This window comes from Carassius gibelio, chromosome A3 (assembly GCF_023724105.1).
Source record: "Carassius gibelio isolate Cgi1373 ecotype wild population from Czech Republic chromosome A3, carGib1.2-hapl.c, whole genome shotgun sequence".
NCBI classification, from domain to species: Eukaryota; Metazoa; Chordata; class Actinopteri; order Cypriniformes; family Cyprinidae; genus Carassius; species Carassius gibelio.
The window spans coordinates 18816909-18877856 of NC_068373.1; the positions used below are offsets into that span (position 1 = coordinate 18816909).

A 60948-nucleotide genomic window follows, 5' to 3' on the forward strand; every position below is an offset into this window, starting at 1 on the left:
TTTTGAATGGGAAAATATGCAACGCTCAATATGGCCGCTCAATCACAGGATGCCCTGCCTTCTGAATGAAAGAGCCAATCACAAATTGGTAAAGGTATATAGACATGCGCAGTACGTGTTGATTTTAAAGGCAAGCACAATAAACTTACACAACAATGGCGGAGAACATGGTAATATTATTGGTGCTCAAGAGTTTGCTAACTCTTCTTCAGTAAAGTTTGGATTATCTTAACCAATATTATAACCAACAGTGGAGGCCCATCATATACAACATATAATCGTCACTTTCCTAGGTACTGTTTACCAGTGTTGGGTAACATTACAAGTAACGCAATCAGATTACTTTTTTCAAGTATTTACTTTTTAATTTACAAGAAAATATCTGAGTTACTTTTTCAAAAAAGTAATGTCAGTTACTTTGTTTTCCCATTTATTGACTGACAAGTCTCCTGTCCCCATATTGGGAGAAACCGGAAGAACAGAGGCTTGTGAACATGATGTAGTTGTAGACTTATTGTGAATGTGCATTAATTCATACCACTTGCAAAAACAAAAAAAAAACAGATTTATACTATATATCAAAATGAATTAAAACAATAAAATGCAAACTCAGAATATGACACAAACCTGCAATCATTAAATAATGAATAACACAAATGTATATAAAACCCATTTTATCAATTAATGTCTTTGCTCCTGACCTTTGATGATCCAGTTCAACCATACTAATAAGACTAGATAAACTAACAATTGTGCTTCAGAAATTGTTTCATTGCTGAAGAGTGTTGAAGTGTCTTGTCCTGTGTTCTACTTTACAGACATAAACATACTTTTCCTTCAGCCTAATGTTTATTCACTACACTTTCTGTGAAAGGGTTTATATTTGCTTTAAATAGAACCTCTTATATTAAAAACAATCAAGCCCTGCTAATATTTAAAAATTAACTCAAAAGTAACGCAATGCATTACTTTCCATAACAAGTAACTAAGTAACATAATTAGTTACTTTTTAGGGAGTATATTGTAAAGCATTACTTTTAAAAGTAACTTTCCACAACACTGCTGTTTACTAACAAGGTAACAGCGCCAACTACTGGCTTGGCATAAGTAATACAACAGTTTTGGCCATTTTCGCAGATATGTGCAATCATTTTGAACACGTTGTTATGTATACGTGAAACTTTTTATTAAAATCGCACTACATCGTTGTCCTGTAAACATGATAAGTGTTACTGTAATCAAATCTTTTATCCATGTGCAATCGTGTCCTTTGATGAAGTAACCCAGCTTGAAGTTACGTTGACTGATGACACTATAAAATACTTTGGACCAAAGACACTTGACTCTCAAATAGTTTAGTAAGGCTGGCAGTTTGTTGACAGTGTAATATAAATGAAGATGATACAGCAGATGTTTGGCAGGGCAGTTACTCAGTCAAATGAAGTCAGATGTTACATTGTAGTTTCATTGAGAGATTTTGTTTTTCTAGTGGTTTTCTCTTTAGGATGTCTTTATGTAGAAACACCTCTTTATCTAAGAGTGGGCTTGGTTTTTTCTTTGTACTGATTTATGAATTTAATGGTTTTGTGTTTGGCAGACTCAGTTGCCAGCCAGACCAGTCTTCATCTAAGTTGTAATTTAATGTATTAATGTGAGGTAGCATTACCCATCATTTAATTCTTGCAGTTACTGCTATTGTAATATAGGTTAAAGGGGGGGTGAAATGCTCGTTTTCACTCAATATCCTGTTAATCTCGAGTACCTATAGAGTGCATCCTTCATAACTCCAAAAAGTCTTTAGTTTTATTATATTCATAAGAGAAAGATAGAATGTAATGATTTTTCCCGGAAAAACACGAGCGCCTGGAGGCGTGACGTGTGGGCGGAGCTCAGAATCACGAGCGCCAGTAGGCTTTTGTGTTGAGAGCGTTAGGAAGCTGTGACATTACAGTGAGGACAAAACCAACCAAAACAAACCATGGCTAACAGTCAGATTCAGCGTATATTTATGATCCAGATTCAAATCCAGAGGCTGATATTTAACAAGAGCAGCATCAGCAACAACGTCTCTATGTGGTATGTACTGAAACTGTATATATTTGCTTAGCGGTTTTGGAAAATTCCTTTTTATATATTTTTTTGATAAATGTAAGATCCCTATACCCCACCCGAACCTAAACCTACCCATTTTATACAGAATGTTAAAAGAATAAAACATAATAAAACACAATTTAGTAAAAATATAACATTAAAACGATATTTTGAGCCACTAACGTTAATCATACACCTACCCCTAAACCTACCCATAACCATTTCTTAAAACTACATAACGTTACTGTTATAAATAAATAAATAACAAACAAACAAACAAACAAACATAACGTTAATCATTTATTTTTTGTGAAAATATCAAAAGTGGTACCAAAAGTAGTTCAAATGATGAGTTCCAGTCGCAGTCCTCTATATGGAGGTAGTAGTTTTTATAGGGTACAGAGCACAATTTAATTTATTAATCCATTAAATTATGTATCTGTCTTCTCTCCATGAAGGCGCACTGGCGCAGTAATGTCATAAACAATGTCATACAAACTGACAATCTGTGACGAATTGGATGAGGACCAATGAGCGTTCGATATCAGTGCCGTAAACTATGTCGTAACATGGCGCACTGGCGCTATTTTCAAATTCGAATCATAAGGAGCGCGAGCTTTGACTGTGACAGACGCTGTTGCTGAGAATGAAGATGAAGATCGATTGATATGGATATGTTCCTTGCAAACATCTGGATTCTAAAGATATGCAGTACAGCAAACAAATAAAATTGTTGTGATTTGTAATTGTATGCTGTGCTTTTGTGTATCTATGGTTTGCAGCATGCACAGAAATGTTATTTCCTATTAAGTAGACGAGTAAACTGCTTTCAATAAATTGAATAAAAACATGTATTGATATGACAATTAAATACAACAGATTTAAATCATTAAAGCCACTATTTTAATATTAATACATGGGAATTCATATACATTCACACTTTACGTTAGAATATTTACGTAGAATATTTACGTTTTTTTAGCTGCTAACACGTAAATATTTGTACGTTTTACTGGTATAAATACGTCTAAATTGTACGTTTCTATGTGCATGAAAACGTAAGTAAATGTACGTGTGGTAGAACCACATTTAACATAAAAATACACAGGTATTCTCATGAGATCACGTTGTTCAGGCAGAAGTGCCCTCAGGACCCATATAAGGAAATTCCGCTCCCTCTAACGTCACACAGACCCATACTCGAAAAAAACTTTCCGAAACTTGTGAAACTTGTGGTTTTTTGGAACAAAAATACTCCTTCAAACATACAACTTAATTTTTGAAACTTTGTCCATGTTTAGCATGGGAATCCAACTCTTTAACAGTGTAAAAAACTCAGTATGCATGAAACAGCATTTCACCCCCCCTTTAACAAGGTGAGGCCTGATTAAATTGTTGGTGTGTATATAAAAACATATTCATATGCTGAGACTAATCCCATAGTCCCAGTAACCCAAAGCATGGTTAAGGCTTTGAAGTCAGCATGAAATGACTTTTCAGTGTTTTTTTTTATTTTTTTATTTTTTTATTTATTTATTTATTTTTTTACCAAATACGTAATACATTGATTTTAATCAACATTTCATAATTCAGTCTTCTGGTGAGACGTTTCTCAGTTTTAAAAGATTTATTTATACATTTAGTTAAGTTAAACCCCATCCCTTTCCTACAATCCCTACACCCTTTTCCTTTTCACAATGTGCAATAAAAGATATACTGAAGTCTCATACATCCAAAAATAATAATAATAAGTATTAAAAAAAAAAAAAAAGTAAATAGACATCAACCAGTCATTTGCTACTCATTCTATAGGCAGAATTTCACTGGGAAAAATCATCAATATTTATGCTTCATTTTCAGACTCAGAACAGTTGGATCATTTTATATCTTCCTGTCCTAAAAACTTTTAATTCAAAAACCAAAAAAACAAATCTGACAGCTGTGGTTGCCAGATCATGAAAAATATGGTTGCAACGTTTTAGCTTTTATGGACTGAACATGCCTTTAATAAACTCTAATGTTAATATGCCAACATCCCGAAGTATTAAAATCTGTTTTGTATCTTTATAATACACTGACAACCACCAAAAAGCCAAGACAGCCACATGATGAACTGTGTCATGCACACAAATACAAAACACCATCATGATAACTCACGATACTAAAATAATGCATTTAACAATAACTGGACAAAATAACATTTAAGATAATACCCTAATGTATCACTGTAAACCCAAATGTTCAAAGTAATTAAACAGATTAAGTAAAGTTAACTTCTTTGAAACATGAATGCAGCGTTGATGAACAGAAGATACTTCATTGTAAACATTTAGAAATCGAAACGTTTGACAAGAACTGTACGTCATTATAGGACCAAATGTGAGCTCCAGGACTGTTTGCCTAAAGCTCTGGATTACAGGGAAAAATGTTGTAAACAACATTCGTACACAGACCAGTCATTTTGTTTCAGAAGACTTCAGTATATCACCATGCACCAGTGGACTTGCATGAATCACCAAGGACCATGGGTTTAGCTAAAAACAATCTTTGGTGTTCGAATGACAAATCTTAGTTACTAATTTTGAATCAAGGATTTCTGTTTATAAAAGGATTTTTAAAGCTTTGAGTTGGTATTATTGGGGTATTATTATCTGCATTGCCTATTAATAGTTGCTTTTAATATGTATATATTGGCTGACATCAAGTGAGTGTTTACTTTTAATGTACAATAATCATGTATATGACTTTTTCAATGGCATTCAGTATGGGATTTGACTGTTTTGTTAATATGAATTGGACCAATGATTATTGTGTTACTTAGTAAATGTGCTGTGTAGCAAAGTCCTTTGATTTTTTAAATAACTTTTGTACTACTTAAACTTTTCAATCCAGCACCTGCTCAGATATTCACCTGTTAAAGTATCCAATTCCTTACTATGCTATCTGGCCATAACAAAATGAATATGAAACATAAATTGAATGAATATGACTGTACGTTAACAGTATAATAACTCTTGTAAAAATCTTCTTGCTCATAAAATCTTCATACTTTATGCTGAACCTGCAACAGAACAGAAGTGAATCATAAAATGGGTTTTAAAAAATGAACTAGCTATAAATTAGTCGTTGATTAGTATCTCTCTCTCACACTAATTTATTCAGGAGGAGTCTGATGAAGCAGATCTTGGAGATGTTCCAGTGATAGATTGCCAGATCTGTTTCACCACTGTGCTATTATCACAGCTTCAAGTGAGGGAGCTTTTGCTTTCATTTGAACCCCGTAGATCCGGCCTGGGCTTGGCTAACCGCTCCAAACCACAGAAGGGCTGACACTGGAGATTCTCAGATTTTGAATGAGTGACACTTGTCTGCTCAATATTTTTTTTGATAAATATATATTTAATAGAAACAGTGTAATAAACTTTTTACTTGGGAAAGGAAATGATTTTGTTTTGTTTTAAAATGTCAACAATAGTTTTTTGGCCAGATAGCATCGTACACACACACACACACACACACACACATAAGACATTACTCAAGTTAATGGAGTTAGTTGTACTCAATTTGTTTGAGGCAATCAGTTGCCACAATGTTTTTAATTACATGTTGCATGTAATCCAAATTTTTAACGTCTAAATAATTTAAATTAAGGCAATCAGTTCTGTTAACTTAATTCCTTTTTTTTTTTTTTTTGGCAGTATTTTAATGTAATGCATTAGGTGCCTTTCAAAACTTATTTAACATATTTTTAATGTAGCATTTTACCGTTTTCTGAAAATTGTTTACAGTGTAGGTCATTAGGGTGCAATGAGGGTACACTCTGAGAAATAAAAGTTCTTTAGTGGCATCAGTTCTGTACAGAACTTTGAACTTCCATGGAATATTTTTAATCGAACGAAAGGTTCTTTATTGTGGTAAAAGTTTTTTTTAGATTTGAAAATGTTCTTCACAATGAGAAAAACGTTCTATGGCATTGCTGAAAAAACAACAAATTTGGGATCTTTATTCTTTATTTTTAAGAATGTAGAGATCATAAAGAAGAACATGTGAAAATAGGTCAAATTGAATTAAGAGATAAGAGAAAATTTGTTTAGACATTCTTGACATTATTGCAAAGCCATTATTTTCACAACTAAAAGTCTGGCCTATCTGGCTTCTTCAACAAAAATGGCTCAAAAAAATACGTAAAAACAGTAGACTGATAAAAATGAAAAAGAAGTGATTATTGTACAATATTATTGTATTCTGTCCAAATCCTTTATAACAGAATCTCCAGTGCTTGTGTTTATGTTCTTTCTGTATCTAGATATGAAACTTCAAGTCCATCTTCCTTTAATCCACTCTTATCCTCTTAACAGTACATGAATTTTTTGTTTTGACACTCAGCTGTAATATTAGCCTACAAATGAGTGATGACCTTAAAAATGAGTCTGCGAGAGGGTGTGTACCGGGAGATTAAGTTCTTACCACCTGCAAGGTGGCCATGGGTGTTTCCTCCTGGCAGCGGTGTGAATCTTCCATCTTTGATTCTCCTACATTTTAAAATCTGGTCTCTGGAGCCTCGGGACACACACACACCCACTGCTGAAAGCGGATTTGGCTAATCAGCCGGAGTAGCTGGGCTACATTCCTCTGGCAGATTATTTGTAAGAGTTGTGTGGAGCAGTTGAATGTTAAAGAGATGTGGCTCTTGGATATCATCCAAAACCTTTACAACACCATTTGAAATCCCCAATAGGAGTGACGGCAATTCAGCCAGCATGAACATACTGTACCCAAACAATCTGACACTTGCCTGCATTTACTGTAAACAGCCTTTGCTTGTGGATAAAGAAGACCTTCTGTAATTATGAATTTTAACAAACCTGGCATAAGTACAACAACTGATATAATATAATTAAGGTCATTAATTATATTTAATAGCAACATTTTTTATTTATGCTGAGTTTTCCTTGTTCCTGGTTAGAGTTGCAAAAAAGCAATACAGAAATTCTAATGGAATTTCTAATATTTTGTAAGCATTTAAATTGAGGAACAATCACTGAATGAACAAACACAATTTGTCATTAATAAATTACTTTTAGGCTTCCAGACAGTCCATATCCAGATAACATTTGTAGCTATAAATCTATCAAGCGTCATTTTTATGTTCACTGTTGTACTTATGCTTTTATTGGCAATTAAGGGTTAGGTCTTGGTACTTGAATTGTATATTGAACCACTTGTTTTAGTAATTACCACTTACACAATACTTTGTAAATTGTCTTCGTAAGAAATCATCTGCCAAGGAAAAACCTCTTCAAGGTTGTACCACAGTATTAAAACATGCACAATCTTATCAATAAGGAATTACATACAACTGATAATCAAGGCAATAAAATGCATATGAAAATATGTACTCTTTCTGATACAATCACAGCTTTGCTTTCCTTCAGAGATTCTTTTTATATAGGATTATGCAGTGTATTGGTTTTGTCTTAATCTTAATAATAATTTTAAAAAAAGATTAATCGCTTACAGAAAACTCCACTCATTATCTCAAAATTAATCTATTATTAATTGGATATGTTTACATAGTTTATTATGTACAAAATGTAAGGGGACAAATTCAACCTTATAAAACTGTTGGAATTATATATATATATATATATATATATATATATATATATATATATATATATATATATAAGAGTACATATATATATATATATATATATATATATATATATATATATTATGAACAACAAAATGTTTCCTATAATGAAATTATATGCTCTTAAGATTTAAGATATTGGGGAAAAATGCCCCAGTATGAGTTTTTGTCTAATATTTATATCATATAATAACAATAGCATGAGTGCAAATATGATTTTTTACAACATTTCAGTAAATTTAATACTGTTATATTTTAGATACAATCTAATTAGTTTGTTTCTACTAATTAGTCTCTTTTTGTTCAATTTTGCCAACTAAAATATTACCTATAAGACTTGAAGAACTGTTGTGCGTCTCTGAGCAACACACAGCATCACATTTATAAAGTGAGCTGGTTACTTCATTCCTGAATGAATCAGTCAACTATTGGTCAATTGGTTGTAGAGACCATTGGTGGCAGTGGGTCTACAATCTACTTAGATTACAATGCTTTTAGGAAATACAGCCCAGATTTGGTCACCAGGCAATGACTTGAACAATAAATACTGAGACGTTCATTGGTTTATTTCAGGCCGCTGTAGCCTAAAGGATTATGTGTAATATTTGTATGTTGAATCAATATTGGGTTTAAAATATCTGTGGGGGTATTTTCACAGCCAAATGTAATTTGCACTAATTTAGATTAATTAATTGCCACATCTTGTAGAAAGAGAGAGAGAGAGAGAGAGAGAGAGAGAGAGAGAGGGAAGTAACTACAACTTTCAAAAATCTATTTAAGTAAATATATATCTTAAAAACATATTTTAGTATAATATTTTTAGATATATTGATGGATGATGGATGGATTAGATTAATTAGATGTATTAAATGGATGGATGGATGAATGGATGGATGGATGAATGGATGGATGGATGGATGGATGGATGGATGGATGGATGGATGGATGAATGGATGGCTGGATGGATGGATGGATGAATGGATGAATGGATGAATGGATGGATGGATGGATGGATGGATGAATGGATGGATGGATGGATGGATGGATGGATGGATGGATGAATGGATGGATGAATGGATGGATGGATGATAAGCACAGATCATCTCTATCCTCAGGGTTTGTAGGTCAGACATTTCTCCCAAATGCTGTGCCCTTCACAGCCTCTTTTCTTGCCATACAGCTCCCCCAGGCTTGGGTAAACCTGCCAAAGCCTGCTCCCAGATGGCAGATCATGGAGAGAGAGAAAGAAGATAGAAATAAAATGAGCACACAGTGTAAGGTAGAGAGAGAACTTCGGCAATGTTCAAAGGCAAAATGAGTTCACATCAACACCTTTGATGTTGCTGGCAGCTGCCAGACAGAAGGAGACAATCTGTCTCTCTGGTGAACCGCCCAGCTTGAGCAATGCCTTGAAACCACCCAAAACCCTGCAGCTAGATTTAAAACACATTCACAGACTGAAACATGCTCATCAAGCACCTTAATTACACTGACAGGTAAAGGCATCTGAGACACCAGTGAGGTGCAGAGTCTCCAGGTCAGTCTTGAATGCTGACACCTCTCAAATTCACTTTTACCATTTAGCATTGACAAAAGACTGAATATCTGGACTATTGTTCAAACTAATTGCCATTTACAAGATAAGTAACTCATTCTTCCCAGGAAAGCTGAATTGTGCTTGATGATCATTCAAGTCTGTTGCATGTATTGAGCTCAGTGATTATTGTGTCAGAGGATGAGTTTTACCCAGTAGACCTAAGAAAACTACACTCTTAAAAAACTGTTTGTTGAGTCAACTTAAAACAAAATTGTTTCCCTGCAGCCTTAAATTTTTTGTTATATTAAAAAAATATGTATCGGTGTTTTTTGAGTTGAAATAACAGTTATAGTTCACTCAACTTTTAGCTTGATGGCCAATCAACTTACATTTTCTTGTTGCTGGAAAATTGATAAAAAATAAGTTATGTTTATGTCTATTTTTTTTTAAGTGTACAAAGTCATTTGGTGCAAAGTGCATATATTGTGTGTATTTTTATTTTTTTACGGAGAAAGAGTTAAATCAAACTATGATTTATTTATTTTTATTTCATTTTTATTTTTTATTGTTTATTTCTGTTGTGGTAACACACTTCAACAACATATTCTTTTTTTTTCTTTAAGGAGAAAGAGTTAAATCAAACTATGATTTATTTATTTTTATTTCATTTTTATTTATTTTTTGTTTATTTCTGTTGTGGAAACACACTTCAACAACATATTCTTTTTTTTCTTTAAGGAGAAAGAGTTAAATCAAACAAGTGTCAAACGACTGTATTAATCCTATTAGATGATTCGTTCTGGTTTATAACTGAAAATAAAGAATGCTTGTATACAGGTGATCTATTATTTTGGTCTATATAGGAGTGCATGGTCTCTTAACGAGAAGACAAAAACGCACACTCCAAAGTTGAAGTGCTCCAGATATGATTTCACATCATTTTATAAATCGTTCATAAAATATACCAGTCCGACTGATAATGCTGACAGAATTATAATTAATTAGTCTGTGTATCTATCTATCTATCTATCTATCTATCTATCTATCTATCTATCTATCTATCTATCTATCTATCTATCTATATCTATATATATATATCTGTCTGTCTGATTTTACGCAAGAATTTATTGTTTTACTTTTATAACACAATACTGAACATTTTCCCTTAAAGAGAACACTCTTGCTAAAACAATAATAGCATAATACCTGCGGTTTAGCCAGCAAATAATTAACGTCTTTATAATAAATCAGCCTACACCCAAGTTGTTTCATAAAACATAATACCGAGAAGAATTCGTTCACGACAACATCCAGTCTTGAAAACAAAGCAAAAAATGATTGTCAAACTACCTCGTTAAAACTGACATAGGCCTACATTTAGACAGAAACACATGAAATATTATACATAAACGAGGATGTGTCTAGTGTCTAGTGCAATATAATTATAGGATAAGTTTATTTTAGATGTGGGTTGCTACGCCTGCATTTAAATTATGATTACCTTCCATAAGATGGATAACAGGGTGATTCTTTATAATGATGAAATAGTGCATGCAGATTAATCGAGTCTCCTCATCGAGCAGGTTCATTTCATCCATCGCGATGAAACCAGAACAAAATAAATCAAATGTTTGGAAACCGCTAGAAATCCCTTTAGCGGAAGATGTTTATGGTCAGCGTCACGGGACATATTTAGATGATTCTTCATTTTTGTACTGCAGAGGACAGTTTTTATTGGCTCATAAATAAATAATTTATATTTCATATTTTTAAGCATATAATAATTTTTTTAATTTCAATGCGATTTTGAAAGTAAAAATGAGCATTTCGGACCATTCGTATTTTAAATCAGGCTATTAATGATAAACGAGAGGGTTGCGTTGATAATGAATAAATAACGACATTCACTTGGCATTGTCATTAGAAAAGATTGTAGGTGTGAGTAAACTTTTAGGTAGGACTAGCCTACATTTGCGTCGAAATGTCATACTTGTGTATCACTCCATGCTTAGCCCAACTGATGGACAACGGATCCACACCTATTTACGACTTACTTCAAAGACTTTGAATTGCCTGTCAATTAAACAAATTATCTAAATGGTCATGCCTTACTATTATCTCACATATTTCAAAGCAAAATAATTTCCAACAAAGCAGCCTACTTAAATTTCTCCTTAACATTCTCTTTCAGTATCGATTATAGGCCTTGTGATTTATTCCCTCCTCATCCACTGGAGTTCACCATCAGCAGAGCATTTATCAGCTCTGGGCTTCAGCTTTAGCTAGTGAAACATGCGCCATATAGCATTATCACCTGGCCTCAAATCAAAGATGACATAAACTCACCTACACAATACAGTGTGCAGTGTGCAGAAATATACACACACACACCAGTAGAGAGACACACACACTGAGGACGCCAGCTAGTCTGGCCTAAGATGAGAAGTATTGTTATTAACCTCTTTCCCTCCAGTGTGAATGAAAACCAAAGTGAGGGTATAAGTCCTTGTGTTATGACTTCAGGGGCACGTTTTGTTCTCCTCTATAATGTACACATAATTACAGACTGGGATGGAGTATACACTTTCTTTCTCTGAGTCTCTCGCTATCCTCTCTTTCTCTCTTACTGTGGCCATTGGTCTTATCTCTATCCTACACTTTCTTTATCCTTCATATCTCCCTCTCCTTCTTTCCCTTATGGTATCACATTTTGTCAAAGCAGTGCTTAGTCAATCATAGAGGATTATGACATGCTGGCCCATACTGTTCAGCTCGAATACCAACTATTGTTAAAATATTTCTTTCTCTTTTAGCTGCAGTGCTCATGTAATCATGTGTTCAAATTAAAACTTTGTCTAGAAATATAAAATAACATTTGAATAGGTTGTCATGTTTTCAGACAGCATACAGCGCGGTTGGTTCTTCCTGGAGTGTTGCCGTTAAAGTTCAGGTTTCAGGCTTCAGGACTGAGCATCAAGGCTGGGCGTGTCGGGACGGTTGGTTGTACCTGTGTGTTGAGGAATGTTGGCATAAGATAAAAGTACCTATAATTTGTGTAATTCTGTCGTAACGTCACTATTTTGGTTTAACAACACGTGTGCTTCAAGCAAAACATGTAACAACCTCGCGCATCAATAGCGGTTCTTTTCAACGCTTCTCCTCTGGAGCTCGATAAAAATGAGTTTTATCTCTGGGAGGCTGCTTTCACTTAATCCTGTGTGTCTGATTTCGTTATACAATAATTTCAATGAATAGGCTACTGTTAAACTGTTTGACTAAAATAACGTAATCGGATTCCTGTTGAAACTTTCCCTGTATCCTCAAAATATTAACTTTAGTCATTTTAACGGAAGATCTCAGTCATACGGTAAATAAATAAAAAATGTATTTTACAAATATAATATATATATATATATATATATATATATATATATATATATATATATATATATATATATATATATATATATATATATATATATATATAGTTGTAAGTTATTGTAAAATATTTGTATAAAACTTATAATGGAAAAATATATATTGTTTGGAATTTAAAATAATTTTGTTGATAGCCTAATATTGTTTAAATTAGCCTACATTGTTTTATTTATGTAAAAGTTGTCTTACGTGTTTTAGAAGTGAAATGTTTAATAAGTAATTCTAGTTCCCAAAATTCCCTTAGAATTAGAATGCTTAATTCTAATAAATGTTAGTGCGTTAATTTCTTCCTTTTGTAGAAAAGTTTGTTTAATATTAGCCTACATTTTATGTTTTATGGGCTAATGATTGTTGCATTATTTTAGTAGGCCTACAACGTCTGTTGATAGTGTTTCGTCTTTATGTTCACGTATTTTCATAACCAATGTTCATGTGCCTTTCCATATCACTGATGTTAAAAGACTTTAGGTTGCTAGCCATATAAAGCCTAAGTGAAAAACATGTAGTGAGTGAGTCCCAAAATCCCCGAAAATGTTCGAAACAACCAAAGTTGTCACTCACAAATTTTGGTTGGAAATTATATAGCTACATATTTGCAAAACCACTGCCCGCTGATTAATTTTATTTCTTAATATTTATGAATCTTATCGTTAAGACTTTCTAATAATTTTTTGAGACGTTCCTTAAATGCCCTTTTTGTACTTCTTGGTTTTTATGAAATTAATCCAAAGTATCAAACGATTTTTGTTTGTTTGTTTTTGTTTTTTATCGTATTGATACATCTAAACCATTTGCTTGCAGCATGTGAATTGCGATGTGACGTGCATATTACACGAGTGACGTCATTGCGCCTGCAGAACTGACGAGAACGGCGCGTGCAGCCAATAAGAGAGCGCGTTCTCACTGCTGGAATTAACTCATGAGACTGTTGAGACTAACTTCACAGACCTCGTACAGTCAAAACAAAAGCAGACACATGAGCGTCGCCTTTTCACGGACATGGATATTTTTATTGAAGTTATTTAAATGATGGAAACCACATGACTCTCCTAAATAGATGCTGCTTTTTTATGGTGAATCGGTCTAATGGACATAACTCTAAAAAATGACTATGACTTCACTGTCTGAACGTTTGGTGGCTTCAGACCCCTCAAAATCGGCTTTTCTGGAGTTCAGTCACGGCTACCAGTCTCACCAGCAGCATTCACCCGGTGTTTCTCACGCGCATTATCAGGTGCACGGTTTGCATCAAGGAGCACATTCGCAGTACGATGCAGCCTTCTCTTCGGGAGCTGCTTCGTACGGCCGCCCGCTCTCTTACCACTATCCCACCGCCCATCACCAATCCGGAGCTTACCTACCCTATCAACACAACAATCCAGTCGGTCACTCAAGAGTAGAGGATGCAGGTAAAGTGTGCTTTCCTTTACTCTACCCCGAAACGTCTTAAAAAAGAAAAGAAAAAGAAACAACTACTAAATTCCGTGTTGCGCCAAAGTTAAGCTGGCTGAGAAAACTAGTTTTACAGGGCGCAGCATTCATGATTGATTTCTGAAGACAGAAATCCTTAATTTGGGATCGACACATAGGCCTGTGATTATTGCTCTTTACATTTAGTTTAATTACCGACCCATTTCTAATTAATAACGTGCCAAAATGTTTATATTTAATTTGTGAAATGGGTCAAATAAGACTCATTGCAAAGTTTATCTTCACAATTTTTAAAACCGGATGAGCGCATTAAAAATCAAGAAGCCTATAAAGACAGAACAGAGAAATAACATGCTAAATCGTTAAATCATACTTTGTCAAAGGAAGGCTAATTGTAAACTATTTATCGATTATTTTAATAGTGAGCATATTTGCTTTAGTTGTACTCAACTCGAAGACATTCGTGTTTTAATTTTTGTGTCAAATTATTGAACTTTGCTGGCTATACAGCCAACGCAATATTAAAATATTAAAAATATTAAAATACTGTTATGACTGTAATAACAAATCAAGTAATTTTCGTAACCTGCACACACACACACACACGGACTAATGTCTCGCGATTTATGTCTTTGAAACCTGTTTTTGGATTGCAAGATTAAAAAGAAAAGGAAAATAAATAATCACTGGCTCTTTTATTATTATTCATTATTTATCATTTTTTAATTCAAGTGAAATTTGACTATAAAGTTAGCTACAAATTATACACACAGGAACACAGGAGTTTCAGCTCTACGTGTATATATTGAATGTAGTATAGTTTGGTAGTTTAAACCAAACGCCTTTTGCGGTTGACAAACCTTTTCTCCAGACAGAATGGCCTGCACATTTCTGAGAAATTATTTATTTTCTGTAGTTTATTTAACAGTTATCAGTATACCTCCTATATTATTTTTTAAATATTATATTTAATCTTCTTACTCAAGATTCCGAGAAGCAAAGTTCCATTGAAAGTGGAGAGATTCGTCTGAACGGGAAGGGGAAGAAGATTCGCAAGCCCCGCACGATCTACTCGAGTTTACAGCTTCAGGCGCTCAACCAGCGCTTCCAGCAGACCCAGTACCTCGCGCTGCCGGAGCGCGCTGATCTGGCGGCCAAACTGGGCCTGACACAAACACAGGTATGTACACATGACAATACTAAATCAAAGATGGAGAATAACTTGGACTTTATGCCATGTGTTACGCATGCTTTTGTGGACCGTTCTGAAAGTAAATTGGTTCATAATAATAATAAAAGGTCGTTATTCTTTCTATAAATACCAGAAGTTTTTGGTCTTGTATAGGCTACAAACCAATGTGAAGACTTCAACAGGTAAACGTGGGAAGGCCTGTGTCATTGTACAAAGCAGAACGTTGGTGGCGCGTAAAGTGCATTGCACGTTCCCAAATACATCGTTAAAATATTAAGTAAAAATGTTCTAAAATAACAAAAGCCTCTATTTATCAGGGACAAAGGAACGAAAAATAAACGATAACAATGGAGGCATATTTATCATTTTTATAGGAAATGCTATGTCGTCTACTAGCCTAAATTTGTGTGTGTATATATAGCAAAAAAAATGTGGTTTTGTAAAAAAAACGATTCTTCGCGAGCCGTGAAGCCACGGGATTAACATGACCGTCAAGTTAGAACTACGCTCTCACGTTTATAAGCACAATTTCGAGTGATAGGCTATAGGCTATTCTTAATAATAGTTCTTATGAAAGTAATATATGACCCTGCAAAATGTTTTCATCCTTAATTTAGCAAACAAAGAAATAAATAGGTCTAAATAATAGTGAGCACGAGTCTCTTCTTCAATGGCAGTTTCTAATCTGGAAACCACACATGACACATATCTCGCATATTATAGTCAAAACCGGATATTGCATATACTTAGACAACAAAGATACATTTATGAATGCAGATATAGTATGCGATTCTGCAGTGCGGATGTGACCATGGCTGTAGTATCCGGTTTTGTTCAGTTCTGTTCTGTTTCCAACCGCGAGCGCAATTTTAACTGCAGTGTTTCTGTATTTATTCCAGATTGTTCAAGTTGTTTTTATATAACTAAAGGGAGACTGTATGAATAGGCCTATAACTTTTTTTGTTCATATTTATTTATATTAAGAAAGTAAATCATTATTGATTTACTGTATACTTATTACAGCAACAATTCCCTTGCAACAAGCCCACGTACACACATGCATTCTTAAAAAAAGTAATTCTCATGACAGTTTTTTTTATTTTTATCTATTTTTGCCAATCTTGCTTCTATGGTTAATCTCTTTAAAGCATCAATTTAAATCAATATATTTCGACTTATTAAAGTGTAATTATTTCAAAATTTAGTAGCTTCCAGTCTTTGGTCACAAGCTGTATGTCTATGTAGCTGAACAAATGTAAGAAATCTACTTCAACCTTATTTGACCCGTTTTACACGGTGGCCTAGTTCACCTGACTTCACCCTATATTTCAGTTACTATAATGAAAGGACACACTGAAGCTTCTAGAAAAATTACAAACCATCCACCCACACACAAAGTCTAACTTCGAAACAATGAAAACTTTTAATTAATCACAAAAACAACTTCTTCAACTAAAGGCACTTTACTTTTACGAAGAAAATGTTATGTTACCTTCACCTTTTATGAAGAAAATATTTATTTATTTTCTTTTTTCTAATAAAAAATGTCACATTAAAACGGTCTTGAAAATATTTTTTTCCATGTTATAGACTTCTTTTTTTATTCGGCTACTTTTCAAAAGCCTTTTTTTTTTAGATGAATAGTTTGAAAGTCTGGGATTGGTATTGTTGCGAATACAAAGATATTAATTATTAAATTTTTAAAACTATACAGAGTCAAAGAGAAAACAGATTATGAATTGTTAAATTTTTATAACTGTAAACTTATTATGACCTTCATTCATACTAATTGCTCTTACTATCATTACTTTCTGTGTTAGAGTATAATTTCTGTGTAGCATATAAGAACCTTCAATACTCTAATACATTATAAAAACTCAGTTATTTTGGTTTGGAAATGTATCACATATTTCATTGATTAGTGTTACCATTTTCTCTTGAGTACATTTACAAAAAAAAAATTCTTTTCAGCAGGAAAATATTTAGCAGAAAAAAAAACACATATCAAAACTTTAATATGTGTTTGATAGTGTGTGGGCAGTTTGCAGAGCCAAGTACTCTTTACTCCAGGAAGAAAGTGTTGAATGTTGCCTGGCACCTCTTCCTGTTTTTAGTACAGGCGGCTCATTTAATCTATTTTTTTATAATAATACATGCAGACATCATTTTAGTGATAAAAATAAAGGCATCGCCACATGACAGAGTTTTTCTAAAGGCGGCAAGAGGAACATCACATAAAAAATAAATAAAAAATCAATTGTGAAATCCTAAATTAGAATAATTATTTTGGGTGTCAGCGTGCAGAGAAAATGTTAAAAGGGTAATTGGACTTTCACCCAGCTTAAAAGTCTCTTGAAAAACATCACTTTAATTATGTTTCATTATAGAAGATTTTACAGCTCTGTGGGTGTGACTTTGATTGTAAATTCACAATTAGTATGACTTTTCCACATTAGTAACACAATTAAGGAATTAAAAACACCAGAGTATAATATCAAGGCTACTTCATATCATATATTCTTAACTAAAAATAAATAAAATGAACATGCACAAGTGAATGCTGGGGGGGTGGGGGTTCTGGTTAAAACTTTGGACTGATCAGAATTTTATTTGATCCAAAGAACTGTCAAGCTCTTCTCACTTGTAGCATTTTGTTTTCTTTTTTAGTAAAAAAAAAATCATGCTGAATCAAAACTCGCAGAGATTCACACTTAAAATGTCAGCTTGTGACATTTTGTTAATTCTGTGCTCTACAACTACAAAAAGACAAGAAAAAGCAGACTTCTCTGCTCTTGATTTTGTAAAAGTAAATAAAACAAAGAGCTAAAATGTTAGTAATTGTAGCTGAAAAAAATACTTGCTTTGTTAATTTACCTTAACTAGTAAAAATGTAGTTTAATAGAACAAGTAAAATGAATGTAATTTTACTGTAAAACAGCAATGTTTCTGATAGAAATAATTACAATTTACTATGAAAACCTGTATTTCAAAGATTAAATGTTCCTATATAGTAAAATGTGGTTTAAAAAAACAAAACAAATTCAATGTAATACTTTATTTACTTTTATAAATAAGATGCTTTCATGCTTTTTATATATATAAAAAAAGTTTGCATTAGTCTCAATGTGATGCATTAGATTTGACTTTAATTATAATATTTATTCATTAAGCACATTTAAAACACAACTGAAGATGAACGAAATACTCTCCTATTATTATTATTAAAAGTTATGTCTTATTAGGGTGTATTGACATTGTATATTGTTCATAATATCGCCAGTTTGTGGTCTATGTGTTTCTCTGACTGTGGTTTGTGTGTTTATTTTGATCAGTAACTTTATACAGTATGGCCATGGGGCCTTCTGTTTGACATTTTATCAGTTAATAAAAGGTTAATTATATATATGGTCTCAAATGTCCCACTATATTTCCCACCTGAAAAGGGCTGTATGGTCCTACATGCATTTTGGTAATTCCTTCCAATCTTGCTTGACTAATGTGTTATGAATAATAAAAATAAAAAGTCCACAGATGGAAACGTGTTGTAACAAATACTAATCCAAATGCAAATGTTACAGGTAAAGATATGGTTCCAGAACAAGCGTTCCAAGTACAAAAAGATCATGAAGCATGGATCAGGTGGACCAGAAGGAGAACACCTTCAAGCAGCTTCTGCATCTGGAACACCATGTTCACCAGGAATGCCCCTGTGGGATGTTTCCATGTCAACCAAAGGTGCCCCCATCCACTCTGGAGGATATATGAACTCTTTTGGACACTGGTACCCTGGTCATCATCAAGACCCAATGGCCAGAACTCAGATGATGTGACGGGATGTTTAGGACAGTCTTGGACAGTTTATCGGCATCCCCTCTACTGATTCTACCAGTCCATGCTGTTTCAGATCACACCAGCCCTTTTTAGCACTACTCACTTACAGCCCAACTATCGTCGACTTCCTCCCCAGAATTGTTTTCATGAAGATTTACATTGCTGACATGATTTTGCTTGCAGGTTTTTGTGGTGGATTTTTTTAAAGAATGAACAAGTTACCTATTCTAAATGTGGATTTTGTAAACTCTTGTAAATTTGAATAAAATGCCATTGTCTGATTGCCATGCACGTCTATATTATATTTCAAAGCCTGCAACCTCAGTCATTCTTCTTGACTATATATCAAACTATTGCAAATATTTTCTCTTTGCTACAACAGTCCTGAGAACCTGTTTTGGTTTCCAAACTTCTCAGTTTGACCTTTTTAATTAATGTGTTTGAATGTTCTCGATATTGCACTGTCAGGAATTTCAGAGTTTTATGTCCCTTTCATGTCACATGAATATGAATTTTTACAACTACAAATATTCCAACTTAGTTCATACAATACAAATCTAAAATTAACACAAAACAAATAAATGAAAGTTAAGTGAAAAATAAAGTGGCATACATAATAATATTTTTTTTAGATGAAGTAAAGCATGTCATGTAACATGACGTATAGCAAATTGATTTAATCTAAAAATCTCAAAAGTCAAAAAAAAAAATCATTTTTTAAAGGCTATATTCCATCATGTTAAGACTTACTGATGCCACCTAGTGGTTTGATAAAAGCTGTGAGTGTTTGGCTGTAGGCAACTCTCTCTAGGCCTAACAACAAAAACAACTAACAGAAGAATCTGAACTACTTTTGAATTATGTTGAACTGAATACTGACCATTGGATTGAAAACACTAGATCATTATTTATTACTCTAAAAGGAAACATAATGAAGATGGATCTGGATTAAAGAAAGTCAAGCACTGAGGCCTGAGGAACAGCATTTTCTACTTGAAAGGCAGTTTATCTTTAGCTGAACATGACAGACTATGAAGTGTCTGTTCAGCAGCTCAATGATCTGTTGACAGACGAAAACGGAGACTTCTGTATGCCCTCCAAACATTTCAATGAAGTTTACCCCGGGATACTCCTAGGAAATGAGTAAGTCCTCACACAGCCTCCAGATATGTAATGGGTGGATAATTTATTGTTTTCTTTCTTTAATTATAGCAGCAGTGCTAAACAAACATTTACATTTTGCAATCATACGTTCAGCCTTTCTTATCTGATACGTTGAGATTCAAAACATGTTCATGTATCCTGTTGCAAATTCTCAAGGACAAGTCTTTAAATAAACATGGCTATTTTCCATGTGTGAAGGACGCCCTCTAATGCTTGATGCTTTCAGACACTCATACTGATGTTGCTGTTATTTTACTGTATCTCAACAGGTCTGTAGCTACAAATGTAACCCGTTTGCATCAGCTGGGAGTGACACACATCCTCAATGCTGCACAAGGTCAATCGGACATGCATGTGAATACAGATGCAGAGTTCTATGCAGATACAGGGATCATCTACCATGGGATACCAGCCTTTGACACTGACCATTTTGACCTCAGCGTATATTTTGAAGAAGCTTCAAATTTCATTGAAAGAGCTTTGGCAATGAAAGGTCTGAAGGGTCTTGGTAAAATGCTTAAAATGAATATCTTTTTCTCCTCTGCCCGTTCAGTGGCGGTAGTGGTACTGCATTTAGATACCCATTAATAAAACATAGTTCACACAAAAATGTTAATTCTGTCATTTATTCACCCTCACGAGTGAATGTCGAGTATGACTTTCTTTATTTTGAAGAATGTTGGCAATAAAACAGACATTTCTCAAATGATCTTCTTAGTACAAAGCCAGTCATATAAGTTTAGAAAGACATGAGGATGATTCAATTATGACAGAGTTTTCATTTTTGGAAGAATTATCTCTTTAGTATGCTTAATCTGTTTCAATGACCCACTAATAATACTGTCTGCTCTCACTGCTAATATGCTTCATGAACCTCAACTCTATAAGAAGGATTTATTTCTCCTACAGCAACCTGCTTTATCCAGACAACATATAAGGTTAAAAAATGCTGCTATCAAGAACAATGATTGTGGGCATAAACAAGAAGTTATCGATCAATTTACAGTTTAGATGCAGTTATGTCTGTTTTTGTCCACCAGAGGAAGCATAACGGCTGCACGTTTTCAAGGCACACACAGTAAAGGTGTTTACTGCTTGAATGACCAATAGTTTGAGCGAATTATTCAATAACTCATTCAGAAAAGCGTCACGCTTGAATAAAAATGTGCTTTTGAATGAATGTAACTCGCCCATGAAAAAACTTCTTGCCACTTACTGGCGTAATATGTAACCTGCAAAACAGATTTATGGAAAAATGGCGCGAATAAGCGGAGTGATACTGACAGTGAAAAGTTTGCTGGATTTGTATTAATCAGCCGTCTTGGAGCGCCGTTTGACCAATCAAATTCGAAGAATGTTGGCTAGATGAGTGAGTGAGTGATTAGATTAGATTATAAATTCTGTTCTTTTCAATAGGTTTCCTCTTAAGGCTTCTTATCTTTTAGTTTTACCAACACTCTCATGACAAATTGTAGCTATTTTGCTTTTGGTGGATTTGTAAGCTCTCATAGTTGTTTTCGTAGGCTATTTTCTTGAGGGTTAGGTTTCCAAAAAATTCCTACACATCAATAATTCTACTCATTAATATTCACATGAAACTCCTAAAAATAGTCTAGTTAGGTTTTCTTTAGCTTCTTCCACGACCACTGTTGAATGTCTTGACCTTAAAATCTTGAGTTTTATTATAATTGTATATGTTGCAATCAATGATATCCAATAAAATCGTCCACGGTGAGACAGAGGCTGTGTCCAAATTCAGGGTCTGCATCCTCCTTAGGATCCTTCCTACCCGGTTGAAGGAGGATGGGTCCTCCGACGACCGCAAAAACCGGAAGTCGGTGTTTGTGAATTTGGACAGCCTACCCTTCTTTCAGTTCCCTCCCTTAACCGTTGCTCATATCCTGTCGCCTAGCAACCGTGACAGCGCCAAGCAAGACGCCGGTGAAGAGCTCATCGTTCTCTCCCCGGAGCTTTATAAACACTTCTGTCTGCTCTTTCGTCCTTAGAAGCGTTAAAACAGCTTCAATCACTAACAAATTAGCTGTGTGTAAGGGGATATTCACACAGGCAGTAAGGCAGAAGCTAGTTTACAAAAGTAAACGTTCAGTTTTTTATTTTACATATACACGTACACATGTAAAAAAATGCTTAACGCTAAAACAAAATGCCTAACTAGAAAACCACTGAAAATATATCTTTTTGAAAAGCCAGTTTTTAAAAAACATCGAAAATAATACTCCTCCCCCACTCCGCTACCGCTCGCTTCGTCCTGCCGAAAAGAATTATGGGATAGGTAGGACGCGAAAGGATCCATCACACCCATCCTTCGAATTCGGGGAAAAGGAGGACGCATTTGTGGGCCGCATTTGAAGGATCCTACGAATTTGGACAGCCTTCGTCGCGGCGCTGTGACGTAACATCCTTCAAATGCGTCCTCCGAAGGATGTAGACCCTGAATTTGGACACAGCCTCAGACGCGAGATCGGGCCCAATGATGGGTTCCTGCGCCAGCTCTGCCAGCTCAACGACAGGCTGGAAGGTGAAGGAATGCTGGGTGTTGATAATACCTAAATATAAAAATATAAAATTATTAGTATCTAAATAAATGTTTGACTCTCGGTTAATCTGTTTTTATCATCTAAATTTTAGCAGTTGGCAAGATAATTCCTTGTCTTTGGTGTCTTCTGCCCTCTAGTGGTACTGAATTGGTGATCGTATGCAGTACAAAGTGTTAAATTAGTATTCAGGCACATATGGCCTCCTCTAGCTCTGTCTAGTCAATATACATAAGTATAGTTGCTCTAACACATTTATATTCCTGATATGTATTTGCTATAAAATCTAACCAGTCTTTCTCGGTATAGCTACTTATTTTGTGCCATAATTTCAAGTCCTTTTTGAGTAGCCAATGATAACAAATAATCAAACACAAGAGGTCTTCACAACAGACAACAATCATTTATTAAACATTTTTTTAAAGTGAAAAGTAGCACACATACCTGAGTTACTTTTAAACCCCTCCCACATGTTTTGCTTTCGTCTGATTAAGTATTTTTTGATTGTATACCTGCAAATAGTATTTTTTATTTATTTATCAATCATTTCCACTTTGTCCCTGTGTGTGAAAATATAATCTGAATTGTTAAATTGGATACAGCATGCAAATTAATTGCTCAAAGCAAATATCTTGAACATATGTACATACTGACCAAGCCACAGTCCAATGATGGTCAGCGGTTTGAGAATCAGTCAAAATTGTTGATTGTTTTTTTTTTTTTAAATAAAGAAAGTAAATAAAATAAACATACTCTGCATTGCACCCACTAATCCACTGAACAGAGATTCATTGTAGGGGAAAAACCTCACAGGTGTTTCACATCCATTACAGGTTTGTACTAGGACAGTTTCATAGAAGGAGAATGTACAATGCTACAAAGATGATTTAACAGTAATTCTGCAGCGCTGGACTAGATGGTGTATCACCGACCCATAAAGGAGAGGGCATCTTAACAACTTCCTGTATAAGCATAGCGTTCAAAATCGAGTAAAAGCACATGGATTATGCTTCACAAGCAAAGAAATGAACACAGACAAGCATCATTTGTGCAAGCATCAGTCTTTGTCATTTTATAGAGCTATTTATGAGAATGCAGATAAAATCATTGTTAAAGAAGAAAAATAAAAAAGCTAAAGATCATTTATCGAGCAGGGGTGCAAAACTCAGTTTTTGGAGGGCCACAGCCCTGCAGAGTTGAGCTTCTTTAATTAAACACCCAATCCAGCTAATCAAGTCCTTCAGGCTTATTTGAAAATCACATGGTATGCGAGTTGGAGCAGGATTGGAGCTAAACTCTGCGGGACTGCAGCCCTCCAGGAATTGAGTTCTGTACACTTGGTCTATTGCACTGAATGGGTTTACAGATCAATAGTGAGGTGCCTGCAGTGAGGATGAGAATGTTTTCTTAAAGTAAGTGCGCAAGGTCCTGTTGTGTGTTAGACCATGTTGAATACTGTAGATTGAGGTACTGGTGATGGTGGTTTACTTCTCAAAGAAACACAGATCTGCTGAAGATGTCTTTTTTTCTGACTGGAAAAAAAAATCTTAAAGTCTTTTGTTTCTAATTATATTAATTCCAGTCTGATCACATTATGGCAGTCTAAGATACTGGAGAGGTGAGAAGTGCTGTGTGTTTGACACAAATGTGACTTTAATAAGTCTATGCTGAACTCATCCTCTTATATCATTCACACGTGAGGTATGATGGTTTGAAATAACAGAAGTGCTCATTATTAAATCACTACGAGAGAATCTTGATATGGCAGACAGAGTAAATACTAATGAAAGGTGTCGAACCCAATTAAACACATGAGAAGCACAATGGCTGTCTATGCTGAGCACATCCACAGTACAGTTCAGATTGAAAAACGTACAAAAAAGCACAGTGTCTGACATCGACTTTAGTTTCGCTGTGTTTGAACAACTGCTCATCACAATCCGCTCACTTAATTAAAATTCACAGCCTGCGAATATGTCAATGTATGTCCACTCAACATAAAATACAGCAAGTGTACTAAAGGATGAGTGCTTTGTCTTTTACATTCCTCATCAGAAGATGGACAGAGTTGTTGTTGTTTTTTAGGAATGGTAGGTCTTCTTTTCAAACTTTTGGACCTCAAATATGACTTGCTACTTTGCAGACATGGACATTTATTGGGGCGTGTTAAAGGAGTCATATCATGCATTTTATTATTACTATTATTTACATTTATCCCCTGAGGTCCATTTATTGTTTTTTGCTCCGACAATAATAAAAATGTAGTTTGTAATGACTGTTTTTACATCTTCTTAATGATCCTTAATTTTTTTTGGCTTTAAGTCATAAACAGTTTATTTGCATGTGAAATGAGCAACAGGGCTTTGCTGTGCTCATCTGTAAACTGAATCCAATCTGCTCTGAAATGAATGTGTGTACAAATTATGTTTCTTGAAAGAATATTTCACCAAAAAACGAAAATTTGGGGATTATTTACTAACCCTGTCTTTCCAGATTCTCTTACAAGACTTTTCCGTTCATCATCTGAACAGAATATTTTATTGTTTGTTTTTAAAATTCTCTCATCATTTTTGTACTGGACATTGCATTTCATGTTTTTTTTTTTTTTTTTTTGGGGAGGGCGGGGGGCATTAAAGTACGCTTTTTGCACCTTTATAGATTGATATTTGATCAATATATGGTGATGGGCAAAGTAGTGTAATCTATTAACTACACATAAAAACCCAAATTTTTACTTAAGTGCCATATCATGCCATGAAATATTTTGGATAAGACTGAATTAGCATTTTATGTAAATTTTGTTACTTATTTTAACGCTTTCAATTTACAGAGAGTAAAGAACATTTTCATTCAGTCTAGCCAGAGTTCAGGCACTCTCAAAAACTCCCATTAAAATCACTGAAGCACTTTACATTATGAAACGAATATCTTACATTCGTATGCACATCTGCACTTTTTGTTGTTTTTTGGTGAGAGAATTTGCTAAATAATTCAGTCAGCGAGCAAGTGAACAAAACACCGTGTTTCAGTGATGACCCTTCTGCATGTCTCTGATTGGCCATTTCATTCATAAGCGCAACAGAATCGTTTCTGATTGGTTATCATGAAGCGTTGTACGAACGCGTCTGTCTCTGGCTCAGCGCCAGCCAGCGAACGCAGATTTGAATTTGGCAGCTGATGCTGTGCACTGAACGATCTAATCACATTGGTGTGATTGTATCAAATATATAAAAAATATTATTCAGCAATTTTTTTTTTTTTTTTTTTGTCGTTTGGAAGCTGCATTTAAAATCCACTTGGCTCAGAAATCTGAGGGGATACGTGCCACCTCACTTTGAATGGGCATGACGCCTCTGATTGAACTTTTTATTTAAAAAATATTATGATATGGCCCCTTTAAGAGTCAAAGTCTCAACCAATATATTCATGGTCTGGCTAAGTGTAAAGGACTGAAGTCTGCTCTAATAAAAGTGCTGTAATCTAGAACGTCCAGCAAAACAAATGGCTTTCTGATTCCCCGTCATCAAGAGCAGGGTCTGTGGGCTGAGCTGACCCTTGCTGGTGCAGAAGATTGTGATTGTGGGCAGTGCATGTCTGCAGTGCTGGTGGGTTAGATTGAGCCTGAGTCAGATGCATGGCCTCATGGGAGCTCCGTGCCTGAGTTTAGCTAGTCACAGTGAGTTTGTCCTTTCTGCCCTTTTGTTCCTCTGTGTCACTTTAAATGCAGTCTGCGTCTGAACCACAAAAAATAAGCTGGTAAGGGATGCTTTGGGGGTCTGATTGTGTCCTTTGCTGGGGAAGAGTGCATGAAAAGTTCTTGTGTGAGATGCACAGGGACCACAGAACTGGGCTGACAAAAATTGAGGTTTGTGTTATGCAGGAGCCATCTTCTTGTGCTGCTTCTTCAGCGCTTGCTTAAAACAAAATGATCTGCTAAGCAATCAGTTAGCTCTGTTACAGCACAGTGAAATTCATTCAGCCCGGCTCATTCTTACTGTCCTCAGAAACAGAGAACAAGACTGACACTTGGTCCCACAACACAAGTGAAAGGGAAAGAAGTATACATACACATGAGTGAGGCTGCTATCACACACATGTGACTTTTTAGTGTAAATGTGCACGTTTATGTACAGGTTTAAGCAGGAATATATATGCATGAGCAGGTGAGGAATACAAACTGTGATGCATGGATGAGGGGTTCGTTCGAGTCTGTTTGAAGAGATGGAGAGGTAAGTGACACTCATTTAATCTTGCAAGAAGGTTGTGGAGAGTTTAAGTTCCTTACTTTCAAAGTCAGCATAGATGTAGTGTACAATGGGGCTTAAAGTCCGTTCTATTTTTAATTTCCCTCTCAAAACAGTGGATAGCCTCAAACACAACTATAGTACTACCCTAAGGACCTGTCTGTCGCTATGCACTTTAAAATAAAAAAGGTATTGTATTAATTAAAAAATAAAATGAAATGTTGCAGATGAAACCAATTAGAGTCCTTGAAAATTAAATATTTTGCAACAATGATTGTTTGTGAGTTTTTCAGCAAAATACCATTTAGTACATTACTGAATTAATGAAAAAATGGTTTTAGGTAAAACTTAAGTAGCAACAGATTTTTATTCCATATTGTGATATAAGTTTATGTAATTTTGATTAAACATAACAATGACACAACAAAAATGCACATATATGCACTTATTAACAGTTTAAAAAAAAAGAACAATAACATGCATTTAGAAAACAAATTTTCATTTCATCTTGACTATAGAGTTTCTTTCTTCTGTTGAACACAAAAGAAGATATTTTGGACAATGTTGGAAACTAGACAGTTGATGGTAGTATTTTTTTCCATACTATGGAAGTCAATGGCTACCGTCAACTGTTTGGCTACCAACATTCTTCGAAATTTCTTCTTTTTGTTTTTTTTGTAATTTTTGAGTGAACTATCCCTTTAAAAGGGTTAAATTCTAAAGCAGCTGAATGGCAAAAATATCGCCAAAGCCAAGATGGCTAAAATCGAACTGACTGTTAGCCCCATTGTACTCTACTATTAATCCCACATTTCAAATCTAGATTATGTTTTTTTTTTTTTTTTTTTGCGTTTGGGGGGTGTAATACCACATTATTCTTTGAAGTTCTGTGTAATAACATGGTACTACCATCCAATGAGACAGGTGAGTGGGAGCACAACGAGCGATCTGAAGGCCATAATGTGGAGGTGGATGTCTAGAACCACATCATATGTCTTAATAAGCACGTGCATCAATATGTCTGTACAAATGGGTAACACTAGGACAGATGAATACAGGAGGAAATACCTCACAACAGCTAAATGGGTCACATGTCAGAAAGCAACAAGAGGCTTTTCACAAAATGAGGTCACAAAATGTTCAGCTTAAGTAACATACAAGAGGATATGGTAGATAGGAAGGTATATGAGAACTGTAGATACTGCATTGGAAGTAGACAGATGGGTTAATGCAGGTAGAATTGTAAGCATACATACATGTATGGACATGTTGCTACATGTATGACTGTATGCTGGTGTATACGAGGTATGAGAAGTTCACGTAACATATTAATGTATGTACAGAGTGAACAAGTGCACACAGGTAGTTATGTTTACAAAGGAGATATTCTATGCGTGCAAAGAGGAAGCTGAATGCTAAAATACTACTGTAATCAGAGGAAAATCTTGCATTATTTTAAAGGCTAATCTTGTAGAGCCCATGTGTAGCTGTTCGATGTTGCTCATAGAAGTTTCCTCTGTCCTTATAACAACAGCTAGCATTTCCGAAACAGGTTATTAAACAGCTTTTGAATGTGTGGCTTTCTTTGTCACGCTTTTAAAATAAGCTCCTTCTGAGGTTGGGAGGTATGTTGGTATGAGAGGTAGGTTGATGCATGCTAGCATATTGTCTGTCTGTGGGAGGAATCTGAATGGTAAGTTACTGTAGGGTCAAAAGGTGTGGAGGCCGACAACCCAAAACATATCCCAGACAAAGCTGATGGTGCAAAATAAAGTACATGTCCTGGTTCGGCATTGCATTAGGATGCAAAAAATCAAATGCTTCTGGTATGCAAATTCACGACCAAGTTTTGCCCCCTTGTATCCCTCCCCAAGTTTCCCCGTGGCTCTCGGTCACACCTCCTGATCCTCGAAGACCTCTAGGAAGAGCGGGGGGAAGAGTTCTGTGGGACACTCCACTTTCATGTGCAGGAAGCGGCTGGCATGGCAGGCTCCGATCATGCGCAGGTTCGTCACCTTCATCAGAAGCTTGGGCCAGAAGTGTGAGATGTTGTGCTTGCGATGGTTGATGTAGTGCTCGAATGCTAACAAGTACATCTCCTGACACTTCTCGATCTTTTCCACACACGTGAGTCCGGAACGATCTGTGCAATGGAAAACTCAACTAATATTAAAGTGAATTCAGGCGGTCAAGATGCTGTCAGAGGTCATAACAGGAAAGTTAAAGGAAGCTGACAGGGATAGTTCACCCCAAAATGACAAATCTTTCGTTATTTAATCACACTCACGTGGCTCTAAACCTATATGCTGTTATTTCTTTCTGCTGAACACAAAAGAAAGATTCCTTGTTTTTTTTGTGTGTGTGTCTGATAACTGGTATGCAGAATCAATATTTAAGAAATGTTATTTTAAAAGGGTTCGGTTGAGGGGGTCTAATGCTAAGAGTTAATTACAGTATTAAAAGCTGGATTCTCATGCTAAACATGGCCAAAGTTTCAAAAAACGAATTGGACGTATGAAGGAGTATTTGTGTGCCAAATACACTCCCTCTGGGCTCATATAAGTTTTGGGAAAAAAAATTCGAGCATGGCTCTTCATGACATCAACCAGAGCGAAAGCAAGAGCAGCCCATCAACGTGCTTCATTTGGGTCACAGAAGTCATCAGCAGCGCTGCACAGGACTTGCTCGAGAAGAATGTCTCCAAAGAAGTGTTTCTGGATGTGAGGGAAAGATAACTTTGTTTAGCTTCCCAACGAACCCAGTGTTACGTGGACAGTGGACGCAGTTTGTTTTTCGGGGTAGCAACGAAATTTGGCAAGTGTTTTGCACCTTCAGTGAAGAATGTTTTACAAACAAGGCCCAGGTTGATGTTGTATTTGCAGACTGTTTGATACTGAAAGATGGAGCAGTCCACTGCACGCTTCCAGCTGTTTTCAGAGAGAAATGTAAAGCTGTATCTTTCTTTTATACTGTAAATCTGATGAAACTAGAGTCACTTTGGTGATATGAAGGATGCAATCCAACTATATTCATGCTCAAGATTAACATGAGATGGGCAGAAACTGTGTGTGTTATGTCTTCTTTAATGCTTTTTTGTACAGTGGTAAGTAATCACTAGACTAGAGGTTCTAACAGACTACTGTTATATTAAAAAGGTCATACATCAGGCATTTTTGTTATGCATGTCACTTGAGCATGAATGGACATTACATAAAAAAGGTTAATCATTTATTAAATATTTGAAATTAGATATTTGTAATGCCATTTTGGCCGTGATTTTTTTGACCCACGAGATGGTGCCATTTATCAGTAGAAACAATATTAAAGAAAAAAAAAACTGATTATATATACAATACCATTCAAAGGTTTGGGGTTGGTAAGATTTTTTCAAAGTTTCAAGTCTTTTCTGCTCACCAAGGTGGTATTTATTTGATCAAAAATACAGTAAAATTGTGAACCATATTGTGAAATATTACAATTGTGAGCTATTTTAAAATTATTTTATCATTCATGTGATGACAAAGCTGAATGTTCATCAATTACTCCAGTTTTCAGTGTCACATGATCCTTCAGAAATTATGCTAATATGCTGATTTGCTGCTCAAGAAACATTGGTTGATTGATTGATTTATTTAAAATGTTGCAAACAGCTGTGCTGATTAATATTTTTGCGGAAACTGTGATAAATTTTTTTTTTTGATGAATAGAAAGTTCAAAAGAACAGCACTTTTGATCAATTTAATGTATGTCTGCTGAGTAAAATCGTCATTTATACAAATAAAATTCTTACTGACCCCAAATGTTTGACTGGTACTGTATAATAATCACAAGAGCACAATTAAAGTAGTCCATAGGTCTTCTGAGGTAATATGTCTGTGAGGAACTATTCACTAATAAACCTCCTTCCCATTATAGCTCAAACATCATTAGTATTGTCACATGCATCAAATCTTTCACAGTGCTTTTAAGGATGCCATATTTGATTTGAAAGCTGCAGTGACGGGAAATATTATCAGTGAACAATAACTTTGAAATTTCAAATGTAAACATTCTACTTTTGAGTTTCATCTTAGAAAAGAAAAAAAAGCCACAGTTTTGAAAGAAAATGAAGATGACGTGATGACAGGATCTTCATTTTTGGGTGAACTATCTCAAATCATAAAAGTTATGATTCTTAAGACCCTACATATGGCAGTAGCAGCTGACGGTCCGTCTCACCTGAGCTCATGAGCAGTACAGCCTGCAGCAGTGCCACCTCCGAGTCATCCAGGTTGAACTGTGACAGGCTCTTGCCCAAATCAAAGATGGCATCCGACACCACTCCTAACCCTCCATTCTTCAGCTGCTCTCGACTGACAGCCATCTCCCCGCTCAGGGTCAGCGTCTCACTCTCTGGGTCGTATCGCACCGCTGCGCGCAAGGACATGATCTCCATACAGCAGCCTTTCAGCAGGATGATCTGGTCTTCACAGGGCAGCTGGACACCAGAGGAAGACAATCAAGCACAGATTCTTGTGCTTTTACAGCTCGCATGACATCATTCCAGACCCCAAAACAAGGATGAACCACTATTCAGTTGTTATTTGTTGTTAGCTTTTTCACCTTGTCATAAGTATTGTCGAAACTGAAAGAATGATTTCTGATGGCATCACTAAGATAGGACTGGAAATAACAAATGCAATCTGTAATGTACTGTCACGACATAATTTTCCATCAAAAGCTGTCTAGGAGTTTCTGATTAATTATAATAAATTCCATTTCTAATTTAAAGAAAAAAATTACACCTGTATGTGTGAAAAATTCAATACATTTAAAAGAGTTCTTTTCCATAAAAGTATTTAAAATGAGAGAAAACAGTACAAATCTAAATGTATAATTTTAGAAGTAATACATATAAATTAATTAGTAAAAATAACATTTGAAATATGTGTGTTTGTATTAGGGCCGGCCAAAATGTTGGCAGTGTTCCTGGTTAAAATGTTGGGAAGCAGAAATCTGAATTTCTTCCTGAAAAGGGCAGAACAGTAGCCCTGCCTTTGACAATGACAAATCTGTTTTTTGTTGTTGTTTTTTTAATTGTCTTTTGAAATTCCTAGCACTATGAAATATCCTCGCTTATCCTCTCTTAGAGACTGCAATGTCCTCCGATGTAGCAGGTCAGTAAGTGATGATCAGTGATCATTATGTGTTCACATGAGCAATTAGAGAGGCAAAATAAGTGATTCAAAGCACAGCCACAGCCTGGAATCACAGGTGGTGTTTTAATAAGGCCATTACTCATATCTGGTAGAAAACAAGGCAGATTTAAGACTAAGGAAACACACAGGCAGCCTCTACCATTCATACAAATTACACTGACATGCAGTTTTGGTTCAGAGAATGTACATTACAGCTGGAGCGGAGCAGATAACTTCTCTTTGTCAACTGATGCAATAATGTGGCATGGTGTTGTCTATGAAAATGTGTATTTATGGGAAACTCGGACATATAAAATAAAAACGGACACTGACCTCAGAGAACATGGGCAGTTTTTTGGCAAAGTCCACAACTCGTGTGATGGCAGGGGTGATGATCTTGGTGAACTCACTGAAAGCCTCCAGGTCGACTTTGTCGTTGTCTGATGTGGGGGCTGGAGACTGCCCGATGTCTTCTGGCTGAAAGACAAACCAAAATAGAGTGAAAAAAAAAAAAGAAAAATAAATCTGACAAATGTTAGTAATGAAATAAGGTTCAACACCAAGGATTTTTCCCCCTTTTTTCACATTTTGAGAATATTTACATTTCATTTGACCAACACTTGTATAAGTGAGATTATGTATGTTTTTGTAAAAGAATAAATAAATAAATGACTACTACTTTACCATAACATTTTAAAAGTTTGGAGTCAGTATTTGTTATTTTATGAAAGAAGTGAATATTTTACACTGCAAGAATTCATTATGTTGGTCACATGTGACAGTAAAGACATTTATAATGTTACAAAAAATTTAATAAATGCATAAAATACATTAAATTATTTTAAACGTCTTATTCATCAAAGAATCCTGGAAAAAGGAAGTGTTACAATTCCCACAAACATATTAAACAGCACAGCTGTTTTCAACTTTGATAATAATACGACATGTTTCTTGAGTAGGAAATCATCATTTAAGAGTGATTTCGGGAGGATTTTATGGCACTAAACACTAAAGTAATGATGCTGAACATTCAGCTTTGCTGTCACAGGATTAAACAGCATTTATACTAAAACAGAAAACACTTATTAAATTGTAGTATTTCACTGTATTACGGTATTTTCGATCAAATAATCGCAGCCTTGGTGATTATAAATCCCAGCCTTGATGATTATAAAATATGCTTTTAAAAAACAATTCCAAAATCTTACAGACTCCAGACTTTTGAGATTTGTTTCTACTTTTCAACCCATTCTAAGGCCATTTTCACATTTGGTTAGACTGAACTCATGCAAACTCGATCCGCTAGCATCCATGCCAGCCAAACAAACCAAACCAAATAGTTTGAGGGCCAATCCAGTGCTCTTTGATCACTGTCGGCAACTTTTCAATCCTGACAGACCACTCTGTGTAACAAAACTAGTTGCTAGGCAGCATGTGTTTTTAGAGCCCTGACATTCAAACACAAGCGGCACGATGAAGAAAAGATTCTCAAAAAAAAAGCTGTAAGACGGACAATAGCTGGAGGTTATCAGTGATTCAGATGAGAACCTAACCGCCTGTTCAGTGTAGGCAATAAATCAATGCTTTGCATGTTCATACACAACCAGGACTCTTACTAGGAACTTGCGTTTTTGTTTCCAGTGAGGGCCTTGGGCATTGGTGTGGCGATGAGCCTCCGTCACCATACGAATGAGCTCCCACTCCGAGACGGTGGGCTCAGGTCGAGTGTGCAGTGTTTTCACCATCTCCTCTTTCTTCTTCCGTTCCCGGTTTTCCTCGATCAGACGCCTCTTGGCCACACGCTTTGAATCGTCCAGCACCACTGCCAGGGACACCAATCATTACACAATCACTCATTTAATACCCTCAGTACTAAACAGGAAATGACAGGCAATGTTATGTAATGTTATTATGTATAAGGAGATTATAGCAAGTTATTTCAAAGGCCAAATTTATATATTTATTATATTTATTTATTTATTTATTTTGAGAAACAACGTCATTTAAAGACTCATGCCATTTTTACAAAGACAGAAATCTTACCATCAGATTGTCCTGAATTAATATTTTAATTAATTATTATATATTTTTTAAAGATGTGTGTGTGTGTGTGCATATATATATATATATATATATATATATATATATATATATATATATATATATACAATTAAAATTAAATAAATAAGTATTATTATTAACTTTTTTAGAAAAAAGTGAAAACAATCTGTAGTAATTTTATACTTCATAATATAACATTGAAAACATTTGGAAACATTTCCTGTAGTCTTTGGATACTAGTAAGTCTTTTCTAATTATGATTAAATAAAAATTAAATACACACACACACACACACACAAAAAGACTTAATAATAATATTTGGGTTGGTGATAGTCTGTAGAATTTTTTATTAACTTTATATATATAAAGACATCTACAGTATGTCTTCATTTTGCCATACAAAATTTATGTGTGTGTGTGTGTGTGTGTGTGTGTGTGTGTGTGTGTGTGTGTGTGTGAACACTCACAGTCCATGGCCATTCCCATCGAGATGCACTTCTTGAAGCGACACAGCTGGCACTGGTTGCGGGTGATTTTATCAATGATGCAACAGCTGTCATATTTACAGGAATAGGAAGGGTGAAGATTCTTCTGTATTGTCCTCCTAAAGAAACCCTGGGAGCAAGAGAAAGCAAATGAATAAGTAAGTACAGACTGATTATCAAGTGTTTCAGAGGTGGTAAATCTCACCTTGCAGCCCTCACATGTGATGCAGCGGTAATGGTAGCCGGTGGCCTTGTCTCCGCACACCACACATGGCTCATCTTTCTCCAGGTAGCTGGGAACGTACCCTGGAACAGAGATGATCTTCACTAGAAGAGGAGGAGGAGACGGGTTGTTACAGCAGAACACACACACAAACACAGACTCACACACACATGCTCGTCATGTTTTATGAGGATATTCCATAGACTTCACGGTTTTTATACTATCCAAACTTTCTATTTTCTATACCCTTACCCTAAACCTAACCAACACATCCAACATTCTGCATTTTTATATTTTCAAAAAAAATATTTTTGTATGATTTATAAACTGTTTTCCTCATGGGAACCAAAAACAAATGTCTTCACACATTACAGAAATTATTGGTATTAACAATCTTTTTTTAGGAACATTTGATCCCAACAGTGTAGGGAATACTAGGACCACACACACACAAACACACACACACACACACACACACACACACACACACACACTGCCTCTACATCCCTGAAAGACAAAATTCCAGCAACACTGATTGTCATAGTGTTAATAACTCCTTTTGTGTACTGGGAAGTCATGAGAGTTTCAGGAATCAAAAGGGTGAGGAGATGATAAATGTATTTTTAGTTTATTCCAAAATGATCTGTGGACAGTGTTGAACTGTGGACTAATCGTTCTTAACATGTCTCAAAGATATAATAATGTTTTTTTTTTAGTTTTTTTTTTTAGCTGCATTCAAAATCTGCTTGTCTTGAAGCACAGAAAGGGCCCGTTTGGGCATCACAGGCCCTAAATGTTTTGGTTTAGACTGCAGTGACACCAGATCCAAAATGCTTACCAGACGTGCTCTTCATAGAGCATTGACTATTCTTTCTTTTTCTCTTCACTCCATTCGGCCACCTGGAGAAAAAGAGCAGAGGGAAATAGGTATACGGTAAAATCAGAAATTATTTTTCTATTTCTGTTTCACAAGAATGAGATTTTACAAAACCTATTCAAAATCTAAAATTTTAAAAAGCCTCTTATATACACAATCATTGAAAGTTTGGGATTGGTATGATTTTTTTATATTTCTGAAAGAAAGAAATATCTTACCGAGTCTCACCAAAACTCAAAACATTTATTGGTTTAGTTACCAACATTTTTCAGATATCTTCTTTTGTATTCCACCTGAGAAAGTCGTACAGATTTGGAGCAACGTGAGGGTGAATAAATGCTGACAGAATTTTAATTTTGGCTGAACTATCCCTTTAACTAAGTGGGAAAATAAATAAATGCATGTGTTGACCACGCGGTGGCACTGTTTAAAACAATTTCACACTGCATTCTTCACCTCAGCTGACCGCCATAATTTGTCTATCAACAGTGTTGCATCACCTTATAAAACTAACCACAAACCCGTTTCATGTGTTAAATACATGTGACTGCCTTCATGACTCCAAAACCATACATAATAACAAACATAAGTAACACTTTCAAGTTCTGGTAGTGAACAACAACAGAAGTGGCTGTCTACATGTGGAGGTTATGAGCCCACTAGCAAATGAAACGGACACACCTCCATGAACCAGCACATAGTCCAGTTCATGTGAGGCAACGCTTGTTTATAGAGCTAAATACAGCAATGCATAGTAAATACACTGTTTATTTACTGCACGAAGATAGTGCTATATCACAAATGACCAAAACATGACAAACCTACTGAGCTCGAAGCCTACAACATGACTGCAAACATCGCAAATTACTGAAATGAATGAGAAAACTTTCAATCCAATGCAACAGATTCTAACGCAATCCCGCATTATCAGTCATGTGGGATTTGAGTTTCATTAAACACACACAAGATACCCAAGCACTGACAATAATGAAATGACCTTTTAAAGCAATCTTTTTCTCTTTTTTTCTATTGGATAGCACAGTATTAAGTCCAACTGACAATCTTCCCGTACATCTACAGACACGACTGAACAAACAGAGGGAATGGGATGGATGGAGAAAGAACATTTATATTCTAACCTGTTGACATAATGGGGCTGTAAAATGTGCATGATTGCCGTCTCCCTCCTCTCGCCAAGCTGTCAGAAATCTATCTGCAGTAACAGGGACTCTGAGCTGGTAGGACACACTCTCTCTCTCTCTCTCTCTCTCTCTCTCCACACACCCCTCCTCCTGCCACGGCTCCGTATGAATCAGCCCTGTGAGCCCCACCTCTCCTCCATCTCTAACCCTCCGCTCTCATCTTCCTCTTCACTCTCTCGCTGACTTTGACTAAGGCGAAGGACCCTCTGCCATCTGTCTTTATTTACAAATGGACTGCTACAGTGTTGTCATTTCCACATACTAACGCTTAGTTTCTAGCATATTAATACATTCATGCATAAATCATCAACAGAACTGTGTTAGAGCAGAACACAGCACTATGAATCTTCACTGCGTCAATTCAATGCACAAACATTATGTTTGGTATCCAAAATACTAGTGAAAATCCTTCTGTTTTGCATTATTCTAAACAAGTATTTGAATATATCAAATGTATCATACTTAATATTGATCATAAAAATAATGTGATATTGATAATAATACAAATATTAGTTTAATCATGTATTTGTAAATGATTTAGTTTAGTATAATAATATAATGAGATTATGTATAATAATGCATTTAATTTATTATATAACAATAATAACAAAAACATTATTGATAAAAATGATGACTATTAGGGTTGTCAATTTTCGATTTGTTATTATTATTATTAGCATAACAAATTGAGCAAAAAGGTTTATTAACATGAATATGAGAATGTGAAAAATACTAAATATTTCATATTAATTTTACGTCACGTTGTTGATAATAATAATAATGTTTTTGCTGGTTTACCATTTCATGCATGCAAACATACAGTGGAAATCTGTAAACAAAATTTGATTAAAAGAAGCTTTATGATTTTATTACATTTTTTAAAAAATTTTCAAACTTTTGAACCTCACTGCATATTTTTTTAGAATACATCTAATAATAAAATATATTAAAAAAAAAAAACATACACACCATTTTTTTATTATTTAACAGATGCTGCATTTCTTTAAGTAGAACATTTAAAAAAAAGAGAGGTTCTAGCATCTAAATCTACACGTGAGCCGATGACGCATCAAAGCAAAATCCACGTCAAAGTTCCTCTTCCTCCTTTTTAATTCCCACACATGCTTTCGAGGAGAGAGGAGCTGAGACGATCAGACGGAATGAGCCTTTAAATGCTCACTCACGCGTGCTTTCTGCTAATCAAATTATAGAGGCGCAATTAAATGGCGGGTCGAGGCGAGATAGGGCGCAGGACAAATCTGCCTTTCAGGGAACCATCTGAAATTTCTCGAGCTGCATAATAATCCCACAACTGACCCACGGGACCCTGAAACTGTGTGTGATAGTGTGTGCGGTGGTGCATATGCGGTAACTGAATGTCTGGGGGGAGGGCACGACCATGAGGCAGCACATGTGAGAGACACGTGCTTGGACGCTCCAAACACAAACACACACACACACACACACACACACACACACTCTTCCTCAATGACACACACTGGTCCGAGACAATCCATCGACTGTCGCAATGATTCGGTGTCCTGAATTGTCCCATGCTACACACTGGCCCCATCTGGCTTCTGTACCTCTCTCTCTCTCTCTCTCTCTCTTCTGCTCTATAATCTCACTCTCTATTTGTCATATTCCATATCTAATCGTATCATCTAATCGTGAAACACTTCACACACTTGGATGAATCATCAGGCACTCTGGATTACAATCGCATTCAGTTAGGTGATGTTAAAGACTTCTTGCTTCTTGCATATGTGCACTGTAATACTCCTAATATGTTTATGTTTGATTTTATAATATACTTGAATCTGATTGATAAGTCAAAGCATAAGAGGGCTCAGATAAGTTTGAATAAAGACCCTACACTTTATTATTGACCATTGCCCCTGGTAGACAAACTAGTTTCATGTCTCTCTCATCATTCTGCAGTTTATTTCATATAAAATATAATATATCATATAATTACATAATTGTAACTCAGTATTTGGTAAGCTGTGCATGGGACAGTTTGTGAAAACACCTCTATTTTTATTTTATCAAATAAAATACATCATAATAATTGTTACATGACCATAATAATCATTAAAACACTATATATATATATATATATATATATATATATATATATATATATATATATATATATATATATATATATATATATATATATATATATATATATATATATTATTTTATTTTTTTACAATGTATTATATTTAATATAAAATTTATTATTATTAAGGTATATGAATAATTTGGGTAAAATGTTTTACATGAATTTGAGAAAAGTAAAACTAATTCACAGATTTGCTTGATTATTGATTTTAAAATAGTGCAAAATCATTAATTTTGTAAATTGTAAGAGTGATATGCTGGATTATGTACAGTCAACTTATCATTATTGCAAAATATACCCAAGGTTTATCAAACCAACACTTTAAAAAAAAAACAAATAAATTTGCCCTGGTCACTGTTGTATTTGCTGTTTCTAGAACACTGCTCCAGGTTTGTGTTCACGGTGTGTGTGTGTGTGTGTGTGTGCACTTTGGATGGATTAAATGTAGAGCACAAATTCAGAGTATGGGTCACCATTACTTGGCTGTATGTAACATCACATCACTAGAATGGTTTGCTTATGTTGTCCCTAAACAGGGTTGTAACAATATTCTATATTAATATTCTTAATTATATAGTTGATTAAAGCTGCAGTCCGTAACTTTTGACGCTCTAGCGGTTAATAAACAGAACTGCTTGCGTCTTGTGGAAGAACATCGTAGCCCGAACTACTTCTCTCTGTTTATGTCTGTGAAGAATCACAAAGGTACTGGATTACTCCGCGGCGGTATCCCCGAAGCAATCTAAAATAGTCTGAATATAAACACTTATTATAGGTGCACCCTAGTGATTCAAGACAGGCTAATAATACGGTTTGGAAAATGGATTCATGGTGTACTCGCTGATTATATACATTTTGTAAATTTTGAACACAAAAAAAGTTACGGACTGCAGCTCTGATTGGTTGTTTCTTACCGGGAGCAGTGTCTTTCTGCAAATGACAATAGGACCACTGGGAGGAGCCAGAGGAGCTTGATTTTCATTAAGTCCTGACAGTAGAATATGAGACATAATGAGAGATTATCTGTCTCATATTCTACGGTCAGGACTTAATGACAGGTTTAACAAATATGCAAAAAATACTTTTTTACAAAAGTTACCTACTGCAGCTTTAATTGAATGAAATAATATCTTAGCCATAAAATGGATATTAGCTGTTGAAACTGATACAAGGAGGAAAGAAAGCAGATGCAGTTATTGGTCATTGGACTTACTTTCTTCTGTGAAACATAGAAAAACATATTTTGAAATATGTTGGTAACCAGATAGTTTTTAGACTTTAGACTGTATGGACATTCTCAAAATATCTTCTTTAATGTTCCACTGAAGAGAGAAAGTCATACAAGTCTGGAACAACATGACAGTGAATAATGATGACAGAATTTTTATTTTTAGCTGAACTGTCTCTTTAAGAACTGGCATATTCTATAAATAGACAGAGGATAACTCACCATGTCTCATCTCCCTCTGGCAGGTTAAGCTCCTGCTCTTTGTGTTCCATTCACCTTGATTCCATCCAGCGTCCAATCACACGAGACTGAGGCGGACTCTGCTCAGCATACGCAGGGTCAGTATCAGTCAGCTGCTATAGGACGGCTCATAGTGTCATATCCCCACGTGTATTCCAGACTCTGGATCAAATGCCTTTATACCTGTTTATACCAAACATAATTTGCCTTGAATTAGCAAGTGTCAGACAGTGAATTTGTCTAATCAAATCACCTACATGACACTATGTCCTCTATAGACATTAGTAAAGCAGCTGTGACTCAGTTTCAACACACGGTGGTGCACATGCCACGGTGGTGCACATGCGCATGAGACCATGGTGTCTAAACCCTTGCCCCCGGAGCTCAGGCCAAGCTGGTCTCATTATTAGAGGGAAAAGGCCATCTGATAAATGCACATCCCTCATGCATATCTCTTATTTTCCCATTCTTGGTCTGAAGCTGATATGGCTTCACCGTGCAAGGGCAATAACTCTGCCATTTCCAAGGCAACCACTCGGCCTCTATCTAATTATAGGAAAGCTGAACTGGGTTATTCCATAATGGCTGACCTCAGTCTTTAATTATTTAGCAGATTATTCCATTTTGGGATTAATTTACTCTTTTTTTTTTTTTAAGGTCGTAGAGGTTTAGCTTGTGAACGATGTCACAATTTCTGCCCTTTAAAATAAAACGTATTTCATAGGGCCCTAAAAACTTGGATTAAGGATTAAGGACTAAGGATTTTGATTTCAAGACATGCTTTTAATAAAGTTTAATTTAACTATTAAAATGGAGTCCAGAAAAATAAAAATAGGGGGAAAAAACTGAATCTGGGGACACAGAGAAATAGGGAAATAAATTATATTTCAATATTCCCATGAAATATTAGGTATAATTTTTACATAATATTTTTACATTATTTTCATGTCGCCCCAAGAACACATTAATATGCATATTACACTCACCAAAGGATTATTAGGGACACCTGTTAAATTTCTCATTAATGCAATTATCTTATCAACCAATCACAAGGCAGTTGCGTCAATGCATTTAGGGTGTGGTCCTGGTCAAGACAATCCCCTGAACTCCAAACTGAATGTCAGAATGGGAAAGAAAGGTGATTTAAGCAATTTTGAGTGTGGCATGGTTGTTGGTGCCAGACGGGTCGGTCTGAGTATTTCACAATCTGCTCAGTTACTGGGATTTTCACGCACAACCATTTCTAGGGTTTACAAAGAATGGTGTGAAAAGGGAAAAACATCCAGTATGCGGCAGTCCTGTGGGTGAAAATGCCTTGTTGATGCTAGAGGTCAGAGGACCAACTGATTCAAGCTGATAGAAGAGCAACTTTGACTGAAATAACCACTCGTTACAACCGAGGTATGCAGCAAAGCATTTGTGAAGCCACAACATGCACAACCTTGAGGCGGATGGGATCAACAGCAGAAGACCCCACTGGGTACCACTCATCTCCACTTCAAATAGGAAAAAGAGGCTAAAATTTGCACAAACTCACCAAAATTGGACAGTTGAAGACTTGAAAAATGTTGCCTGGTCTGATGAGTCTGGATTTCTGTTGAGACATTCAGATGGTAGAGTCAGAATTTGGCATAAACCGAATGAGAACATGGATCTATCATGCCTTGTTACCACAGTGCAGGCTGCTAGGGGTGGTGTAATGGTGTGGGGGATGTTTTCTTGGCACACTTTAGGCCCCTTAGTGCCAATTGGGCATCGTTTAAATGCCACGGCCTACCTGAGCATTGTTTCTGACCATGTCTATGACCCTTTATGACCACAATGTACCCATCCTCCGATGGCTACTTCCAGCAGGATAATGCAACATGTCACAAAGCTTGAATCATTTCAAATTGGTTTCTTGAACATGAAAATGAGTTCACTGTACTAAAATGGCGATATCTCAACCCAATAGAGCTTCTTTGGGATGTGGTGGAACAGGAGATTCGTGCCCTGGATGTGCATCCCACAAATCTCCATCAACTGCAAGATGCTATCCTATCAATATGGGCCAACATTTCTAAAGAATGCTTTCAGCACCTTGTTGAATCAATGGGGTCAAACACGGTATTAGCATGGTGTTCCTAATAATCCTTTAGGTGACTGTATATACAGTGTATAGATACATTGTACATAATGTGAAAACACTCATATGGCCATTTTTCACACATACTGCATAAAACAAAATGGTATATCATATCATCTGGTTATATCTTTCATAACATAGTTGATTATCATCTTTTTACAGTTTGGTGTAAAAAGAAAAAATCCTGAAATTCACAAAACATTTATCTTTTTGTCTCAGGGGTTATGCCTAAGTTCCGTTTTCTGTTGATCCGGGTCACTGGCAGAAGAGGACTCTTGAGCTGCCTTTCTCATTTCCTCCCGGGTGAAGTGGACCACTCGCCCTGTTTTCCATCTCTCATGTATTTTCAATGGGGAAATAAAGCTAGCAGAAACAGGAAACCAGCATCATGTGTTTAGAATTAAATAATAGAAACCCAAACAAGTGCCTCGAGCACTGAGTCTGTTTGTTTCACTATGATATTGTGCGTATAAGACAGGAAATGCATGTCTGGACAGAATGATTAGTAGTTGAAAAGCTAAAACCATGTCAGCAATGTAGCAGATTTGTCAAACACACTTTAAGTTTATATTAAACTACTTCATGTTTAAAAGTACTGAACCATTAAAAAGCAGTCAAACACACTGACTGGGATTCCTGTTCTCTCCTTCACTAAAGTCAATGATGGAGTTTTTCATTAGTTGACTGAAGACAAGACGATCTAATTATGAAAATATGCTTTCATCTGAATTTTTCTCCCTATGCAAATAAAGACTAATTCACAAAAAATTCACTAATGGCCCACAACAGAGAGAATCTAAAGGATTCTGTGGAACGGTGTTTCACACTGACACTTGGCAGGAAATTAACAGTTATCTTGAGGTCAGATTTACATTTTCATCCTTCTCAACACATCACATAAACATAACTGAGAAAAGGAGTATGCTTGACATCCTGTGTGGGAGTTTATGATTTCTAAGAATGATAAAAGCAGAAAATGTGACATTATGGTAGACTGGTTTAGTCTCCTGTGTGGTTACAACTGAGTTGTTTTGAGACACCTCATAAACTATTTGTGGTAACGAGAAATGTCTAACTTGTAAAATTTCTAACTCTAAATTTGTATCTACAAGATTTACAAAAGCAGATGAAATGAGATCAAACTGCTTAAGACATTTTTTGAGACACTGGCCAACCGAATCCCTATAGTACATGAGAGAAGTCACTGCTAGAATGTAGGCCATGGGAATTTCCTAAAACTGAGCTGTGTGTTGTGCAATATGGCCATCAGAATCCTCAGTTATGGGATATTACAGTAAACAAACATACTTCGGTGAATACACTGTGTGACAGAAACTTTGAATCTTATCTGCTGAAAATCAGATATCTTAACAAAACTTCTTGAGTGTCAAATGTCCTTTAGCTTTTGCATTACACCAGGAGATTAAGTACAGCATGGAAGATCCCATAATCTTACTTTACTAACTATTAATAAGCAGTAATTAGGTATTTATTGAGGCAGAAGTCATAGTTAATAGTTAGTTAACAGTGAAACTTGGTCTATGTGTAACATGTTTCTCAAGCAAAAACATAAATTGAAATGCTTTCTTAAGAATTATGTGACGGTGAATATTTAAATTTATGCTGTGAAAAAACAACAACTAATATTTGCTAAATAAAGGTTTTACTTATTTTATCTTTCCATTTTTATTGACCATTCGAGTTAGATGCATAAACCTAAAGAGAAATATAGAACTATGTCTTTCAATATAATAATAAAATAATGAATAACCAACACTTGTTTATGTTGAAGTTCTGACTGGTCAAATTTAAATGTCTCGACTCTCAACTACTGTCAAGAGAAAAATACCAGATGACCGTAAGAGAGACATGAGAACAGAATGGACAGGGATTACAGAAAGTGATGGAACGGAAAAGAGGAAGTAGCATGGTTAGCCTTATTTCCCGTCAGGTAGGAAAATGCTGCATTAAGTGTCTGAGTCAGATCATCTTAAGTTCAAATAAATATGTTAAAAGCCTCCCACATGTTTTCGTGATGTAAAGGAACATATCCGTACCTTATCTTGATCTGCAGTGCCTACTAACCCTAAAAAGTAAATCTGTCATTGAGTTTCTGTTTGCTGACGATGCAAAGGACAAATCAGATTGTTGACAGTAATGAAACACAAATCCAATGTTTGAATTCCACTTACAACAACCCCGATCCCCTCTGAGTCAAGTCAAGTCACATTAATTTATATAGCGCTTCTAACAATACAGATTGTGTCAAAGCAACTACCGTATACAGCATTAATTAGGAAAATAGTGTAATGCAAAATGACGATAATAAACACTCATTTTTCAGTTAAAGGCAGTTCTGAATCAGGCATTAGGTAGGCTAAGCATTAGATTCTGGGGTTAGCTGGGGTTTTGGCAAGGGAAACTTAATCTACTAGTGCAGATTCATGCTTAAAACATTGTAGGCAAACATATAGACGGGCAGGAGTTGGATTTAGATCCTCTGGCAATATCCCAAGAGATCCTGAGAGGTACTGTGAGCATGTGACCAGGCTAAAAAAAAAAAAAAAAAAAGACCCTGGGTTACTCAGTAAACATCTGATTCACAGCCAACATGTTCCATCACTCATTATATACTGCAGAGCAGAGCTCCTACAAACCCCACACAAGCAGGTCGATGTTTTCAAATCTAAATCTAACAATATTATTTATAATTTAATCAAAACAAACAATGAGGTTTTTTTATTTTTTTATGAAAGAATCTTCATTATGGTCACCAGATTAAGCTTGATCAATTTACAGTGACAAATAGCATTATTTAAGGGAGAAGTCTTTCCTCATTTATCATTTTACACAAAAAAATGTCACAATGCAATACTGAAAAAAACTCTTAGCCATTACCACATTTCTACCTGATTTAACCCATATAAAAATAAAAATAGAAAAAATTGAAAATGATTATTCTTTAAATAGATTATTATTTAGCAATGCATTTAAAAGTGATAGTAAAGGGATTTATGATACAAAAGATAACAGTTGCAAAAAATTAAGTTCTTTTGAAGTTTCTATAATTAAAAAAATTACCAAACAGTTTAGTTTCACTAAAATATCTGTTCATTAGTGAAAGTCTAGTGTTTTGTTCAGTACATAATGTTCTTACTCTAGAGACATGCAGTATAGCAAACAAGGATAAAGGGTAAACACAGATCAGTGCACAATCCAGTGTAAATGGATCTATAGGGAGATATTAGCTCTCTGCAGAGACCTTGATGCTACACCAAACCAACATGGATACACAAGATACACACTGACTTCACTTCACTCTGAGCAGGGTGGTAAACAACAAGTGGCTTTTCAGTCCATTTGTAGCCCCTGTTGTTTCTGTTTTTCAAAGCAGTGTAGCTTTTCCAAATCTACAATGCTTCAAGTGCTTCTATAATATCCTCTCTCTTAAATCTGAAAAGTCATAGTTGTGGAAAGTCAAAGTCATTTTAGCACATGAAATGAAAAGAAAAATGAAAAGAAATGATTCACCAATTCAAGCCTCTATATAAACAGTCTCTCAGATTGATATACATTCAAGTGGTAGATTAACAAACAAAACAATAATTTTTCTCTGTTCAAAATGGAATGAATAACTGAACACTTACTGAACAGTACCAGAGTATGCTTTGATGCTGTTTTTAAGAAACTTTAACTGAAAAAAAATGGCTGTATGTGTAAACAATAAAGCAAGTAAAATCCCATTCATTTTCTCCATAGGAAAACAGATTTTTAAGGATAATTTATAAACCATGCCCATGATTCTGCAGAGAACATCACTATATCCACATTAATCCATATATAGTCAGAATTAGCAGCATTTCCTTTTGTTGAAGCTCTATGTCCAAACTGTTTTAAATACTTTCCAAAAGTTTCTTGTCAATACTGACACATCTGAAGATAAATCACCTTACTGTACATCAATAAAAGGTCATTAATGCTCACTGAGATGATACCGAATGACCAGACATAATTAAGTTCTTCTGGTACGTTTTTTTTTTTTTTTAGCTAAGTACCCAGCTGTCAGGATTCCACCACCAACACCATCATCATCACTCCCTCCACCCACTCGCTCGTCATCCCCTGAATATTAATTGTCATCACCTGCATCTCTTCATCCTCATCACCGCCACCTGCTATCCTTCATCACTGCTCACCCTTATATACGCACTCTCAACCTTCAGTCTCCGTCTGATCTCGTCATTACATGGCTTACAGACTCTATCTCAACACTCGCCTGAGAATCCGCAAATCTTCTGAGAACCCTCAAAGATCGGCCAGTCTTCTTCTGCCTTCAGTCCTCCTTCGGTGATCCCACTTCCACTTCCTGTGATCAGAGTTCGTTCAGTTAAATCGATATTGGTCCATTCTCGCTCTCACTCTGATATTCCCGTCTGGTTCGGAGCATTCTGCGAATAAAACTCTCAAGCTGACAATCCTGTCTGCCTCCTGTCTCATCTGTGACAGAAGATCAGACCATCCAAGGAAAGCCGCTGGGTCGAGGTCGAATCAGTCATGTCTCTCCCACATTAATGCTCCGCATTGGCTGTTTACACGCAGAAGAAATCTCATTCTTGGTGCTGGAGGAGTCTACTGCTGAGCTCATCCTGGGACGCCCCTGGTTGATCCAACATCAGCCCACCATTGACTGGAAATCCAGGGAGGTTCTTCGTTGGGGAGAAAACTGCACACATACCTGTCTAGCTCCAGTCAAGAGGAACCCGAAAGCCCTATCTTCTCCCTCTTCTTCGTCTTCCGTGCTCAAACCCAAACTTCCAGTTTGTTCGACTTCAGTTGAGAGTCCAAAAGTCCAGCATCAAGTAGAGATTCCTGCTGAGTACAGGGGTTTCCAGGATGTGTTCAGCAAGCAGTTGGCGACCAAGTTACCACCTCATCGGCCATGGGACTGCGCCATCGACCTGCTACCTGGAACCACTCTACCTAAAGGCCGTATCTACCCTCTCTCCATCTCGGAACAGAAGGCCATGGAGGAGTATGTGAAAGAAGCCCTTCAGCAGCAGTTCATCTGTCCATCGGTTTCACCTGCCGCTTCCAGCTTCTTTTTCGTGGCTAAGAAGGATGGAGGCTTGAGACCGTGTATTGATTACCGCCACCTCAACTCCCAAACGGTCAAATTTCGTTACCCCCTTCCTCTGGTCCCAGCAGCCCTGGAACAACTACGTGGGGCCCGTATATTCTCCAAGTTGGATCTGTGCAGTGCATACAACTTAATCCGTATCCGTCGGGGTGACGAGTGGAAGACTGCTTTCGTCACCCCTTCCGGCCACTATGAGTACAGGGTAATGCCTTTCGGCCTATCCAACGCCCCTGCAGTCTTTCAAAATTATATGAATGAAGTGTTCCGAGAGTACCTCAATAGATTTGTTGTAGTTTACTTGGATGATATCCTCATCTACTCATTATCACTTCCTGAACACAGACGCCATGTCACTCTGGTCCTGCAGAAATTGAGAGCCCATCAGTTGTTCCTGAAATTGGAGAAATGTGAATTTCACACCACGTCTGTACAGTTTTGGGGCTATATCATAAATCAGCATGAAGTGCAAATGGACCAGAGGAAGGTGGATACCATCCGGAACTGGCCGCAGCCCACTACAGTGAAAGAGCTTCAAAGATTCCTCAGATTTGCCAACTTTTATAGAAGATTCATCCATAACTACAGCATTATCAGTGCTCCTCTGACCTCCTCTTTGAAGGGCAAGACCAAGTCTCTATCCTTCTCCTCCGAAGCCATCCAAGCCTTCCAACAACTAAAAGACGCCTTTTCAACCGCTCCCGTCCTCGCCCATCCTAATCCAGATCTGCCATTTGTCGTCGAGGTTGATGCGTCTTCTACTGGAGTAGGAGCAGTCCTCTCCCAGCGGCAGGGTGAACCTTCCAGACTCCATCCATGTGCCTTCTTCTCCAAGAAGCTGTCCCCGGCGGAGCGAAACTATGACATCGGAAATCGGGAACTGCTTGCAATCAAGCTTGCCTTGGAAGAGTGGAGGCATTGGCTGGAGGGAGCCAATCACCAATTTCAAGTAATCACCGATCATCGTAATCTGGAGTACCTCAAAGAAGCCAAGAGGCTCAATCCTCGTCAGGCCCGCAGGGCTCTCTTCTTTACCCGTTTTGATTTTATTGTTACCTACCGACCCGGCTGTAAGAATGGAAAAGCTGACGCTCTCTCTCGCCTCCATCATTCCTCGTCTGAGGAGTACCGCCCTGAACCCATTCTCCCTCCAGCCGTGTTCGCCTGTCCAATCCTCTGGGACATAGACGATCAGATATCCCAGGAAAACCGTCTCCATCCCGCTCCGCCGGGAGGTCCAGAGGGGCTCACCTTTGTACCTCAACAATTCCGCACCGCCCTTCTGGACTCTGCTCATACTGCTCTGGGCTCTGGACATCCAGGTAGCAGGCGTACCCTCTCACTCCTCAGTCAACGGTACTGGTGGCCATCTATCTCCCAAGATGTCTCCCGGTTTGTCCAAGGGTGCTCAGTCTGCGCCATCACTAATACTCCCAGAAAACTCCCGGAGGGTAAACTCGTACCTCTTCCTATACCCCGTTGTCCGTGGTCTCATCTTGGTGTAGACTTCATGACTGACCTTCCTAAATCTAACAACTTCACCTGTATTCTAGTAGCAGTGGATCGGTTCTCGAAGGCTTGCAAGCTGATCCCCTTACCTGGACTCCCTACCGCCTTTGAGACCGCGGAGGCTTTATTCCACCATGTTTTCAGAAATTTTGGAATTCCCGAAGATATAGTATCGGATAGAGGTCCGCAGTTCATATCTCGAGTATGGCAAGCCTTCTTCCGACTACTTGGGGTGACTGTTCGTCTCTCGTCAGGATACCACCCTCAGACGAACGGCCAGACTGAGCGGAAGATCCAGGAGATAGGACGGTACCTCAGGTCATATTGCCACCAGTACCAGGACAGCTGGAGCCGCTACCTCCCCTGGGCTGAATACGCCCAGAATTTTCTCAGGCAATCCACCACCGGGCTCACTCCTTTTCAATGTATCCTGTGTTTTCAACCTCCTCTATTCCCTTGGTCTGGGGAGCCCTCGGAGGTTCCAGCCGTTGACTATTGGTTCCATCAGAGCGAGAGGGTATGGGACTCAGCTCACGTTCACCTCCAACAGGCAGTGCGAAGGCACAAGACCCAAGCCGATCGTCGACTGATAGACCCTCCCCAGTACCAACCGGGTCAGAAGGTGTGGCTTTCAACCCGTGACATCCGCCTTCGCCTGCCCTGCCGTAAGCTGAGTCCCTGATACATCGGACCATTTACCGTGCATAGGCAGCTGAATGAAGTCACTTACAGGCTCAACCTTCCACCTCATTACAAGTTTTCACCTTCATTTCACGTCTCCTTGTTAAAACCCTTCATTGATCCTGTCACTTCTCCTCCCTCAGATCCAGGACCTAGGGACTTACCTCCTCCTCCCATTCCAGTAGAAGAGGAGCCTATCTACCGTGTCCGCAACATCATGGATTCGCGGCGACGAGGCCCCCGGCTGGAATATCTAGTAGACTGGGAGGATTATGGCCCCGAGGAACGCTCATGGGTACCCCGCGAAGACATCCTGGACCCAACCCTCCTCACCCAGTTTCATGCAGACCATCCTGATCGTCCTGCCCCCAGAGGTCGTGGTAGGCCTCGCCGTCGCCAATGCCCCTCTTCTCAAGCGTCAAGAGCCACCTCGGGAGGGGGGGGGTACTGTCAGGATTCCACCACCAACACCATCATCATCACTCCCTCCACCCACTCGCTCGTCATCCCCTGAATATTAATTGTCATCACCTGCATCTCTTCATCCTCATCACCGCCACCTGCTATCCTTCATCACTGCTCACCCTTATATACCCACTCTCAACCTTCAGTCTCCGTCTGATCTCGTCATTACATGGCTTACAGACTCTATCTCAACACTCGCCTGAGAATCCGCGAATCTTCTGAGAACCCTCAAAGATCGGCCAGTCTTCTTCTGCCTTCAGTCCTCCTTCGGTGATCCCACTTCCACTTCCTGTGATCAGAGTTCGTTCAGTTAAATCGATATTGGTCCATACTCGCTCTCACTCTGATATTCCCGTCTGGTTCGGAGCATTCTGCGAATAGAACTCTCAAACTGACAATCCTGTCTGCCTCCTGTCTCATCTGTGACACCAGCACTCAAAATCAGCATTAAATGAACCATTTATAACACCGCTTATACGCCACAGAAAAGCAACTGCCTGAAAATATTGCATGTTTGTAATCAGTAATATAAAGATTGTAAAAAGTAACATTTATATTTAATTTATTGTAACAATTTTTAACAATTATTATTTATACTTTAAACTTGCATTCTCTATTCTAGATTTATTCTTACTGGTCTTCTTTCAAATAAAGGAGATCCTCTGATGCTAGCATTCTCAATGCTTTTCTATTCTTTTGACTTGTTTTATTTTTATATAAAAAAACTGTTTTAGGCTAACAGAGACCTGTCACAGCACTTTTATATTATTGTCCTTTTGTTGGTTTTGATTGCTTCTATTGTCCTCATCTGTACGTTGCTTTGTATAAAAGTGTCTGCTTAATGACTAAATGTAAATGTAAATATTTAGAAATATTATTAAAGGGATGTCAAAAGCTAGAAGATTAATTTATTGCTGGATACCTCAAGTTTTTCAGTTCAAGAGTAAAATAAGGTCTGTGGTTAACATACTTCGAAAGCCATTTCTGAAGCAGATATGTTTATTTTTTTAAACAACTGTAAGTGGCTAGACAGGAATGTTTGGGGTGTGAGTGTGTGCGGTTTACATTGTAGAACAAAATGTTCTACAATGTAATGTTGAACATTTTGTTCAAGGTAACATTCAATTATTGTCAATTTGTGTTTACCACAGGCTTTATTTTACTCATGAATTGAAAAAAAAAAAACATTATAAAACCCCATGGGAAAATGAATTAGTCTTCTTCAGTTTGACCTCACGAATGCAGCACTCTACGCCAGTACAAGATAGATATGTGTATGATATAAGTCAATTGACTGGACATGTGTTATCATTTTTAAATACGCCATTTTCACAGTCCACACTACAAATGTGATCCTGGTCTTAAGTGTCAATTTTTCTAAATTGAGATGTATACATCATCTGAAAGCTGAATAAATAAGCTTTCCATTGATGTATGGTCTGTTAGGACAGGACAATTTTTGGCCAAGACAACTATATGAAAGTCTGGAATCTGAGGGTTCAAAAAAAAAAAAAAAAAAAGATAAAATTGCCTTTAGAGTTGTCCAGCAGCAACTCATATTACTGATCAAAATTAGGTTTTGATATATTTACGGTAGAAAAATTCCAAAATAACTTAATGGAGCACGATCTTTACTTAATATCATAATGATTTTTGCCACAAAAGAAAAAAACAATAATACTGACCCATACAATGTTTTTTTGCCTATTGCTTCAAATATACCCCAGCCATTAAAACTGGTTTGTGCTCCAGTTTCACAAATGTGAATCTGTTTTTAAATGTATTCAGAGAATCTTAAAAATCTCAGTGAACAAAAGGCAAAAATGTGGAGAAAATATGAATTTTCAAGCTACAGCTACAGTCGTTCAGCAACAACACTACTGACAGTGGCAATCTCTGTTGTTACATTACAGCGTTTAGTGTATATATAGTAGAGGTCAAATAGCTGTTAACTCAAACTATAAGAGTTGTGTTACTCATAATGAATCAGTCTCAATCGTCTCAATGGAGCACAAGGTGTGGCACCACTGTAAGTGTTGCAGCATATAGTTACACAGGCAACTTAACAGACACACGTCACACTACAGCAGAAAGACAAACACATCATTGCGAGGGAAAACAGGGAGATGAAGGCATGGCATAAATCATGCCGCTGGAATATATATACACATACACTCTCTTCCTCTTTCACATACATGCAGACTCACACACGCTCAACAATCTGCATGAGGTGAATGAGGGGACAGAGGGAGGCCAGTGTAACGTGATCCGCTTCAATCTTCTGGTTACAGTGGCGTCGCTGTAATGCGAAATGTGTTTTTGGGGAGATGCAGGGGTCAAGGTCTGACCATGGGGACATTTCCACTGCACCTGTGCCATTCTTTACATAAGCTGCCACTCTATACAGTCACTGACACTTCATATGCTTATGGCACACAATGCCACATATGCATTTAATATACCGAAGCATTCTTGGTAAAACTTTTTCTGGGAAAAGAGGGGTTTGTGCATTTTAGTCTACTGAATGTAGACTGCACAGAAGAAATACAAAGTAAACCGAATATACACTGCACAAGTAAACAAGCAAAATTAGGTCATCTGTTGGCAGGCTTACAGAGCTATTTGATACTGATATTCTGACACCATCTGTGTCAAGAAATGTGATATTTTTCTCTCTACATCAGGCATATGTTCTGATCATGCCATCTGAGAGGCTTTTCTAGCCAAAGGGGATAAAAAAAAGGAGAATAGCCCTCACATGTGAGTGACTCGCAGCAAATGACCGATTCATCATGGATGCATGTCATCCAAACCATCAATAGCAAATGTTTGACATTAGTCAAAGTAATAATATGTGGCTTGATAGAGCAATAACACATAAGTTACACTTCCGTTCAGAATTTGGGGTTGGTAAAATGTATTAGGTTTTTGAAAGGAGAATTCTCTTTTGCTCTCCAAGGCTGCATTAATTTAAAATAAAGTAAAAGCATGAATATTGTGAAAAATGTTTTCTATGTTAATATATATTTTAAAATGTAATTTATTCCTGCAGCCATTACTCCAGTCTTCTTGAAAACAGTTGTGCATCTTAATATTTTGTGGAAACCATGATATTTTTTAAAGATTATTTGATGAATAGAAAATTCAAAGGAACAGCATTGTTTGAAAAGGGAATCTTCTGTAACATTATAAATCTCTTTACTGTCACCTTTGATTGATTGAATGTGTCCTTGCTGAACAAAATCTTACTGAATTATAACTTGCCCACACTCTCACTATCAAAAGGTCACCAAAATCTAGTATTTGCAGTTCGACAATCTTAAACCCTGAAAAGGGTGTCCATATGGACCAGTTCAGTGGGGCCAGTTTTGTTACCATCATCCATTACACACTCTGTTCACACTTCTTCCATCTGGAAAATGTTTAGGAACCATTCTTGCCAAAATACTTCACATCACTAAACAGTTTATTCAAGCAAGCTGCCAAACTACTACACCCTGTCAGGACTCCCATTCCCTTTCACCTCCAGCAGTTTAATATGAAATACAATAGAACAAGACTTTATGATTACAACAGACTCACATCTAGTGATATACCAAGACACACAAACCTCTGCTATAGCCACTCATGAGATGCACTCTTAAAGAGACAGTAACTCTCTTAAACTCGACCATGATTTATCATTACCCTTTAAATTATAATATATGATATACAGATCTTTAAAAATGGGAACAAATAATTAAATATCTAATATAGAATAACCAAAAAAAGGCCAATAAATAATAACTACAGCCTGTATACAGTGTCATGGTTAATCACCACCAGTGTTTCATATTGGATTTCCTATTGTAGGTCTGAGAATAACCCATTTAAATGTCCCTTTCTCTCTCTCCTGTTCTTGCTTTTTATTAGTTGCTTCGTTATACATGCCTCAGGGGAATGTGAGTACTTACTTCAGGATTGGCTCACTATGCACACAAGTCTAAACATAATCCAACTACAAGACAATACGTACATTATGGAGCTGCAAATGCACACAAATGCAGTCACACCAGTAATATGATAAATGAGCAGGGATGAGGGGAAGCTAATCAATGTAAAATACCTTATGTCCAAGAAACAAAGAAGTAGAAAACAACACAACTTCTGTTGCTTTTGTGCTATTTGAATGAATTAGCAGAACTCAAAATTCTCTCTGCAACCACTTCCTTCCTCAAGTCAAACTGGCTTCTGCTTTACTAACACTGATACCAACTGTGGGTACTATGAGCTGAGACTGAATAAAACATAGATTTCCAAGAGCAGTTCTATAAAACTTACGTGAAAAGAAGGTTGTGAAAATAAATCTGGAACCTTTTAAGAAAGCGAATTGACTACCATAATCCCATGTGTTAGATCTTTCTATATATGAGAAATGAAGTATCAGGAACAGGGTTAAACCTCAGGATGTTCTTTTTCTGTTACAAAGATCACAGCTAGAAAATACACAAGTCAGCCATTCTTCATTCTTAAATGTCTGAGAAATATAAGAAATGACTCATGTTTAAAATTATACATCAGCTTAGATTTGTGATTTTGTGCAGAATATGGACTATCAGGGTTCTGTTACCTCCTTGTATTTTACCACTTAGTTTAGTGATGTCCCATAAGTGCTATCCCATAAAACACAGCGGCCTCACATCTTTGATGTCTCATTGTAGCATAACAACATCTCTGATAGAGTTTACAGTGCACTTATCTCCACCACATTTACAACTATCATTATCACATTTTCATAATGCCATCACGTCTTTTTTGCATGCATTTTGTAAGCTGTTAAAAACATTGGGCTGCTTATTGTACTCTGGTTCTTTTGTTCTAACTAATATAAAATATAAATATTAAATCACAGTGTAAAAAATATATATATTTCTAAATAAAACCACCTTATTTGTGACTTTTTGGCCTAACGATTTTGGGACTGACTTTTTGTACCAAAAAAAAGTATAATTTTATTCAGTAAGAAGAATGCATTAAATTGATCAAAGACATTTATAATGTTAAAAATAAATTTATAATTTCAAATAAATGCTGTTCTTTTTAACTTTATACTCATCAAAGAATCCTAATAAAGTTATAATGATAATACTGTTTCCACATAAATATTAATCAGCGGAACTGTTTTCAAGACTGGAAATCTGAAGAAATGGCTGCTTAAAATTCAGTTTTGCCATCACAGGAATAAATTACATTTTAAAACATATTCAAATAGAAAATGTTTATTTTAATTGTTAATAATATTTCACAACATTACTGTATTTCTGATCAAATAAATGCGGCTTTGGTAGGCAGAAGAGACTTTCAAAGTCATTTCTAAAATCTTACCGTCCCTAAACTTAATTTGGACAGTGTAGCGTGGGGGTTATGAACCATATGACGTGGAAAAATGTGGTCACATGGGAAGATAAGTTGTGAAGCACTAATCTACTGAATAGAGAACTTCAGAGATATGATATTTGTCTGAGCATGCAATACAATAAAATGAAAAGTGAAACTGCAATCGAACGATTACACTAAGATAAGAGAGTAACACTGAAGTAATACTGAAGTGAAATCTGTCATGACAATAATGTCTTCACTAACAGAAGATGAGATAAAACTGGGAAATTCTAACAACAGCTTTTTAGCAACAGTCAAACTTGGCAGCATGAATATTAAGTCGAATGAAGTTCTGTTCTGATGACTTGAATTTGTCATCCTGCCTAGAGGTGAGCATCACGCTAGTTTTCTCAACAAAAACCCAACAGGATTTCTCTTTTGGTTTTTCCTTTTTGCAGAAAATACATTCTGTGACCGACAAAAGTTTATGATTTTTAGATGTGTAGTTCATCATGATACATTTTGACAACAAAAAAAATTTTGAAACCTAAACACAATCACCATGAGTAAAAAGCTAAATGTAGACTATAAACGAACTACACCACATCACATGACATTAATATCTTCTCCGTTAAACTACCGACAATTCTTTCACCACACTCCGAAGAAATGGGATAATCTTACACAGGTTAGAACGTGTTTGTTTTTGTTTTTTATTAACTCAATATTACAAGTTTAATCTCAATTAAACTATGGTAACTTTTTAATGGCATGTTAGCGAATGCCTTCATCTTGTTGTATTGTGTCAGTTTAGCGTAATAACCTGCTGAAGTCTACTGCAGATATAAATATGCGTACATACACACGACTGTGGATGCAGACACACAGTAAACTTCCTCTTGAGTGTTCACAGAGCGGCTTTGACCATTCAGATGCTAATTTAGCCATTTGAAAGCAATAGCATTTTTCAATTAAAGTAAAAATAATAATAATAATAATAATAATGGGTGCATTAATGTATTTTATGTCACAGAATAAAATGTGGAAATAACTTGACCCTGGGTTAACGGACCTTATTTCAGACATTCAACCAAAACCCCCCTCAAAAAGAGACAGTGGAACCAGAAGTGCTAAAACTATTTTCTGTTTTGGGATTTTAGCCCATCAAGTCTTTAAAAATATTAAAATAAAATAAAAAATTTAACAAGCAGACAAATCTATAAAATACAAAATAAAAAAATCTGACTTATAAATGGATAAATGATTGTTGTTTGTTCCAGGCCACAACACCCTGCAGACCTGAAGGCGTCAGGCATGATCTGTTTCTATTGTTGTAATCCCTGTTCTACACACTTCAAGCCCGTCAAGAAATGACAGCTAAGCTATAAACGATCACGAAGCCAAATCCCTTCACTCAGAAATCCGCTCCATATAGAGCACTAAAAATAAAGCACTGTAAATAGAACACGACCAGGGCACCATTTTGTATCATAAACTCCAACGCCTGTTTAAAACACGCCACAGAAATGCTGAACATGGACGAGTAACTCGTCCGTACATTGTGTTCAGACAGAACAAGCGCGTGAACAGGCACAGCTCCCTCGGATGACCTGCTGCGCGCTCCCGCGGCGGCCGTCTGACGTCACCATATAATGAATGTAGATCAGGACGTCAGCGCTGTTATGCAACTGATCTATTTAACTTCCCCGCTCGTTCTCATCTTGAGCGCACAGTGGCGAGCCACCCAAAAATGCAAGACACGGGCGCGCCGCGTTGGGTCACATCGGCCCAAGAGTCCCACTGAAGCGCGCTCCCCTCCACGTGGAGAGTGTCCTCTGTGTCTGAAGATGAAACCTTGGGAAGACTGGAGCTGACGGACTATTTATCGCATATGCTCCACAGTCTAGGTTCTTTCAGGACGCGCGTTCTTATCGTGCTCTGAATTATTTAGCCCCTCACGACCAAGATCAGTCCCGTGTTGCACCCACTAAGGCTGGCACGATTATGATTTTTTTTTTTTTTTTACTCAGACCACCTGAATATTACACCAATATAATATTACCAACCATTCTTGTTATTATTATTGTTTATAAGCAATTTTTTTTATATATATTATGCAATATATCAATACATTTCTCAAATTTAAATTATTAGCTTTCACTGACTGACTCTAAAAAGGCCAAAAATACTAGCCATTATTTAAATATTAAAGTCAGCATGAAATTAAAATTAATCTGTTTTAGATCTAGTTGTGAACAAATCAGCTACGTATATGTTTCATTTTTTTCTTTTTATTGACCTTGTAATGTTTAATTAAAATCTCATAACTGGCCTTTCTGGTGAAAATGACAGACTCTCTAGTCAAATACCAGTGTTAGAGCAGACAGTGACCCACACTGATTCAGTTAGATACTGTGGCACAGAAGGAACATCTACTAGAAACCAGCAGCAAAGCATTTTAATCAAGCCCCATTCACAATAACAGCAATTAATTCACTGGAGGTGACAGGTGGCTTACTGCTGGTTTCCAATAGGAATTCAAACAGATCGCTCATCGTTATGCATCTGTTCAACTTCTTTTGTCTCTGTGGCTTGTGCTGCCAGAATCAATAACTCTCATTGCAAGTGAATAACATCCAGACACCTCTTCAGTGTGAACAGGTCTTAAGTGTGGCGCCAATCACTGCAGAACTTCTTTGTGAGTTTGGTTCGGGTTTGATCACATAACTGCACCATTACACATAACGTAAACAGAAAAATATATCATATTTAATTTCTCTTCAATTCACTTAAAAATTCAATGAATAAAACCATAACTGAAATCGCAATTGGATTAAAGAGCAGGTCATATGGGTTTTCGAAAAATACATTTTTTGCAGTTATCCTTCAAATTATAGTAAATATAAATTCTGCAAAGTCTACAACATTGTTAAATCAAAAAAGTGCACGGTAAAGATATTGTCTCTTAAGAAAGAGTCTACTCTGTACCATCTTAACGAGTCTATTACCTATACGTCACAAGGTAACACATTTGCATTATCCCTGGCTGCCCGTCAAATACGAACACTCTGACCTGCCCACAAACACTTCCACTAGTTAGTGTTTACATCATGTTTCCAGCCTCACTGTGGGAAAGTACATAAAAATCATGGCAGCAAGAATGCGAGCTGCCAAAGGAGGCAGACATACAAAATATTACTTTTTTATTTATTTATTATTATTATATGTGAGCAATGCCTTTTTAATTGTTTCAGTTTGTTATTTGCCTAATAAATGACAACAGTATTTATAACTTGTTTTAGTTTTAAACAAGTTTTTGACAGATTCCTAAAATATTTGTTTCTATTTATTATAACAGGTGGTCTAATGAACTTGTTAAGCACATACTGTAATTGTACATCTGAATAAAAAAAAAATATATATATATATTGATAAAATGCTTCACTATTTTTTTTCAGCCTTTCTTGTAAAACATCTACAAATTACACCTAGGCTACAGGTGGATGAACCATTACAGAAACATAAATGATTTTGGTAATCACCAATACTGTTAGTTTAGGGTGGCTGTGGCACAAACCTTACATTGTGTGGTGGTTGTCTAATACATTTCTAATAAATATATACAGACACCCCTTTGGGGTGATACAAACTCAAATCTCTTACTGTGAACCCCAACTGTATATTATCTCTTCACGAATTATCTAGGCTACTGTAAATGCTTCCACATGACATTAGGCTGCTGAACAACTCGCTCGCCAGCGCCTGTCATCATCTAGGGTAGCATTAACAGTAGCCTGCATTTTATAATGCTTGTACACTCCTTACACGAGCCACAAGAACGGGAACTAAGTTAACAAGTCTTCTGCAGTGTTTGCTAACCCGACATCGGTAAGTAGCCCTCACTTGTAGTCGTTTATTTCGCGGTGAAAGTGCAGAGGCTCAAAACATGCGCAGAAGAGCGAAGACGGCGCAGATGTTTTACAGCTCTGGGCTTTAACGCGCACCATAAGTGGACACCTCTGAAGTGGGAAGCTCGACACGACAGCTGACCGCGGGACAATTAGTACTCACCCACTTCCTTAGGAAGAAAGACAAACGGCTTCCAAAAACCGAAATGGTCCACCGAAGTCCCACCAGGTTTCTTAACGAGCGGTCTTCGTCACGAATCGCCTCTCGGCGGGTTGCGATACCATTTCAAACCGAAAGAACAAGTTCAAAGAATAGCCTGTTTTCGGAAAATATCCACTTAGACACAGTTAGTACATAATTTCTTTGACTATGCGTGAAACGATACGTTTCGCTGCCACAACAGGAAAACGCACGAGCTTTACTATAGTCGCTCCACCCCCTTTACTGTAAGGACGAGCTGATGGTATAGAAGTATGTGATTATATCAAATGCTGCTCTCTACAGGTTCACAGCAGCTTTGAACTCTGTGTGAGATGGATGACCCTGTGTGTAAAAGCACTTCCTGAGACAGTGGCCCCACATCTACATCTGGAGCTCCTAGAATTGTTGTGATCTTGCAATATGCTAATTCAAAAACCTTTTACTGTATGAAATGCAATATAATGAGATTATTTATTACAGAGAAGGCTTATATTTCCCTCTTTGGTGATCAAAAGATAATCTTTCAAATTGGACATAGGTATTGTTTGGGTAAATTAAATAAAATAATAAAATAATTAAAAATATAATTTTTTTAGAAATAAAAATAAATAAATAAGTGGCTATTCAGAAATACATTGAAAATGAAACTTTTTTTAATTTTGAATTATATATGATGGTCCTACTCTCAATAATTAGTAACTTAATAAAAAGTGTTTAAAAAACACAATTGTATTTATTTAAAGTCATATTGATATGATCTTTATCTCTCCCTCTCTCTCTCTCTCTCTCTCTCTCTCTCTTTAATATAT

General features: G+C 36.5%; 3 protein-coding genes across 9 annotated transcripts; 2 read left to right on the forward strand and 1 right to left on the reverse strand.

Annotated features, from left to right (window-relative positions):
- The first annotated feature begins 13663 nt into the window (after positions 1 to 13663).
- LOC127942985 (homeobox protein Dlx4a-like) lies at positions 13664 to 19460 on the forward strand. Its single transcript, XM_052539055.1, has 3 exons — positions 13664 to 14128; positions 15137 to 15330; positions 18921 to 19460. The coding sequence occupies exons 1-3, from the start codon at positions 13825 to 13827 to the stop codon at positions 19170 to 19172; spliced, it is 750 nt and encodes a 249-aa protein (XP_052395015.1). The 5' UTR covers positions 13664 to 13824; the 3' UTR covers positions 19173 to 19460.
- A 484-nt stretch (positions 19461 to 19944) lies between these two features.
- LOC127957147 (dual specificity protein phosphatase 3) lies at positions 19945 to 23614 on the forward strand. The gene is made up of 3 exons (XM_052555556.1): positions 19945 to 20316; positions 20607 to 20910; positions 22753 to 23614. The coding sequence occupies exons 1-3, from the start codon at positions 20195 to 20197 to the stop codon at positions 22906 to 22908; spliced, it is 582 nt and encodes a 193-aa protein (XP_052411516.1). The 5' UTR covers positions 19945 to 20194; the 3' UTR covers positions 22909 to 23614.
- Positions 23276 to 60407, reverse strand: LOC127950812 (thyroid hormone receptor alpha-A-like). 7 transcript variants are annotated; one of them, XM_052548134.1, is made up of 10 exons: positions 60101 to 60402; positions 42295 to 42351; positions 40740 to 40940; positions 35921 to 35982; positions 35065 to 35186; positions 34842 to 34989; positions 33930 to 34135; positions 32647 to 32790; positions 31355 to 31613; positions 23276 to 29279 (listed from the first exon to the last, which is right to left on the reverse strand). In XM_052548134.1, the coding sequence occupies exons 3-10, from the start codon at positions 40787 to 40789 to the stop codon at positions 29029 to 29031; spliced, it is 1242 nt and encodes a 413-aa protein (XP_052404094.1). In that variant the 5' UTR covers positions 40790 to 40940; positions 42295 to 42351; positions 60101 to 60402; the 3' UTR covers positions 23276 to 29028. The 7 variants fall into 7 exon arrangements, with proteins under 7 accessions (XP_052404094.1, XP_052404112.1, XP_052404085.1 ...); XM_052548152.1 differs by lacking the exon at positions 42295 to 42351 and having other exon boundaries at positions 35065 to 35165; positions 60101 to 60403; XM_052548125.1 differs by lacking the exon at positions 42295 to 42351.
- Positions 60408 to 60948: the final 541 nt, after the last annotated feature.

Bases quoted from the DNA above. Each gene is read 5' to 3' on its own strand.
- LOC127950812 (XM_052548125.1), bottom strand. From the start codon at position 40,789: ATGGAACACAAAGAGCAGGAGCTTAACCTGCCAGAGGGAGATGAGACA. The intron at 32,791-33,929 runs GTAAGAGTCCTG...TTTGTCTTTCAG, and splicing joins AACAAAAACGCAAGTTCCTA to CCAGAAGACATCGGGCAGTC. The intron at 29,280-31,354 runs GTGAGACGGACC...TCCATTGCACAG, and splicing joins TGTACTGCTCATGAGCTCAG to ATCGTTCCGGACTCACGTGT.
- LOC127942985 (XM_052539055.1), top strand. From the start codon at position 13,825: ATGACTATGACTTCACTGTCTGAACGTTTGGTGGCTTCAGACCCCTCA. The intron at 14,129-15,136 runs GTAAAGTGTGCT...TTCTTACTCAAG, and splicing joins CTCAAGAGTAGAGGATGCAG to ATTCCGAGAAGCAAAGTTCC. The intron at 15,331-18,920 runs GTATGTACACAT...CAAATGTTACAG, and splicing joins TGGGCCTGACACAAACACAG to GTAAAGATATGGTTCCAGAA.
- LOC127957147 (XM_052555556.1), top strand. From the start codon at position 20,195: ATGACAGACTATGAAGTGTCTGTTCAGCAGCTCAATGATCTGTTGACA. The intron at 20,317-20,606 runs GTAAGTCCTCAC...GTATCTCAACAG, and splicing joins GGGATACTCCTAGGAAATGA to GTCTGTAGCTACAAATGTAA. The intron at 20,911-22,752 runs TTAGATACCCAT...GCGCTGTGACGT, and splicing joins TGGCGGTAGTGGTACTGCAT to AACATCCTTCAAATGCGTCC.